General features: G+C 33.1%; 2 protein-coding genes, 1 long non-coding RNA gene and 1 other non-coding gene across 34 annotated transcripts; 2 read left to right on the top strand and 2 right to left on the bottom strand.

Moving 5' to 3' along the window:
- Window positions 1–23,380: 23,380 nt before the first annotated feature.
- On the bottom strand, window positions 23,381–24,943 carry LOC127148320 (uncharacterized). The gene is made up of 3 exons (XR_007819198.1): window positions 24,537–24,943; window positions 23,634–23,688; window positions 23,381–23,537 (listed from the first exon to the last, which is right to left on the bottom strand). It is a non-coding gene; the product is annotated as an uncharacterized LOC127148320 (long non-coding RNA).
- Window positions 24,944–30,168: 5,225 nt separating this feature from the next.
- Window positions 30,169–30,275, bottom strand: LOC127148336 (small nucleolar RNA R71). Its single transcript, XR_007819211.1, has one exon. It is a non-coding gene; the product is annotated as a small nucleolar RNA R71 (small nucleolar RNA).
- A 5,790-nt stretch (window positions 30,276–36,065) lies between these two features.
- Window positions 36,066–42,479, top strand: LOC103501054 (uncharacterized). Of its 31 annotated transcripts, none has more exons than XR_007819191.1 (10): window positions 36,066–37,351; window positions 38,353–39,299; window positions 39,391–39,435; window positions 40,726–40,797; window positions 40,961–41,047; window positions 41,117–41,145; window positions 41,375–41,482; window positions 41,683–41,809; window positions 41,893–42,154; window positions 42,246–42,479. XR_007819191.1 is itself a non-coding variant. In XM_051081815.1 (9 exons), the coding sequence occupies exons 1-6, from the start codon at window positions 39,206–39,208 to the stop codon at window positions 41,599–41,601; spliced, it is 381 nt and encodes a 126-aa protein (XP_050937772.1). In that variant the 5' UTR covers window positions 38,353–39,205; the 3' UTR covers window positions 41,602–41,633; window positions 41,723–41,809; window positions 41,893–42,154; window positions 42,246–42,479. The 31 variants fall into 31 exon arrangements, 3 of the variants coding, with proteins under 3 accessions (XP_050937772.1, XP_050937771.1, XP_050937773.1); XR_007819190.1 differs by having other exon boundaries at window positions 41,117–41,221; XR_007819174.1 differs by lacking the exon at window positions 41,117–41,145 and adding an exon at window positions 40,035–40,093.
- A 14,030-nt stretch (window positions 42,480–56,509) lies between these two features.
- LOC103501000 (phosphoenolpyruvate carboxylase kinase 1) lies at window positions 56,510–58,316 on the top strand. Its single transcript, XM_008464478.2, has 2 exons — window positions 56,510–57,427; window positions 57,638–58,316. The coding sequence occupies exons 1-2, from the start codon at window positions 56,647–56,649 to the stop codon at window positions 57,685–57,687; spliced, it is 831 nt and encodes a 276-aa protein (XP_008462700.1). The 5' UTR covers window positions 56,510–56,646; the 3' UTR covers window positions 57,688–58,316.
- Window positions 58,317–64,440: the final 6,124 nt, after the last annotated feature.

The raw sequence follows: 64,440 nt of genomic DNA, 5'->3' as shown, positions 1-64,440 counted from the left end.
TCATACGGTTATTAAAGAGCTATCACATGGCTATCAGAGGACTATCCGCTTTTAAATTTCCTCATTTTGCAATTTAGAAAATATAGTGACATAGGTCCTATTATCATAAATTTTTTTGCTATTTTTTCAATTGACCCTTAAATGAATTCAAATTGGATTACAAAAGAAAATATTAAAATTAAAGGGAAGACATGCTTAAAATTAATTATCCAAGAATCACCAAATGTCAATCTTGATTTAAAGATTATGCTTGGCACCATTAGAAAATAAACAAAGATTCATGTTCACATGATTGATCAAGAACTCATACAAAAGCAGGATTGGAGTTCAAATAAAGATTAAAAATAATATGCAATTAAAACATAAATTCTCAAGAAAAGATTAAACTAAAAACTCAATCCCAAGAAATACCTTTTTATTTCATCATATTTGTAGCATCAAGAAGAAAGTCGAACACAAAAGACATCTCCAATGAAGAAGAGAAATTTTATTGATGAATTTGGAGAGAAAATTTACAAATGTGAGTGCCCTAACTATTTGGGAGTGAAGTGAGATGATGAATTATCAAAAAAAAAAAAATTATTAAGAAGGGTTTATTACATTTTGGGTGACTAAATGCACCTGGACACGCACCTTGATGTGGAGAAAAAGTTCATAGCATTGCGATGCTATGGTTGGGTGCTACGATGCTACACATAACCGTCATTAACGTTGGTGCCACGTGTTGGGTCGCCGTGTTAAATTGGGCACCGCAACACTGCTAAAAAAACGACGCTCTTGGATTTTGGGTGTTGCAGCATGCAGGCAACACCGACAGATATAAATTATAAAGAAAAAAAAAAGAAAAAGAATAAAAAAGTGTGAATGGGATGGAAGTCGTGGACGGAGTCCACAACTTCGGTGGACACTCAGCGATGTCGTGAACCCCGTCCAAGACTACTCTATTTTGTGTCAATACTTTCTCTCCTAACCTATTTTTGATAATATTTTTTAAAATCACATTATTAAAAAATAGAAGCCAGAATTTTCTCTTGTGAAATTTCACATCTCCAATCCCTTTTCATTTGAAATTTCACATCTTCATGCCAAAATAACATTAATTGGGAATCTCAAAATAACAAAATTATTATTTTGAATTTGAGAGAATGTCAAACATTGATTTTATTTCAAAATATCCTTACTTGAATTTCAAAATAACCAAATTATTATTTCTTTTATCAATTTTCAAATTTCAAAATCACCAAATTATTATTTCTTTTATCAATTTTCTTTTTCATGCCCTTTTTGTTTAAGTGAAAATTCGCCTATTTGTTTATCAACGTTTCTTATTAAATTCAAATTAACTTATTCTAAAATATAGTATTGTGTGTATATATATAATTAGTTTAGTACCATTAATTCATACAAGGGTGGAAATGAATTAAAACCAGAAAACTATTGCATTAATTGTGTTTAGAAAAACTTTTAAACCAAAACATGTTCATTTTACTGAATAACATTAATAAATGGGAAATTGTATTGGGTGACACAATAAAAATCCAATTTAGCAATATTAGCACTAACATTTTCAATTTTGCAAATATAGCAACTTTTTAATTTTGGTTGATATTTCTTATTTTATTCTTTTTATTATTCCAAAATTGTCTTTCTTTGGTGTTTTCTCTTCCTCTTCCATTTTTCTTTATTGTTCTCCTTCATTTTTCGTTTTCTTCTTCTCTTCTCTATCGTTCTTCTTCACCATTTCTCCTATTCACCTACTTCTCTTCTCCTCGTCTTCTTCTGCCTCTTCTCCATTGTTCTTCTCCACCGTCCTTCTCTTCTCTCTTTAGTTTCGTTCTTTTAGATTTCTCCCTCTTCGTCGGCTTCTCTTTTTTTTTTTATCATCTTCTCCTCGTCTTCTCCTATTCTCCTCATTTTTTCTTCAGGGAAAACAAGAATTATGTATGTATTTCTTCCCCTTTTTTGAAGTCCTAATATTATTTCTATAAATTGCTCATATATTATTTATTAAAATTAGGGCTATGATTAATTCTTCCTCATCTCTTTTATTTGTTCATAATATTTTTTATCGAAAGGAACATTGTAGATCAGTTTGGTTTTATTTAGTTACGTTCGGTTCTTTTTTTTTTTAATTTGTATTAGTTTTTTATATCAACGATATGATATACTTATATTATATATATTAGTTGACTGATATACTTACTACGTGTTTTTTATTTTTCCAAAATTGTTGCAGTTCATTGTAATTATGGTTAAATTGGCAGTAATTGTTTTTCAAAGTGGTCAATGGGATTAGAGCAACATTACTACGTGGATTACAAAACAAATTTGTGTTTTGGTTGATGGAGCGATATCATCATTTGATTCTTTTATGAACTTGATTCATACTGAAATTCAGGTTGAGTCATGTATTGAACTTTCAGTTTTAATTTGTTGACTATAGGCGATAATGATGTTCAACATGTTATTAAGATTGTAAACATACCATAACAACTGTATCGACAATACATAAAGTGTATCATGCTTAGTGCATCAGGTGTATTTAATTAATTGAGTGTATCAACAGTGTATATCAACAACATATCAAGTGTTTCAAACTAATAATATGTATCAATGAAGTTTTGCAAGTGATTAAGTGTATTACATCTATCAAATGTATTAGCAAACAAACAAGTGTATCAACGATATATAAAGTGTATCATTCTTAGCGCATCAAGTGTATTTAATTGATTAAGTGTATCAATAGTTGAGCAAGTGTATCAACAACATATCAAGTGTTTCAAACTAATAATATGTATCAACGATGTTTGGCAAGTGATTAAGTGTATTAAATCTATCAAGTGTATCAGCAAACAATAACAAGTGTATCAACGATATATAACATGTATCAATGATATATAAAGTGTATCATTCTTAGTGCATCAAAATTTATTTAATTGAGTATATCAATAGTTGAGCAATTATATCAACAACATATCAAGTGTATCAAACTAATAATATGTATCAATAAAGTTTAGCAAGTGATTAAGTGTATTAAATCTATCAAGTGTATCAAGAAACAATAACAAGTGTATCAACGATATATAAAGTGTATCATTCTTAGTGCTTCAAGTGTATTTAATTGATTGAGTGTATCAACAACATATCAAGTGTTTTAAACTAATAATATGTATCAGTGAAGTATTAGAGAGTAAAAAAAAGTGTACAAGCAGTACATCAAATCAGGTGTATCGACGGTATATATTGGTGTATCAACCGTATATATTGGTGTATCAACCGTATATATTGGTGTATCAGTAATGACTGAAGGGTAACTTCGTAATTTCGTAATTTTAAAACGCGGGCTGGAATTCAATTTTGCTATTTTTGCAAATGTAAAAATGATGTGCTATGGGCCTAATTTATGATACTATAATTGTCATATTTGCAAGAGCCCCTTAATAAATTGTAATTTCTATCAATATTGCTTTGATGTCTATAATTGAATGTTGAGGTGATTGAAGAAATAACATACCAATTAACATGATTTCAGAGTGCCACATTTTCATGATATTTTCTACAATACCAAAATACCCACATTCGTGAATCAAGTGTAATTAATTGGTGATATACATTCATGAGTCTGTAATTAATTTTAACGTGTTAATAAGGTATACAACCACTATCATAACCTTTTCCTAATATCTCGCATTTAACAAATTTGTTAAAGTTTAAAACAACCTTTTTTATTTTTTTTTATTTCAAAATAACCATATTATTTATTTTTTTATTGGCTAAATCTCAACCATTTTTTTATGTCAAAATAACCAATTTTTCAACTCTTAATAATTTGAAAATTAGAATTAGTTTTTTTATTAGATATTAATTTATTTTTTAAATTTGAATATTTGATTTGGAAATTAAAATTATTAAGATCTTAATTTATTTTTAAAATTTTAATTATTTTCCAACAAAATAGACTAAGATATTGTATTTTATAGATAAAATCTACCAAATCCCATCTACATTTTATTAATTAAATAATTTAAATAACTTTAAAAAATCACCTAAAATTTCCTTAAGAGACAAAGAAAATGCAACTTTTGTATCTTTGTTCTTTTGAGTAAAGGTTTTTGTTTTTCCACCCAAGCGTGATTGTAGGTTAGACTTGAAAATCAAAGATGGAAGATGGAAAATGAAGATAGTATTTCCGTGCTTCAAATATTTATATTCTTCTTTCTGAAAATGCATGATCGATGAAGTTGAAGATGAAACTGAAACTTCAAATGGAATGGTAACTTGTAAAAGAGAGGGTGAAAGATGCATGATCGTTTTTTTTTAGGGGAAAAGATTAGGGTTTGTTCGCTTGAAGAAGATGAGAGACAAGGAAGATGAAGAATCTTAAAATGAAAGATGGAGAATCGAAAAACAAAAATGGAAAATGCAGATCATTGCAACTAGTCTAGAAAATGGAGATGAAGGGTTGTAATTTTGATTGAACAAGTATGTAGTTGTAATTATGTTTAACATTTATTAAGGTGTATTTATTTTATTTTATTTTAGCCTAATAAAATAGCCTACCCTTTACGTGTATAAGGGTATTTTGGGTTTTTGCAAATTTTTATTATTTTTTTCATTTTATCATTTTAAAAAAAGGGTTTTACTATTTTTCAAAATGTCGAAGTTTAAAATTGTTCCCTTTTCATTTCTTATGTAAACTTGATGTACAAAATGGTAAGCTTCTAGCCCGGCCCAAACATCAAGCGACGAATGTAAGTTATCTTGATCCTTCAACTTCCTATGAATATAAATTACATCACTGAAGAGGAATTCAATGAGTCATTTGGTTTCTAGTCTGATTCCGCAGAGAAAGAAAAGAAGAGAACCTCAACAACGAAAGTTCATATTGGTGATGCTTTCTAAAATCAATCTGATTTGAATGTTTACAAGCCTGTAGCTCCCTTTCCAGAAAGACTTCTCGGTTCTGTGAGAAGAACTGAAAAAAAGAAAAAAGAAAAAAAAACTAAAAACCTTGGGAGCAGTAAGTGCTAGCTTATCTGAAAAGGGCTCAGAGTAGTGGGTGAGAAATAATGAATTGATTACGGTGGAAAAGAAATCTTGTCTTGTACCAGGTACCTTTCCAGTTAAATACGATGATCCATGTATGTTTTACGCATTGCAACGTGGGTAATGGTAAGTTAGTTAATGCCTTTGACCGACTTAGGTGCTTCAGTGAATATCATGTCAGTTTCTCTCTTTTATGAGCTTAGACTGTTAAATTTGTCTACTTCTGGAATTGTTGTGCAATTGGCTGAACGGTAGTCTTACTAAACCATTAGGGGTTGTGAAGGACGTGTCTGTGAATGTTGATGGTATAATCTTACCCACCGAATTTTATGTTCTGAATTGTAATCAAAACACTTCCTCCTCATGGAACTCTGTTATATATATTAGGTTGACCTTCCATAAAAACTACTAGAGCTAAGATTGATGTAGGAGAAGGGTCTCTATCTGTGGAGTTCGATGGGATAATTAAAAGCTTCCCTGTTCAGGATGATAGTGCTTTCCTTAACCCCTTTGCTTCTAATATTGATTTTGCCTCAAGTTGATGGTGAGGCAAGGATTTTAATGATGGATGGAAGGGAGGAGCCAATCAACTCCGAGCCAGGTTGATCAAGCAAAATACGGTTGAAACCTTAAGTAAGTTAGGCGTTTAATGGCTTATATGGGAAAATTTTCTTTGCAGTGATGTATCTTTTAGGCTGAAGCTCGATGCATGCTCAACTCTCTTTTTAGCACTCCTAAACTCAGGGGAGTTTCTTTATTCCCCTTTAATCTTTTCCCCACTCTTGATTTTTACTTTTATACATTGGGAACAAGGTATGTTTTGAAAGTTGGGGTGGTTGGGTTTAGCTTGCATATCTGGTGGTCCTTAAGCATTTCAGCTCGAACTTGTGTGCTTTGCTTGCTTTTTTGTTTTGTTGCTTGTGCTCGTTATTAAGACTGTTGATGATACTCATTTAGGATCTTGCATGTATGATGGTTGTTGTCACCCGAAAGACCTTCCTAAACATCAATTTATTAATGCGTGCATAAGGAACTAACTAACAAATTTTTCCACTTGTCTGGAAAAAGAAAAGAAGAAAAAGGGAAGAGAGAGAGAGAGAAAAAAAGAAAGCAATAAAAGTGATTAAAATAAAAAAGGAGTGTGAGAGAATAAATGGTGGTTTGTTCCGCTTTGTTGGGGATGAATTGAGTAGATATAATTCTCGTAGCGCCGCTGGGCTAGCCAAAACTAAAGCAATCTTTCTGAATAAGGTTTCCTTTCAATTTGATTAGAAAGAAAAAAAGAGAATAAAAGAAACATAAAATAATTGATAAGAAAGAAATGAAGTTTGTTTTCCTCTTTACATCTCATTTCCACTTTGTATGTGGAAGTATTATCTATGATCTTTCACCCCAGAGTAGAGGGCAAACGAACAAAGTGTTGAGTTCTATGTCCTAGAACTCTTAATGTTAAACATATTCTTTTGTTCATAAAGTTGATTGCGAAGTATTGTTCAATAAATAGTTATTGAATTTATGATTTGCAAATTATAACCTTAAATCCAATAAAGTAAGGTTTCTTGACTATAGTACGAATGCTTAAACTTTATCTAATGACATAAAAGTCAATCAAGTTCAAGTTAATAGTCTAAATGATCTAGAGTATACAACCTACTTTGTATTTGATACAAACAATGTTATCCTAGATCATTCATGTAGAGACGTGCGAGTGGGGGTGTCTTATGCAAAGAGTTTATATGAAATTGAATCATGAAATAGTTACTTTTACTTTATAGCATCGTTTACGGGTTAAAACTGGCATTTTCGAATTTCATGACATAGATAACTCAATCTTAACCTTGAGCTAACTATGAACTCCTATTTATCTAGGATTACCCTTAGATATACATCGATAATAACAGCTCAACAAGCCCCATTTCAGAGGTGAGATCGAGTAGATCGCTCGGTACATAGGGTGCAAGATGAAATTCACTCCTACCCGTTTCTAAGGTTAGTAAAGTGGTTGTTCCTTTAAGTGTTGACTCAAAGTCTCGTTGGCTCGAGAGGGGATTTGCTTTAATGGTTAGACCATAAACCAAATTTTCATTTGAGGATTAGAGGGACTTAAAGAACAAGTAATTTTGGGGGTAAAAGGATGATTTTGACCAAGCTATAATTACGAACAAATTGCGAATGGTCAACTTACTAATTATGACTGTATCAAGTGGACATAGGATTCTTTACATGCCAAATTCTCACAGTATAAAATTTAGTTTAATTCAAGAGCACCCCTCTTATTGAAGAAGTACTTCGTTTAATCTTTATTTTCTTGATGAACATAAATTATATTCTATGCTTATTAAAATTAGGAATTGTTGCTGTTACTTCTCCAGGTGGCTGTAATATCCATCACAGAAGATGGGGATCCTGGAAGGTTATTGATAGACCTCCAATAGTATTTCAGTATAGTAGAAGAAATAAGAAGAAGGTTTAGTAGGAGTGGCAGTATTGTAATAAAAAGACATTTTATAGTAAGTTGTTAGTAGTCTGTTATTTTAGTAGGAGGTCGGTGTGAGTTAGTATAAATAGGGAAGTTTGGGCGGGAAAACATTTTATGTGAAATTTGGGAAATTTACATTGTAATTGAATTCATTTCATCAATAAGATACGGAAATTACTTTCGATTAGTTCGGTATCTATCAGTTATATATGAGACAGTTGAAAAGTTCAATATAAATTTGCTTGTTTTGGCGGATCGTGGCCTTGGGAGAATTAAGAGGTTAGCTCAGGAGGAGAGTTTTTATTTTTCAAAATCTGCTTTTGTGGGGCCTTCGACTAAACTTGTTTGGACGTAGTTTTGTTTAGAACAATTCTCATTGGGTGTTAAAATACATGCATTGGTTAAATACTTATAAACCATGCTTAGTATCTATTATATTTCAAATGATTATATTTAAGAATTTGCAAGCTTATGTTCTCACTTATATTTAGTTGCAGAGTATTTATGAATTTATAGCTTTTCGTTTCTAATTGAAATATTTCCAACTACTCAGAGTCTTACTGATCTTTAATTAGCAAGAATTAGAAATACAACTTTTTTGTTTTCTTCTTTTTATTAATATTGTCCCTTCTTAATTAGAATGGGTTTATGTCTTACATGATGATGAAATATCGAAATTGATATATGTCTCATACAGAGCTCCTATAGTGTGAGCACTAATCGTTCAAAATGCCAAGTGTTCTGTCCTTGTTGTGAAGAAACCATTGAAAGGTGAGTTTTGCTGCTTTGCTCACTAAACTAAATTACAGTTGAATTTTGGATGTTTTAAATTTAATTTTGTTTTTTTGAGTTTTGCAAACCGTATCGTTCTCTCATGGCGGCCTACTTAATGAAAGTGAATGCTTACAGTTATTATTTAAAGAAGCTACTTAGGATTGATTAAAAGAGCTTTGTGGAAGGTTGTCTAACATATTTACCAAGTTTGAAGGAGCCTTTTGTCGTTGCTAATGTGAGTGCTTGGAATGATCATTATAGTATTGTCTTTAAGTTCTATGCAAGTATAACATCCCTAATAGACCATTTTGCTCTTCTATGACCAAAGACCATAACTACTTCGGGCTACAGTAGTTAAGCTTTTTTTGGTATTATTTACCGTACTTCTCTATGTTATGACATTGGAAATTGTTTATTGTGCCAGATCTCTAAAATTGTGCAATATACGTTCTAAATAGTTTATTGTGTTCATGGGTTTGACTTGATTTGGTTCTTGCAGGACAGGTCATATCATGGTGCCATTATTGAACTTTTCACTTTTTAGAACATAATGTTCCAATATTTTGGTCTATTGGGTACTGGGTAGCTCTATTATGTTAATCTGAGTGTCTATTTTCTTTTGTGTTTATTGTTTCTGAGGTGATTTTTATCTGACTGCAAAAATGATCTAGAGGGATTTCACTTTTTCATTTCAATTATGGCATTTTGTGGTTTATGATATTTGTGTTGGATTGATGAAAATTTGAACTTTGCTGAGTTTTTGTTTTGTGGCAATAGGACTAAGTTCATGAATCTGGGAGGTGTAAAATCGAATGCTCATGAGACAACTTTTGAAATTTGAAGTCGAGTGGTAATCAAATCTGAGTTTTTTTTTTTTTTTTTTTTTTTTTTTTTTTTTTTTTTTTTTTTTTTTATAAATCATTGTTGTTTAAGTTGTCTGGTTGAGATATGAGATTTCTGTTGAAAAAATTATGTAATGTGCCATTTAGATCTTGAATGAATACCAATTTGTCTGATCCTTTATGTTTGATGCCATTTAAGATTTTTCAGCAAATTGATGCAGAAGTCCACTATGACAGTATTATGTACTACACAAATGCAAGAAATTTGTTCTGCTAATTGTTTTATTTTGTCCCAGTGCTTATTGTTTTACACTTTAATTGCAGATTTATCATAAGCCCTATCGTTATCAACATCATGTGCATTGGATTTAAATTTTTAATGGATTCAAAGTAATAATTTAGGCTATCCAGAGAAAGAGGAAGATAGTATCAAACCAGTTGTTTAGGTTTAATAATGAATATAAATTAATAATGGATTTCAGTGAATATAAATTTCAAGTTTAATTTTATGTGTACTATGTTTCATGAATGTCGAAAGCATTGAAGTTGACTTATGCTACCTTGGTACACGAAGTGTAATGGTTATCTTGCTGTTATGGTATTTATAGCTTAGTTTAGGGCGACGCTACTTTTGTTGAGTTTAATTATATGAGTTAGATATATTGTTCACTTGGATCGTTAAGTTTTTTTTTCCTTTATAGTTTCTACTACGTTCATTTTAGTAAATGAGTTTTTGTTACATTCTTTTAGTTTTAGGTTATCAAGTTTTTCATAAATTTGTTTAACTGTTTGTGTTTGTAAGTTTTGTCGTTCATCTTTATGCATTTTGCCCGATATATTGAATTGTTATTAGTCTTTACTTTGCTCTTACTTCGATAAGCTTTAGTTTGTTTGGGTTGAGCGCAAGTTGTTTATGGTTTGTTGATTACTATAGAATCACACATTTTTCTTATTTCATATTATTATGTTTGTGTAAATTACGGTGATTCAATTAAGGTTGTATAGTTACTAGCATGGTTTCAAATCGGACTCGATTGAAATTAGTTGTTATTTGGAATTGTCTTGTATTGAAAGTCGTATATGTTGTGGGTTTTATTTGTGCTATAACTTTATCATTTGGATACTTCTATTTACATTATTCAAAGGTTTGTAAAAGATGAGACCAATGACAACACGTATGCGGATTGGTGGAGGAGGGCAACGCAAAAGCATGATGGCAGCCGAATTCATGTTAAGTTAGTGATTCAAAACATTTTTTTCCTTCTTAAAAATTACAAGTACATTTTAATTACATAGTACTTGATTTTGGAATGTTTAATCGAAGTGTTGGAAGGAAGGAAGTTGATTTAACTACATAACTCAGAAGCGTTTAGCTAATACTAAACTTAGAAGTTATTTCAATCTATATGTTATTTTTCGGTACTATGTTATTCTAATTGATGTAGGTGTTAAAAGTGACAAATTCAAGAGTTAGCGTTATTATTGTGGAAGGTAGGAGCATAGAGAGATTGAGATTTAGTTTAAGGAGGATTTCTTTTGATAGTTGTTATGAGATGATAGTGATAGAGATTAAACATGCACGGTGAAAAAAGGATCGAGATTCTACCCTAATTGTAATTGATTAACAAGAAATTCTAAACTGAAAATAACTTTGATATTAGGGTTTTTTAAAAAAACTTACACACGAAGCTCCAATTGTTGCTTGAATTACCATTAGGACTGACCTACTATTTTTCAAATTCAAAACTGGATCGTGAGACCCAAGGAAATCGGGAGAGAGAAAGAAGATGGAAATGGTTTTATGGAATTGGGTTGGTTAACATATCTTTATTTTAATAAAAATCACATAGGAAGAAAATAGTCCAAATTTTATCTTTAAAATGTCCAACCCTTTTCAAAAGACCCAGAGCCCAATCTATAGGGAATACTTTGCATGTGCATATAAGCTTTTAGGCCAACAACGCATAACCCACTAACCATTAGTGGGTTTAATGTCTTCATAGTGTGGTAACACCTAGTCTACTATAGTTAGTGAGATTATCCAACAAAATGTTGGATTTTTCCACAACTTTGGTCAAAGGGTAAAATTGTCTGGTCAAAGTAAAAATTTGATTTTTACCAAAAAGTCAAATTTTGACTTTTTACAATTTTGTCCGTCTTGACTAATATCGACCTCATGAGCATGTGTTTGCATTCATTTTCTCAAGATTCAAATCAAACTTGAATATATTGTTGGTCAAAGTTTGACTTTTCAAAGTAAAAAGTTAATATTTTGACATTTTACAATTTTGGTTATTTCCATCAATTTTGAGCTTTCAAGTTGTTGGAATTTGTGTCATAAAACTCGTAGCTTGTAATTAAAATTATATCCTAATCAATAAAGTGGTTATTGAGGACTTATTAGTGAAAATAGAATACTATAATCTTGAATCCAATAAACTAAAATCTCAAGGCTATTAAGTGTAGATTTAAACTTTACGTAGATATATAAACGTAGATCAAGTTCGAGTTTATAGCCCAAATGGTCTATAGTGTATGAATAAAATTGAACGTCTTATTCTTGAGACATTATGAATGTGACCCGCTCTATAGTTAGTACAAACGATGTGATCTTGAATCGTTTATGTAGATACATGAGAGTGAGATCTTATGTAAAGAGCTAATATAAGATTGAAACCATGAAATAGTCACTTTTAAGTTATAACACTGTTGACTATATAAAACTAATTGTTTTGATTATGATGACCTATGTAATTTAATCTTAATCCTGAGCTAACTATGAACTTCTATTCATGTAAAATTATCTTTGATTGGCAGCTCAACGGCGCTGACCCAATAAGCCTCTTATTTTAGGGGTAAGAGTGTGTGGATGACTAGAGACATAGGCCGCAAGACGAAATTCACGTCTACTCGTTTTAGGATTAGTAAATAGGTTGTTTTCTTAAGAATTGAATCCAAGTATTAAACAAGGAGCCCCACCCTCTCATTGGTCCAAGAGGAATTTGGTTTACAGGTTGGACCTAAAACTAATTGTTCGATAGTGAATTAATGGGACTTAAGGAGCAAGATATAATCTTGGGGGTAAAACGACATTTTGATCAAGTCGAGGTTACGAACAACATGTGAAGGACTAACTTACTAATCATGGTTATATCAGATGGATATAAATATATCTATAGTGAGGGGAGTGCAACTACGAAACTTTAGCAGAATGATGCGTTAGTTACCGAATGTTGATTAACTCGGTCTAAAAGGGTTTAGCCAGTTAATCTCTAATCATTGGAGCCCATGATCTATAGGTCTATTAGGTTCCCTCGCTAGCTCATATGAAACTAACTTAGAACAATTTTTTGGAATAATTCGAATTAGATAAATAGAGAGAAATCGACAAGTATATATGATATAATCATTCGGTTATAGCTTGAAGATAGAGTTTTATGTTTAAATGTTATTTAAGTACTAAAAATATGAATATGGATTCATATTTGGAAGCTCGAAATTGATGGAAATAGTCAAAGTTGTAAAAAGTCAAAATGTTAACTTTTGATTTTGACTTTGGAAAGTCAAACTTTGACCGGCTTTATATTCAAATGTGATTTGAATTTTGAAAAAATGAATACAGATTCATGCTCGGGAAGTCAAAATTAGTCAAGACGGACAAAATGGTAAGATGTCAAAACTTTTGACTTAAAAAAGTGAAAGTTTGACTTTGATTTAAAAGGTCAAATGACCATATTACCCTTGGACTAAGTTAGTAGAAAAATCTAACATTTTCTTGGATAATCCCACAAATACTTGAGATAGATGTCTACATGAGATGTAAACACCTAGCCCACTAAGTTTTATTAATTGTTACGGAATATTAGGTGTTGAGATTTTATAAACAAATTACGTGCATTTTTGCGTGTGATTTGCTTAAAATAAGTCATTTTTCAAATTTGTAAATTTTTTGCCATTCTTGTATAATTTTGTTTTACAAATTATTTTAAAAAAATCTCTCAACGCCTCAAAATTCCATCTCTCTCTTTTTTCTTACAACCAAGTTATAAATCTGGAGAATAGCAGGTCAACACTAGTGGTGATCTCAATTCGAGTTCGTGTGGAGATTTTCAAGGATTCGGAAAGCATCAAATGTATGTATTTCTCTTAACCCTAAGTTGTTTTAAGGGGTATTTTCAAAAATATAAAAAAACGACAAAATATTTACACTCTATAGAACAATTTCGAAAACGAAAAAAGCCTAGAGGCCCATCGTGTAAAATACAAAAAATGCTCTGTCAACCACGCCGTTAACAACGCGCGCGTAATATATTTGCGATCGTTTAGATTTGGTTATTGTTTTATATGCGATCGTTTAGATATGATTACAATTTATATGCGATTGTTTATTTATCTTTTCAATTTCATCGTTTAATTTGGTTACATTTAAATTTGGTTACACGATCATTTAGATTTGATCGTTTAGATTTGGGGACCTAAATCTAAATGATTTTTTTTCCAAATTTGGTATATGATTTTTTTAATTCTTTTGGTACATGATCGTTTAGATTTCTCTAACTGATGATCTATTTTTTTATATGATTGTCTACTTTTTTTACACGATCGTTTACATTTTGCTGTTCTAATCCAAATGTTTTTTTTCAAGATTTTTTATACACGATCTTTTATTTTTTTACATAATTGTTTATTTTTTTTAAACGATCGTTTACATTTGGCTACTCCAATCTAAATGATTTTTTTCCACCTTCAATAAAGGATTCTTGTGCGCTTGCAGAGTTATATATGGGGTGGTGTTCAATCCATAATCTTATAAACTTACGTTTTGTTTCGATTGTAATGGGTTTCTATGGTTTATTCCTTTTCTTCTTTTAAAAGTTTATTTTTACTAAGTACTGTGATTTCAAATTCTAGGAACAATTCACTGAATACGTTACCAGTGGAGATTGAGGCACTTTCTCATCTAGGGACATTAGATCTTCACTCAAACCAGGTAGTCTGTTCATCTTCATATAGTTCTTACCAATATTTTTTCCTCATCTCTGTAAATAGAGAATAGAGAATAAGAAGTCTATAATATATTTGAACCAGTTGGAGGAAACTTTACTACTCTTTTAGATGTTGGCTAGGCTAAACCTAGGATAAGTGAGCAAAGCATTCAAACATAAATAAATTCTACATTGATTTCTTCAGTCTCATCCATTGCATAGCATATAAAATATTTTCAGTATAGCATGATCTTTTGAACTTCGTAACTTTTTTGTTTAAAGAAACCAAACTTTTAGTTCGTTTAGTTCGATCGTTTAGTTCGAAGTCTATCATATTCCAATCACTTTTCCTCATCTTGTAGGTTTCCAACATATCCTGAGATGGCTTGAAGGTGATTTTTCTTTTCTTTATTTTTATTGTCTACTTGTGCTTCCCCATTTAGTCATAGAAACTTGTTTGATTTAACATAGTGAAGAATGTGCATCTCAATATTGGCAGCATCATAATGTTATTTGGATGTGAAAAAGAAAGTGGTAGGAACTCTATGATATTACTTTTGTTTGCATTGTCTTGTTCTTTGTAACTGATGAATCATATGTTAGCTTTCAATACAGATTTAAAAACTTTGAAACCTCCCTTTTCATCCCAGGTGATACAATTAACCTTCCTTCCTTACTTTTAATAAAATTTGTGATATGTGGTTTGTTTTGAATTTTTTTTTTTTAAATAAGCTGGATTCTGTTTTTTACATTTTTGTTTTGTTTGTGATATGTGTACTGAATTATGTAGGTTTTGGTTGTGAGGACTTGCAATTGTATATTTGTATATATTTTTTGTTTCAGTAGAGACAGCTTGACATTGAGTTTAGGGAATCTACTAATGAACAGAGATGGAGCTAATGGTATTTTCTAAAGTTAATATATTTATTGTAGTGCTTGTTAGAATTCTAAAGATTAAATGGTTTATTTTGATATTGTTTGTAGGATGATTGAAGTTATATCGGGTTGAAAGCTAAGCGACTATGTAGATAGCCAGGCGACCGTTGAAGGTTGAAGACTGAGAAGACGTTTATGATTTCTTATTTAAGTCTTGTATTGGAATCTTTTTTCATGTACTATTGTAGAATGTATATATAAACACAATATTAAGATTTCATTTTGTGTATGCAAATGTAAAAGACAAATATTGTAGTTTCTAAAATAATATTAATTTTATTGTTTTGTTGGCGTAAAAAAATATTTATTTACACGGACCGAATGTCAGTTTATAAAAAATGGACAATAATGCAACAATTAAATAAAAATAAATTTGTAAAAATGGACCAAAAAACAAGGCTTTAATGTCGCTTTAAAACTGACATTATTGGGGATCTATAATGTAATCGATATTGTTGACCTCTTTAATGTCGGTTTTAAACCGACATCAAAGCCCAACCGACATTAAAGGTCTTCAATAACACTATCAAAGATGTGGTTGACCAACATTAAAGGCCTTTAATATCGATTTTAAACCGATATTAAATGCCTTTAATGTCGGTTTTAAATCGATATTAAAGAGGCCTTTAATGTCGCTTTTAAACCGACATTAAAACCCAACCGACATCAAAGGCCTTTAATAAAACTAGTAAGATGTCGGTTGCCAACCGACATTAAAAACCTTTAATGTCGGTTTTAAACCGACATTAAAGGCAAGCTTTGTTCTTATTGTACATTTGACTTTGCTGTACTCGATCTTCATGCCAAATGAGAATTGCATATATTTGACAAACAATTTCAATATAATTTCATGGTTTGAATCATTCCAGATACACTTACGTGCAACACTATATTTCTGCCTTCTCCTTCATTACAGGATGATATCTGCCGTAACCAACCTTTTTGCATAAATTCAACAATCCTTATATATTCTGTTTTTCGCAACACATGCCCTGTAAATCTCAACAACCAATATTCCGTAAATACCCGAATAAACAAGATACTAATCTCATTTTTACGTAAGTTGTTATCAACCACGGTCTGTTAATTAAACTACACGTGGGACATCTTCAGTACACATAAGCAGCAAATACTACGGGCCCATATAATCCTAACAACTTTGATGGGTTATTTATGTTGCGAAGTATAATATGGAAGTAAACAAATTAAACAAAGAGAACAAAACATTTAAACAAATTTAAGATTTAATTCCTACACCACAGTTGTTGGAGTAAATAAAAACAAATTGAAAAAAAGAAAGTGAAGGTAACCAAAACAGAATAGAAAAAAGAATCTTTCCAAGTAGTTTTCAAAGAAAACAAAACAAATTTCATTAATAACTTGATTTTACATGTGTTTGTTGTATTGAAATTGGGTACCCCACCAATTGTAAGGAAAAAGCCTAAATTTTGGATAAGAAGCAACGTTTGGTAGTTTAGTTTCCTTAGTGTCCCCATCGATCAAAGATGTATTTTATTGACACTTTGTATTTCCTTCCATTCCGTACCATGTCGTTGCTTTTGGCCTCCTCTAATACGCTTCCACATCCTCCTTTCTTTCTAACAAACTATTGATTCTCTCTCTCTCTCTCTTTTCCTACTTTTTCCAAATACCTATTAAAGATTCAATGTAACACAACACAAAAGTTTGTGGGGTACAGTGTTTATTAGAAGTAGTTTTCCGGTTAATGGGTAGAAGTGACCCAATGAAAAAAAGCTAGAGAGTAGAGCGAGCTTAAGAAGAAATGGTTAATTTTGGCTTTGAGCCAAAAGAAAAAACCTAGATCAATGTTTTAGCCTAGACCAACCTTTGGAACTTTAAGAACCAACCCTGCCAAGTGCATGTGATGTACATTTACCTCAACATATAACCTAACATGACTTGGAAATCTAAATAAAATTGTTCTAAGTCAAGATTTCACTCTAAATTTATCGTGATGTGATGTCATCTCTAATACTTGAATTCTTTACTTACTATCTAACATACGCTTTCGAACTTATAGCATTGAAGACTTTGTGGTAAGCACCACACAGTGTGTAAATCACATTCTCCTCCAAATTACAAATGTTCTGTTGTTGTCACATATATGTTAAATACATTTTTCGTTGGCTAAAATTTTTAAGAAAATCAATTTTGTGGTGAACTGTAAAATTATTTCTTGTTGGAACATTTTACGCTAAAATGATGAATGGAAATTACAAAAATTTTAAAACATGCATGCCATTATTTACATGTCCATGTCTGAGTTGAAATATAGAGTTTTAAATTTTTAAATTTAATTTGAATTTATTTTAAGGGAAAAAACTCAAATTTGAAGTGTTCTAATAACCATATTGAGTGGTAGTCAAACATTTATAGATAAAATACATTTAATACGTTTATTATGAATTTGATTCCACTAATAGATTCAAGCTACTAATAGATTAGTATTAGTTTGTATATCTAATAGACTTCTATCAGCTTTTATCGGTGTTAGATTTAAATCATTTTCTATTACTGATAGACACTGAATAAACTTCTATCGACTTCTCTTAATGATAAACTTATATTAGCTCTATTATATTTTATCATTGATAGAGACTGATAGACTTCTATCAGTCTCTATTAGTGATTGACTTCTATCCGTTTCTATGAATAATAACAATTATAGACTTCTATCAACCACTATAAATGATAGTCTTGTATCAATTTCTATCACTGATAGTATTGATAGATAACGATAGACTCTAAATCATTTATATTAATTTCTCATTGATAGATGATGAAAGATTTATATAGTCCTTTATTAACGATTTGACTTTTATTGGTTTCCATCACTAATAGACTTCTATCAACCTCTATCAATGATAGACTTGTATTAGTTTCTATCTTTGATAGAATTTGATAGACTTCCATTAGTATCCTATAAGTGTCTATCAAATCTTCCTCATCTTCATCATCTTTATTAGATCATCATCATCATTAGACTTGAAATTTGTCTTTGCTACTAAAAGTAGGTTAGGACTTTTATTGAGATCAGGACTCAAGTTTGCCCTTCTCCTTGCAATCTTTTTTCTTGTATTGTGTTCATGTTTTTTTTTTTTTGGGTTTGTATTTATACTTGATTATTATAGTTCTTTTAGTTGTTTTCGTATATTGACCTCAGAGCTGTGAGATTCTTTCTTGTTTATTCTAATTTACAACTTTTGTAAAATATAAACACATATAATTTAGAACTAAATTGAAGTAGATTTCAAAATGGAGAGGTTAATTATTATTATTGTTATTATTATTTGTTTGGACTAAAGAAAATTGAAGAGAGGTTTCAATGTGTGACTTGAAAAAAAAAAAAGCAGAAATGATTTGAAATAGAGTTTGTTAAAAGGCTTGTTTAGATATTTGCAAAATAAGGATTTGACCAAATATTGTCATTCCGTCCTAATGTGTCACCTAAATATGAAATTAATTATACACCATTTATGTTTGGAGTTTTTTGAAAGTTAAAAACGGAATTCAAACTTTAAAAATAAGATTTGAAAGAATGTATATTAATACATATTTGAGATTAAGAAACTACAAACCCAAAACTCTAAATCAAAATTGTTACATTATTTCAAAATCTAGGAATTGAATTAAAATCAAATTTAAAACTTTACTACTAACGTTACAACTTTCAAATTTACAAATTAGATGAAAAGTAAGACAAAATCTAGACACAATAAGTTATTTTTTTAATTAAATTTAATTATGGTATTTTAAAAAAGAAAAGTAAATTCCCATAACCAATGATAGGATATAAGAAAATTTGAAGTGTTTAATACCAAAGAATATGATTCTCATTTTATTTTCTTTAAATTGATTTTGAAATTGATTTTTTTTTTTTTTTTTTGTATCATATTCTTTATATTGTTAGTTGTATAAATTAAAGAGAAGGTATGGGAAAGAGGGAGAAAAAGTGGAGTGTCCTGCATTTGTACTTCACAATGTCCGGCAAAATCATCCAACTCAACCAAAAAAATAAATGATAAAATGAAAAATCACCAAACCCACTGCTATTAGAAAAACACATAAAATAAAGAGGATATGGACATTGATATTTTTCTTCTACCTATTAAAAACAATGATAACTTCACATAGAGATTCATATCCTTAAAGCAATGCTAAATCTAGGGAATAAATAAATAAAAGTGAAATAATTTGGATGCCACAATGCATCTAAAGTCGTACTTTTTTCTCCACCACTAACTTTATATATATTGAAATAATAAACATATATAAATAATAATAATAAAAAAAAATCAGTGGACACATGTTCTCTCTTTGTTTCGTATAATCATTTAGGAAAAGGAAAGGAATATGAAGGGAGAGAAATAAGGTGAGAGATTATGAAAAGAAAAAGATTATTTATAATCCTTGTTTGGGAGAAAGACTAAGTATAAGGATTATGTGGGATTATTTATAATCCTTGTTTAGAATTACGGAGGATTATTTATAATCATTATCATTGCTTGGGAGAAGGATTATATGGAAACGATTATGAACAATTTTTTTTTCATTAGTTGTGTTTTTTCGTAAATGAATATATTTTTTTAATTTCATTTTTTAGTTGTACAAATGGAACTTATCTTTGTTCTCATCATGCCACGTGTAATGTTTTCTCGTGAAATGTTTAATTGTTAGCGTAATGCACGTGCAATTACCATATTTTGCTAACAACATCATTTTGAACAGTATATTGATATGCGTTAGGCAACATTTTCATAAAATAATTATTTACGCACCATGCAAGAACGGTAAAAAAAGTGAAATAAATCTCTAATGTCAATTAGAACAAAGAAAATAGGAAAGGCAATAAGTCTAAATCCATGGTTCTAAGAAAAAAAATTAAAACACCATAAACGTCCCGTGCGGGAAACATATCATCATAGTTAGGGGTCATAGCCGAGGAGGACTCTACAGTAAGCGACCTTCATCGGATCAGACATCTTGATGAAGTTTCTCATGAGTGACACCTTCTCTGTCACTATCACGACGCACTTACTCTTCTCCGCCATAGTAAGGCTCGGGATGGATTGCATATTCTCAATCACCTGCGCCTCCATCGCGTCCTCCCGAGTGATAGCTTTCTCAGGCCATTTTGCAATGGTCCTTAGCTGATTAGTCATAGCTTCCATACAATCGCGAATAGTACATCTCAAACTGCTGCATGTAGCACTTCATTTTCTAACTGCTAGAGCCTAACCTACGATCGTTGGACCGGCTAGATCGATCGCTCATCATGTCTTCAGGCAACATGTTCATCCTCAGGCTGTACAGCGGGGAACTCCGTATCCATGCCATGCTCTTTGGGGACACTATCGTTGTGGCTCGATATGTTTGACGTGATGTCCGCAAAGGTCTCCACACGTATGATAGCTCGTTGTAATGCAGGAATGGATTGTTGAGGAGTTCTTTAGTTGCAGGGTGCGTCTGAAAAATTTACACAAAAACAACAAACCAACTAGTATTCCAAAAAAACTCGTTAATCATATAATTTAGTTCATATTCTTACCCGAACCCAATGGTTGAACACGTCCTTCTCGACAATAATGCACTTGACCTCATCGTTCTAGCCAAAGCCACTACCTGTTGGGCCCCTCATCTCGACAATGGTCTGAAACGTCTTCTTCAACAAATTTATTCGAATTTCGATAACGATTGTCGTCAGACTGTATCTGGGAATTCTCTCCCCTAACATCCTAATCATCTGTGCTAAATAACCAGGGCAGAAGGTCCCGTTGTCCGACTTCCAACCCCCCACGTTAACCAAGTCCACGAGGCATGCCTCCTTTGCTTGTGTCTAGGAATGCTTTGGGTTTCTAGAAGAACTTGCCATTCTGATAAAACAAATGAATCAGTACATGTATTGTACGAACATTAAACGAGTCAAATATATATGAACAACATAAGACAACAAAAATGTGATCTGATGAAACAGTAAGCTAAGTAAACATATACACATACATCTTTGTAAACCAAGTGTCACTAAATAAAATATGAGGATGTCAAATAAACATGGAGAGTTGCATAATACAAAACGATATAAGAATGGGAAAATAACACAAATCACACGGTATACTACTCGTTATGCAACTGCCATTCGTTAAACATTGACGAAACAAGCGCATCATGCCATTAAGTCCATTCATTTGAGGCCTCAATGTATGTGATGTCGTCCCTACTAGTAGTTGCATGTGTCGAGTCACCATTGTCTTCGTCATCCAATTCCACGACGTAAGTCATCTCTCGGTTTATTAAATTATGAAAGAGATAATAAGCCATGATAGTCCAACATTGGACTTGAACCGAGTAGTAGGACTTTTCACGTAATATTGCCCAACGTCCCTTCAATAAACCAAGGCTCTTTCAATCACATTTGTGCGCCAGAATGTTTCATGTTGAAGAACTCTTTCGATGTCTCAAGAGCGTTCTCGGTACCACACGCACTCTTGTAGATGATAACATTGGCCCCTATACGACGCTAGAAAACCCTTTGCATTTGGGTAACCTGTGTCGCACAGGTAGTAATACCCTACGAGTATAAGGTTCAATTTTGTTAGGGTGGTAAATGAATACATAATAATCATATAACATACAATTTTATCGAGTCACAGTGGGAACATATATCTCACCCTTCGGAACCTTAAGATCGTTATGTCGAAAAGTGCATCTCTTAGAATACGTGAGTTAGTGGTCGCGATCCTTCCTAGCCGACTAAAATGAAAACAAAGTCCCCCTTCGTATCGCATACGCTGGGGACATTGGTTGCCACTTCGCCTTTTCGTGTGCGATACCTTGGTCTATCCGCTGCTGACACGTTCACTTTAATGTATATGCCATCAAGTGCCTCAAGGCAATTTTGTAGCCAATATGGAACGCAGTTTGTTATTTTGCACAGCTTTGAAATTGAAAAGTTACGCAAAGAAACGGTAAGTTCTTTAGCCCTAACCTCAAAAGACTGCCACCCCATGTCTGTGCATGTGCTCATTATAGGTTGTGGTGTGGCCAATAAGTCATCATGCAGCCGAAGAACGACCATCAACACCATGTTGAAATGTCAGAAGACTGTCTCGCCGGACCTAACGAACTCCCTTTAGATCTGTCGATTCTTCACATCGTGCACCAGCACATGAAGGAATAGGGCGATCATCTCTTCAACGTCTACGAGTTCAATCGATTCTAATCCGACCCTGGTTCATAGTAGATGACACAGAATTGTGAAGCAGCATATGTTCATTGCGTACTTTCCTGACACACTAGGTCAAACACGTGTATCATGTGGAAGTACGTTAGGTACTTAATCATATGTCTTGCATCGGTTGGGATGTAAGTTATGCACTTATTGTCATTCAACAGTGCCTTCAATATTAGGAGCATCTGTCGTTGGGTTATTGTGAATGCAGATACAATAGTAGCGATTTCTTGTGGGTCCATTTTTCATGTAATTAAGAGGGAAAGCCTGCTAAAGGTGGAGAAAATTGTCAGAAACTGTGAAGGAAAGGGAGCTGTGTTTATTTGTTTGTTCCACCTACTAGCGCTGGCCTTTTCTTAAATTGAAAATTATCTTATGTACTTCATTCCTAAGCTTAGTGTACGCTTTTTGCATTTAATGGTTTCTTTTCATTTGTGGAAACAAATTATCACTTAAAATGCATTTGTTGTTTTTTTTAATTCTATACTAATTTTCATAGTCGTACGTGGAAGTGCAATGAAGTAAACTACCTTCATAGTAAATAAGTTTCTTTCTTATGAATTCACCAAGTACATAGTTTGTCTTTGTTTTTTTTTTTTTTTTGAGAATTCGCTTGCATCTGCACTAATTTATTTACGAGAACAATTGAACACTATAATTTTAAGCTTGTTGTCGTGTATTCATTTGAAAAATGGGATGAAACATTTGTAAATCGGGTTTGTTTTTTTTTTTTGTCGTCTCATAATTTCAAATACACTCGCTATGTTACATTTTGTTTGTTTTTTTTATAGTGACCAAAAATTGGATTTTTTTTACTTTGTTTTATGTCAATATTATAGAAGTTGGCAATTACGTATTATGTGAACATTTCTTATCCTCGTGCTTTGTGTTATGAAGTGGTAATTTCAGTTAAGTATTTTACTATTGTTTTCCAAGGTCCGTTGTTGTAAATAACATAATGTGAACGAAAATCGTGCAACATGCATTAACGGAAGCACATGCTTAAAACATCATGGAAAAACATAGTGTAAATAAAAAAAGTTTACTGTCAAAGTCCCTTGTACAAGAGTGCCAGCGTAACTATGTATTTATAATTACAAATGTACTTAAACTTAGCAAATAAAACAAACAAACGACATAAATGCACGTTAAGGACCTTTTTTTTATGCAGGACTACGTAGGGACCGTAGAAGGTGAATTTATGTCTTGTTAGATACTCGCACGCACTACAATGAAGAAAACAAACATTCGTTAGAAAATGTTAATGCAGTTTTTGTGTATGTTGGAAAATGTTAAAAAGTGAAAGGGACATCGCGACATACCTTTGCTAGTAGACCTACCATCGCATAGCCATGACAGATAGGAAATTGTTATAACCTACGTGCATGGAAAACTTATGAACAAAAAATCAAAGAGAAAGAGTGAATTTTTTTTTTGCCTCAGAGGAAAGAAGTTCGTTCACTATTAGGAAACTAAACTTCATACGGAATGTCATCAAATGCGGTGATATGAAAGGCATGACACACACAGAAATGAGTAATGCATTTCATAAGAAAAAATATCACACATATGCAACATATGGAAAATCACACTTTATAAACTGCCCTAAACCAAAATAGCGATGCAATATAAAATTGACTCAACAACAAGGTGATACCTAAACAGATCCAACGACATAAAAAGATAGGCCCTAGTCCCAAACACCTAAACAACAACAAAAAAGAAAAGCGTACAATGAAGATCATAAGCAAAACATATCAAACGACATAAAGAAAATTTGTAAACCACACCAAAACAACATAATAAAGAAAGAAAAAACATAAACATCCATCACCAAACTGTAAATCCGTAGACATATGGGAAAACAAAAAGCAAACCATAAAATTGGGAAAGTAAAACATAACATAGAACTCATAAAATTGTACAAAATCAAACAGCTATGCACACTACAACAAAAACCCATCAAAATGGACTACGAAATCAGATCCAAGGATAGAAAAAATTCAAATTAAATTCTCTACTCTAATGACATACAAAAATCTAACAAGAAAATAGAAACGCATGGTTATTCACATAGGAAACAATTTTTTCCACAATATTATAAGGAAAATAAAATCGATTTGAACATGAATATGCAAGCAAAACAGAAAAGTAACAACAAGAAAGGAATATGATCGGAAGCGTTCATCATCATCGACATGTAGAAAAAGGGTCGGAACGTATACCTCTACTTTACCATTCTCGAGTCAACCAAGTAAACGACCGTGTAGTATCAAGAACTCATCGAACGATCGAAATCAGAGTGTCAATGGCTAATTCGAGCGGCAAGGCATTACACAAACAAAAATCCTTTCAGATCCGAGCAGCAAATTGAAGAAAAAAGCCATGCTCGAATCAATTAAGTAAGAAAACGGAATAAAGCTGAAAAACAATCATGTGCGTCGAAAACCCATTTCAGATCTTGGTTAAATAGCGAAGAGGTAATGAAAATAGGTCGATATGGGTGTCGACCAACTCTAAAAAGAGTGGTGAATGAGTAGATCAGAACCTTACCGGTTCAAGTATGGAGAAGAAGGAGGAAAAGGAATAACGTTAATGCCGAAGAGGATGGATCGATTGAAGGGAAAGAAAAGGAAAACATGGGGGAAAGAGAAGGAATAAATGGGGGAAAGAAAAAGAATAAATGGGGGAAAAGGAGGAGAGAGAAGGAAAATGGAAGGAAATGAGGGGAAATTGGGAAGAACAAATTTAACCCATTGCCTCCCTTTTGTTTTTTACGAAATGGGGAAATGATTAATTTTTATATTTTCCCCTTTAATCTACAGGGCCTTTTAGGATTAATCTTCTTCAAATTGATTAATCTAGTCATCATTTCAGTATCATAATCTCTTTAATGTCATCTTGATGTTAGATTGACTTCTTAGGTGGTATGATGATTGCCATATAGGCTTTACTCCTTAAGTTCGAGATAGATGACTCAATAGAACGACTTACCTATCTCTTGATTATAAAGAAGAATGTATACTTTGTTAGGTTTTATGTCTTAAAACTCGTAGATAGTAAATGTAATTCATTGGTCGTTGTTACTCAAGTGTTATTATCTTAAATTTTAATAAGTGTTATTGATCATTTTATTAATTTTGTCGTAATAACTGTAAATCCAATAAACAACATCCTAAGTTGTCCTATGAATCTTGAACTGTATGTGAAGATATATAGGGATCAATGTTCAAGATTAAAGCTTAAAGGATCTATAGTATAAGGGTAAGATGTTTAATTATGTTTCCAACTCCACTCTCACTCTTGTCCCCCAAATGGTAGACATATTAGGTAGCCAATCTGGTCACCTTGATCACCTATACAAATCAAAGGAAAAAATCTCTCATGAACTGAAATTCATAATACACTTAGGATTAGCAAGCTTCTGCTTAATATTATGAAAACTATCCTCACAAGGTTTGTTCCAAACAAATGGAGTCCCCTTCCTGATATACGAGAAAAGTCTTCCACAAACCATCGGTAATAACCTGCTAAATCCAGAAAGCTACGAATCCCACTGACTGTGAAAAGTCGAGGCCGAGTGGTAACAACTTTAATCTTTGTTGGGTCTATAGAAACACCATCTTTAGACACCACATGGCCTAGAAAAGACACTTGCTTTAGTCAAAACTCACATTTCAAAAACTTTGCATACAATTTGTTGGCTCGAAGAGTCTTTAAAACTATGCATATTTCTTCATGCTCTGTCTTTGCCTTAGAATAAACAAAAATGTCATCAATAAATACAATCACAAAAGTGTCTAAAAAAATCCTTAAACACTTTAATCATCAAATCCATAAACACTATTGGAGCATTTGTTAACCCAAAAGACATCATAATAAACTCATAATGCCCATATCTCAAATGGAAAGTTGTCTTCGAAATATCACTGTCCTTAATCTTCAACTGATGATATTCTGATCAAGGATCAATCTTAGAGAATACTGTAGCTCTCTGCAACTGGTTAAATAAGTCATCAATCCTAGGTAAAGGATATTTGTTCTTAACAATCACCTTATTCAACTCTCTGGAATCAGTACATAAGCACAAACAAAACTAGTGCACCCCAAGGTGACACATTCCGTCAAATGATGCCTTTGTCAAGAAATTCCTACAACTGCACTTTCAACTCTTTCAACTTTGTCGGGGGCCATTTTGTATAAAGCTCTAGATATAGGAACAATACATAGCTCTAGTTTAATCGTAAAATCAATCTCCCTATGAGGAGGTAAACGTGGAAGTTTCTTTGGAAAAATATTTGGATAATCCCTCACCACAGATTCTGATGTAAAGCAAACCTCAGCTTCCCTAGTATCCACCACACTGGTTAAGATATTCCAAGCACCGTGGTTGAGTAGCTTACTGGCTTTTATTGCTGAGACCACTTTGCACAACACCGTGATTCCTGCCTCTTTATACTTAAAATTGGTCTCTATATGAAGATTAAAGACTACCTCCTTGCGGGAATATTCTATGTTAGCATGATTAACAGCTAGTCAATCCATGCCTAGAATCACATCAAATCACACATATCTAGAACTAATAGAGTTACATCTAACACATAACTTGCCATCTCAATATGACATGCTTTTATCTGTTCCTTTGATAACATAAACTCTCTAAATAGAGTAGACATGGATTAAACATAAGCTAGGGGCTCCATTTCTAAACATGCATGTTTACAAATACTGAAGATATAAATGAATGAGATGAGCCAAAGTCAAATAAAACCAAAGATATAAACCTCTTTGATCTAGCAAGTTCAGTATCAACCAACTTAGGAGTGAACGAGACAGCATATCGAACAATTGGTCATACTCCTCTACTAATATATATCCTTGCTTCAAACCTAAGAACTCCTGACGCTTAGCATCCCTAAGATTAACATAGAAGAACTTAGTGTAAAAACTCTTCTTAAACTGATCCCAGATGATCAGATTCACATTACCACCAAGCATTCGTTCTACAGAAGGATCGTGTAAATAGTAAAACACCAATAACTCCTTTAGCCTTAAATAGTAAAACACTTCATGCATTATATTCTAGTTTAACTTAGGCAAGGCTATGCACATAAAACCATGTATTAATCATGAAAACATACCTGATGAGTGACGAAGGATTGTGTTACCCATAGGGCCAAAAAACATAGATTTACATCATAAGTCAGTCTATAGAACCTAAAATTTGGGCTCTGGTACCAACTATAACGACCCAACTCCTTATACTAAGCTAAGGTCATTACTTTAACCTAAGGACACTTTAATGTTTAACCCAAAACAAATAGTTTAACATAAATGGTTATGAAATCTATTTAAAAAATGAACATCAAAGAAAGTTTAATTCGGACCCTATTTCAACAAAAATAAAAGTACAAAAGTATTTGTGTTTTAAGTCATAACGAAACATTTAGTTGTTTTAAATATAAACCTCAATGCAATCATCAAAACTTAAAAAGAAAAAAAAATGTTAAACGAAAACATTTTCCCACATGACATTCACAAGTCCTTCTTGTCCCTCGTCAGTCAGCCTCTCATATTACTTTTGCCTAAAAAAGTTAAACATGGAAAGGGTGAGTATAAAAGTATACTCTATAAGAGACCCAATACTAGTCCTGTTAGGGATAAAAACTATAAACTTCCTATTAGAAGGTACCCTACACCATATCAGTCTTGATGTAACGACCCAACTTCTTATACTAAGTTGAGGTCATTACTTTAACCAATCTTTTCCTTAATTAATAACATGGGCTACGACAACATTTCGAAAATGCTATCGAAAATCAACGATAGTGTTTTTTTTATACTATCGTAACTGATATTTCTTGTAGTACTTTTAGATATAATGTGGGACTCGTATTGGAATAAAATGGTCAATTTTGGATAAATATGAAGTTAAGTAAGAGGGTTGAAGATGGTTGGTGGACAAAGTTAGTGCCTTAAAAGGGAATCCCGAGTCAGCTTTAAGTAATCTCAGGGTTGTGGAAAACTGAGATGAAGGATAAAAAGGTTTTAGAGAATGATCTTGGGTAGTCATATGGAATCCCGGGCAAGATAGAAGATAAAAGTGTTAGCTCGGGGTAATATCAGTACTTATTAAAATAGAGAAATATGGAGAGTTCTGAGCAATCTCGGGATCAAGTATGGTCGAGATTGGACGTAGAAAAGAAAATCTAAGGAGATCTCGGGCCATCTCGAGGATGTGTTCGGCCGAAATTAAAGGTTGGATTGAAGGATCTCGAGACTGTTTCGAGGCTGTATCGGCCAAGACTGGAGATAGGAAAGAGTTTAATTGGTGAACTCGAGGTGAGACTTATTTCGGTCGAGAGCATTATAATTTATTTGTTCGGTGGAGTTGGAATCCAGGTGTCATGATATGAAAATACTTAGAATTTAGGTAAGCAAGAGATGATGAGATATTAAAAGCTCATGGAATGACTAATCTATTTTGGGATTAGTTTAAATAAGATATAAAGATAGAAGGAAAGAGATGTTATTATGAGTTTTGGTTAAGCAAAAGTTAAGTGTTGTTTTACCAAGAAGCTTTTAGGCTAGAAGTTCCATTTTGAGTTGCAAGACATTCTGAGCAAAAGGTACACTTAAGTACTGTGAGTGATTTTCAAAGTGACTCAATGATTTTAAAGTTTTCTTTCGAATTTATGTACTGTTGTGCTAATGTTTAAACATGTTCAACTTTGTTAATGTTTATACGAAAGTTTAAATGATTTCTAAAGAAAGTTTCGCCAGGTGAGTTCTTATGTGATGTCTGTATTGTATGTTATGCTTGAGAGTAAACCACTGGTCTTATTCCTATCAATAAGCTAACTATTATATGCATATAATGAATAATGAGTAAAGGTAACCATGTAAAAAAGGCCTGCATGGCAAAGTGAAGCTGGTCAATGCATAAAAGATGTGTACTGTGCTTAGCGGAGCAACTGAAAATGAATTGGGATATTCTCCAAGGGATGTTGTTGATTGAAAGGCCATCACTGTAGTCCATGTATGGGAATGGTTCAAGTCTGTTTATGAAAATGATTTTTATATGTGATTGTATTCCCCAAAAGGTTTTCAAAACTATAACTCACTAAGTATTTGACCTACGTGTTAAGTTTTCCTCCCCTAGGGTATTAGGCATTGAGATCGGGTGAAGAAAGCAAGGCGAGCAAGCAAGGAGTTTAAGTTTAGGAGCTATTGGAGATGTTCTTTTTTTTTTTTTTTTTTTTTTTTTTTGAATTCTTGTATGTGAAGTGTATTGTTGGAATGCATGATTTAAAGTTTTAATTAAGAGAAGTATTGTTATTCTTTGCTACTTCTGTTATGTTATCTCGTATTGCATAATAGTTTAAAATTAAGTGTTAAGTTTACAGATTTAAGTGGAGCATTCTGGCATTTAGCATTAGAGGTGTCAGAGTTGCTCAAGTTGGGTCTTGTTCCGCATAGTTGAGTAAAGGACGCGTGTGGGTTGGGACGTGACATATAAGTAAGAAGGAGAGACGAATCAAAAGGGAAAGAAGAACTAAAGAGTGTTAAAAATCAAGATCCACAAAAAGAGAAAAATTAAGAAGAAGAGATTCGAGAAAGAGAAAGAAATGTGTGGAGCTAGATAAGAAATCCTTAGAAAAATTTTCGAGTCAGACTTGACTCAAAGACCACTTTTCATAGTGTATCCAAAGACAACAATTCCATTCGAGCTCAAATCGAGGTTCATGCATGTCTTGCCGATTCTTAAAGGAATCTTTGGAGAAGATTCACATAAACACCTAAAGGACTTCCAAATGGTGTGTGACGGAACAACTTAAGAGAGGAGATCTATGGCATAGCATAAGAAAGGAGATCTATTGCATCAAACAAGCCGTAGGAGAGTCTTTCTTCGAATATTGGGAGCGGTGCAAAGAGTTATGTGGAAGCTTTCCACATCATCAAATCTCCGACCAATACCGCATCCAATATTTCTACTTTGGTTTTGATTGCCTTCGACCAGAGTACAATTGGTGCGGTGCTCGATGGAGCTCTTGTCGACAAGACTCTACCAGAAGCTAATGATTTGATATCAACCATGACGGAAAACTCCCAAAACATAGGGACTAGAGCATCTAACACATACTACTTTTCAAGTTCAAAAAAGGTAAATGAATTAAGATCTCAACTTTCTAATTTGATTACTCTTGCGATGCATATGACTAAAAGAGTAAACCAACAAGTTATTGTTTTTCGAGCTTGTGGAGTTTTTGGGCACTCATCCGACAAATGCCCCGAGATTATTAAGAAAGTCAATGTAATTGGAGGCTTCTTAAGGAAATATAATCCCCATAGCAACATGTACAGTTCCAAATGGAGAGACCATCCTCATTTGAGATGGAGAAGTCAAGGAAATCAAAACATTAGGCCTTCCAATCCACCTTCTTCTTCTTCTTTAGCTATTTCATTCTATAGACTAATACTATCAAGATAAGGTAAAGCTTGTTGAATACAAACAAGCATTGTTTTAAATTTGATCAAAATTCTAAAATTTCTTTAAATTTTTCCCCACATGTAAAAGACTTGGCAGAAGAAGAAAGACCATGATTCTTATAATCTTTTTCAATGCGAGGAAGAGGAGTTTTATCAAATCTATAAATATAGTTTAAGTTTAGTTCATATCAACTTTTAAATTATGCTTCTAGGACGTTTAAACCGATACAAAATGAAATGCCTAAGAATCTATTAGATAGAAGATTGAAAGTTGTTGATGAATTGTAAATATATTTTTACCATCTAAAGAAGTCAATAATCCAATGCTTTGTTGTATAAACTAAAAAGAAAGCTTTGTAAGTATCACTAACAAAAATATTTGGGTATACAACTACCAAGTGGAAAAAGTGATCCTATAAGTAAAATTCTAGGAACAAATTAGAGAAATTCCAATACCTCAAAACTATAGCTTAATTTTAATTATACCTGAAATTATGAAAGACTTCATTTTGACCATGGAAGTATAAAGACTTCCCTTGAAAACAACTATGTGGACGATTTTTGTTGTTAAATTCATGATCTAAAAAAGTTTTATATGCTTGTGGGTTATTGTTTAAATGATCTAACAAATCCAAACACACTCACAATAAATAAATTTAGTGATTATGGTTGACAAAATATGAAGTAAATGAACATAACAAAAAGTTAGAAATAATAAAGTTAGAAATGTGTAGGAATTGAAAGAAAGAAGACCATAACATATATAGTCTCAAATGTGTTATGTGTCTACTTTTCTATAGTGTGATTTTTCACATAATCAAATAAAAAGGATCAACTTTTAAAAGTCTGAGTATAATTAAACAAATCAACTGCATAATTGAAAGTAATTTAATAACTTAACCATAAAATGCTGAATTATTATAGTGTACACTAGAACTAAAGAATATATATATGGCTGTGGTTTGTCCCTTTGTTTCACTGTCATTAGTCAAAAAAGGGATCAGTTTTCAGCCATTAAACTAATTGAAGTGAAGTTTTTCTGTCGTAGGTATCCCATACGCTTGGCTATAATTTTCTTTTGAGAACACCAAAATATATTACCTTCAACTTTATAAATATATTCTCTTATATAAAGATGAACCATCCCATTGCTTCCACGTAGAGCCTACTGAGAAGGTGACATGATGAGTGGACATAAGTACCTTTGAGGTACAACATTGTTTATATATAAGAGCTGTCAATAAATCTGACTGAATTTAATATTCCTTCAACTGTTTGTGACAATATTATCCTTCATTTACGAGATAAGTATGAATGTAAATGAGTGATGTTATTATTGTTTTATTTTGTTGGGGCCAATAACCTAATCCTTTAGGTTGTATTGAATTAAAGATCTTACACTTTCACGAATAAATCGATTTAGATACTTTGTTTGTAATTTGTATCTATTTACGATCAATTATATTAAAACAATAAAAAATTACAGTAAAATATTTTTTTTTAAAACATCTTGAAAAATATTTATACTATATATAACAATTTTTTGAAAAAGGAAAAATCTCACGGGCTAACAATATGAAATACCTAAAGTACTCTAACACACGATTAATCGGACCACACACGTCGAGTAATTTTCTTTTGAACAATTGTGTAGTTCATTTTAAACGACAAGGGAAAAAAGCTTCCAATTTAAACGATCGCATAAAAAACTCTAAACGATATGAAAAAACTTCAGACGTAAATGATCGTGTGTATAATCTAAACAATATTCGTCGGATCCACAGACACGATCGTTTACTATAACTACACGATCGTTTAAGATATATTATAAGGATAGATGATCGTGCAGTGAAATAATATACTTTAAACGATCATGTTACGATGAGCGGTCGTGTATATAGAGGCATCGGTTGCCACGAGCATTTCGTTTAAGACTTCTAATATTAAATATTTCAACATGTTGTCTATATATTCCCTATGTAAATGGTGTCACCATTAAACTTTATATTTCTAATATATTTATGTCTTTTGTTCATAACCCATATCAAGCATAGAGGGTTTATGGTACCAATTGAATTTATCATTTTTATTTTCTTTAAAACTTATTTTATTTATTTGTTCATTGGTTTCTTAATTAAAGAAATTTAGTTTCTTTAGATCTTCTCTAAATGATTGAATACCACTTTCATTTATTAAAACATTGATTGATTGATTGCTTAGACCTCTCACTTTTAAGGCTTAAAATTCTAAACTTACTATCAATTTCTTTAAGGATCTTATCTTTTTGGGTTTTAAGTTTCACATTTTCTGAAGGATGAAACAAAATTGGAACATCTTGTAATTTTTGAGGTTTTATTAGGTCTTCTATTCTATAGTCAATTGTTCAGATATACAATGGAGTATTATGTTAGAATAAATTGTTTTGAACATGAATATCCTTTTATTTCTTTGTTCATAAGAGCTTTATGCTTATCTAACTTTTTTATTAATTGAAAAAGTTTCATAGTAACAATTTCATTATAAAAAAATTTTAATTTGACATTTACCATGGGAGGATAGTCGACTCTTATTTCTCCTTTTTGTAGTGTCTTCCAAATTTCTTTTTCTTCGATTTCGAATCGAAGAAAGATAATCAAAATCTTTCTTTTGATTGAACCATTTAATAAAAGATAAATGTTTTTAAAGTATTTTAAGAATTTTAAAACAATCTATTATAAACTGCTTTCACTCTTTCTTAGAATAATTTTTGAAGAAAGCTGTTATGTATTTCTTTATTTTATTTTCACATAAGTTCCTTATGAAGGCCTCTTTATTTAGCTTTAATTCAGATATGATTTGATTACATTGAATATATGTTTGAGTAGGAAACTCTAGATGGTCTTCTTCGTATTGAATATTTGGTATATTATGATCTCATTTTCTATAATTGACTCTAAAACAGCCCGATCTGTTTGGATCATGCTGTACCTTTGTTCAAATACTAGATTTACTTGGTCTTTAATTTATGAATCTCTCAAAACTCATGTTCTCTTTGATAACAGGAAATCTAGGTTATTCACTTTTAAATTTAATTTCTACTCTCCCATCTGGAAATTCAATAATATGGAAGAGTTTCTTTTTCTTTGGAGGGTAAAAGCGTTTTCTAACACCTGTTGAGGAGAACTATTATGTACCAATATCTAGACGATCAGTTGTTTATCCCAGATATATAGAGATAGACCACTATCACTAATAGAGATCATTTAAATTTGGTATAAGATCATTTAGATTGGGTACAAGATCGTTTAGATAAGTAAAAAATCGTTTAGATTAGGTACAAAAATTTCTTAGATTAGGTACAAGATTGTTTAGACTCGATGCAAGGGTACATGATTGTTTAGATGGGTACAAAATTGTTTAGATGGGTACAAGATCGTTTAGACTGGATATAAAATCGTTTAAACTGTATACAAAATCGTTCTAATCGTTTTTCATGTGTGTGACCGAGGAGTATTTTTGTTATTTCATGTTGTGGGTTTGTAGGCTTTTTCTTTTTTAAAATTGTTTTATACGGTGTAAATATTTTCGTATTTTGTTATATTTTTTAGAAAACCTCTTAATTTATTTTAATAAATATTCAAATAATCAATTTTTGGATGTGATGAGTATAATAAAATTATTTAATTTAAATAAGATTTGAATTAAATAATTGGAATGAGCATTAATTAGTTAATTAATTAAATTGAATTTAATTCAAATAATTAGATATTTGGTTTGAATGAAATTCAAATTGAAAGATTTTGTAGGAGATAATTAAATAATTAATTTTAAAATGTGTGCAAAAGGTTTTGGAGCAAAATTAGGAGTAACTATAGAGTTTTATAAATAGAGCTCTTGGGAGCCTTTCCTAGAAATCTCTCTACACATTCTACACATTCTCTATAGTACTCTTCCAAGAAAAATTCTCTCAATTTTGTTAGAAAAAGTCCATGAAAATTCATCAGCCCAATTTCCTATAATCCTTAACAAAAGTCATAGCAACAGATATCTGGTAGAATTCAAGAAGGCGACAACTAGTTTCAAGAGAAGTTTTTGCTACAATTGTGGATCGACAATGGTGTGATGCTTAACATTTTCTTAATTGTTTGTATTTTTAATTGTTTCAAAATTCAAAGAACATATCACACGCTTCCCCATGGAAGTTGGTATCATCTTAGTGGTTGATGCTTCAAAGCGACACTGATTGAGTATATCTCATAAGTATATATTTAGTATATAGGTTCATGGAGGCTTGAACTATCTGAACTTTATGATTCTTATATATATATATATATATATATATATATATATATATATATAATTAAAACTTCCTCCTAGTTCTCTTTAAACTTAGATTTGAGTTCTATTGTTTACATTTTTTTAGATTATTTTTATTAAACTATAAAGCCTTCCATTAACAAGGTTTTAGAAATGATCAAATTGGGACTTTGTGGATGAATTGTGGTAGCTTAATTGTGTTAGTCACACTTCTCCAATGGATAAAGTGTAAAGATGAGAATAAGGCAATTTAAAGAGTTGGAAAATAGATAGGTGGGAAACGATTTGTAAAAGTAGAGTGACCTTTTTTTTCTTTTTCTTTTTCTTTTTCTTTTTCTTTTTTTTTTTTTTTTTTGTGTTGATTGGGTTTTATTTGTTTGGAAGACCGAAATTGAGTTATTTTAGTATAGAATGGCCTCGTCCTTTGTCTACATTTGGCCACATTAGCTGTTTGTTTAATTTTTTTTTTTTTATATATTTTTTCCATTTCTGTCTTTTAGAAACTAAATTGAAATTTGTTTTTATTTTTTTTCAGTTGACTCAATCTTAATGACTTTTTTTTTTTCATCTCAATCTCACTACCAGAATAAAAAAATATTATTTATTTGCTTAAATGGTGAACTTAGAGAACAATTAGTAAAAACTCTTGGGATATTAGAAACATAAAAGTTAAAACATCTTATAAACGTATGTTGGATTTATTGACATTATTTGGAAATAACACAAAATAACATAGAATTGAATGATAGTTTAGCTAAAACAAATATGATTTAAAATAGTTATGATCACTTTTTTTGCACTCGATGTTTTGTACTAGACATTTTATTTATTTTTGTGTGGACTTAGTTGACTAATTTTATTATAAACAGTTTTTATACATAGAAAAAATATTTAAATAAAAATGTTTTCTTAACTACTTTTATAATTAATTCAAGCAAACCCCCATTTGGAGGGGGCCGAGTTTAACACTGTGGGATTATATTATATTAATCCTAACCCCCGTTTGGATGTAGGGTTATGAAAACCCTAGTTTTTGGGTTTCCATAATACCTTGTTTTGCTCCTCAAACCCTTTCACTCTCTCATGTGTAGCCTACTGATTTGTCTCCCTCACCATTCTCCTTCAACCTGTGTTCACCAATCTCCTTCAACCCGTGTTGTCTATCAATCCCTTTTTCCCTTCCATGACTGTTTTCTTCTTTCTTCTTCTTTCTTCTTCTTCTCCCTCTTTCCCTTCGATTCCGATTTCTCTTCCTTTTGGTTTAGACTTATTTTGAGGAAGTTTGTCAAAAAAATTTACCCCTCCCATCGAAAAAATCCCCTTTCAATCACGCTTTTCCATCTCTACATCTCTCTCACTCCCCGAAACTCGAAAGCTTTTATTGAAGGCTTGGCTGAAAGGTCTTGCCTCCAAAACGTTTCGTTTATGGTTTGTGGGTTTCGTCGACCGACGGGGAATATTTCTTGCCTCCAAAATCTTCACTTTCATGTTTGATCAGTATTCTCTATCGACATGCAAGTTCGGGTTTAGCCTATCGGATGTCCCCTTGTTGGTCCACTTGCTGATTTACCTTTCGATGTTTCCTTTGTCGATTGGTGTTTCCCTTCACTCATTTCGGATCGATGCTACACGCTACATCGTTTTGTGGCAATCGGTGAGGCTCGAGCATGGTAGGGAGGCAACTTTTTGGTCGTTTTCTTTTTTGTTTTCAAAGCCGATGTTGTGTGTATGTTGTTCCTTCTATCATTTGGTTCCATTGCCTTCATTTCTGTCCAATGGTTCTTTGTAAATTTTTTTGCTTTAATCATTCTTGTTTGGCGCTGTGATGATTATAATTTTTGTCTGATTCTCTATGAAGTATGAATTCATTCTGCCCTCTGATCGTTATTTCCCTTGACTGTCATTATGTACTTTCTATCATGTTTTGTTCATTTCTTCACTGATTGCTATTATAGGGAAAAATTGTGGCCACCTAAATATTTTCCTTGCAAATTGTTTTGTCTTTTCAATCTTTTTTACAATCTTTCTTTCTCTACTAAATAGGGTAGCTTCCAATGGTTAGAGTTTGACCACATATGTGACTTTTTATGCTTTTACCCTATTAGTTGCAGAAATTTCCTGATTTTTTTTGTGTGGTCATTAAGGCATCATAACTTCCCTCATCCCTATATATTCACCTTTCCTCTTCTGTTTTAGCACTTGCATTTTTGGAATCTATTGCGGCCTTATTCTGTCCTTTGCTTGTTTCTCTTTGGTAGGTAATTTTTTTGTTTCCATATTCTTATTATTGTCCATCTGTTTCTACCCTATCATTGTATGTATAATCCATGTTCTTTGTTTCTTCACTATGTTGTTTCTATATTATTACGAACCTACCATGACTTTGTGCATGCCTTCTCTAGTATATATGCTCGATGATAATATTAGTGTACCTTACCTATGTTCAAATCTATTAAGTAATGTTTCAACCATTATGAACCTCGTCTTAATGTCGTTAAATGCTTTTACTTCCCTCCACTCATTTTGTTGGTTGTCTTGCGTATCCTCTATACCTTATAATTTGTTTCTTCATTTTCTTTGTTCTTTGTTTTTTTTCTTCTAATTGATGTTTCCACTACTATGAAATTTGGTTCAAATTTTTAAACTAATTTCCTTATTTAATGGTACCATCCCAATGTATTGAATTTCACTACTATGACTCACATTAGTCTAACAAATATTCAACGATCAAATTTTTTCCATTATTCACTACTACCTTTTAAAAAACAATCATGCCCCTAAGTGCTGAATTCGGTTAAATGAAACGCAATAAAAGTTATGACTTTACATTAAAATTAGAATGTCACTTTTGAAAAGTTAAATGATGCCCTCAAGTGTTTAAAAATTGAAATTAAGAACATTTGAAACATACTATAGTTCCAATTTGACCACATTCTAGGTTTTTTCTATTGTGGCCATAAGTTGCGAAAAAAATTAAAATTCGAAGATTAGAAACATACTATAGTTTCAATTGTACCACATTTTTTTATAATTTTTTTCGCATTACGAAACATAATTCTAAAATTATAGTAACATTTCCAAATTTCACCGCTAATTTGTTTTAAAACACTTTTTAATGCAATTTACGTTTGAGCGATATGCGATAACTATTTTTCTTTGTCTGTAGAACTGTTTATCCGAACTTGATGCTAACTAAGGTATTTTTTTAACATGTATATCAACTTTCTAATAACACACGTATGTAATCATTGTTAGGAAATTTGTTACATTCAAATGGATTAACAAAGCCTTGTTGCAATCCTAACTGCATTCACAATTTCCCAATGTCAGCTATTGCTAACATTGAAGGCACTCACACTACAACAAATAATGCCATTGATAGCCTTTGAACATAGCCTTTCTAAAATTTGGCTATCAAATCTCACCCCAAGAGAAAAGGCGGAACATTAAAAAATTGAAATTTAGGGCGCGCCCAAAATTTCGGAATTATCTGCTTAATGCTACCCTCTCACCCTTTCTTCAGCTAGCAAAACCCTTCATAATTTTTCTTTCATTCTCTTGTTCTCCTTTCTTCATCTCTTTACACATAAAACCTAATTAAATGTGCTGCTTTAGATTCAACGCTTCTCCCAAATCGCAATTTTTAGCACTTGAAACCCATTCTTTTTCTCTTAGATCCCAACCTTCACTATTAATTTTGATTGTTAAAGTTACAACTTGTTGAATCCACCATGGAATCTGCACTACTCTTTTTTATGGTAGGCCTCAACCCTTCCTCCCTCACGAGCGAAACCAGCCCAAGCTCTTGCTTTCCTTTCATCTTTCAGATTCTGCACAAATTGATTACGAAGAGGTGCCTATCACCATTGATCAAGAGATTGATTACGAAAGAGGTGTCTGCCGTATTCATGAGTCAAACAAAAGTCGGGAATTTCCCCGTCGGACCAAGAGATTTTTGAAAAGAAATATAGAGCGCAAAAAAAAAAAAAAAAAAAGAAAGGAAGTGAGAGTCTAGAGGACGGAAGAAAAAGTCAAAAGTAAATCCATCAGCATCAATCTTGGTGATTGTACGATTGTTCATTGTTTGGCGTCGAAGTTTAGAAGAGAGATGGAACCTAAATCTGCTTCTCCTCCATGGGTTTGGAGGCAACAAAATTCGGCAATGGAACAAGTTCGTATCTTCATTGATTTGTTTCTTCAATGTATACATTCTTGACCTGACTTTCTTTGACAATTTCTGAACAAGTTTTTTTTTTTTAGTTCCTAAAACCCACTAACTTTTTTTATTTGTAGGTTTTTGCTTCTCTTGCCTCCAATCATTTGGTTAAGGTCCATAAGGTAATAGATTTTAAGACTTGATTGTTTATACTAGTAAATTATTTAAACTAACAATTTGTAGTTCTAAGTCTTTATGCAATTCGCTTTGCTTTATGGAAGTGTTGACTGTTGAAAGACTTGGTAAAATTTTAGATCCGAAAACTTTTTTACTGCTTTTGTATTTTATGTTGGTTTTGTTATAGTATCTATAGATCTTTTGTTGAAGATGTATGTTTTATGTAGATTTTTTAGATGATAAAAATCTTTGTTGCTTGTCTGTAGCTAATTTGCTGACTAGTTGGGAGTTATTTGATTATGTTTCATGTCTTTTGTTGTTTGATGCTCTGCAAATCCTGAAAAGAATTGGTTTGACTTTATTTTTCTATTGCTAGAAAACCTAACATCTTGAGATCTGGGAACTTGTAAGAAGGTTTAGACTTTTATGCATAGACTACAGTTTTAATTCTTAATCTTTTATACATGTATTAAAAGCAAATTGGCTATGGAGATTTTACTGTTGTTGATTGTAGATAAGATTTTCAAGTACAATATTCTAAAGAATGAACCTACATATAATTTGAACTTGATATATATTTTGGTCAATATTGGTTTTGTTATAGGATTTGTAGATCTGTAGATCTATTGTTGAAGATGTATGTTTTATGAAGTTTTATAGATGGTAAGAATCTATGTTGCTTTCCTGTATTGTATTTGAAACTAACGTTATACGTTGCGCTTGGTTATTTCTTAGAGCAGTATCCTCCACCCTCATTTCTAATTTATTGACCTAGTTGAGAATTATTTGATTATGTTTCTTGTCTTTTGTTGGGTCTAACTATCTTCTTTGCTATTCTATGAAGCTCTAGCAAAAATTGTTGTCTCTACCTGCTCTTTAGTGGATAACTACTATTTTTACATTGTATATTACATAATAGTTTTTTCTGCAGTTTTGTCTAATTATAATTTATATACCTCATCGGGTTTGCCATTGGTCTCTATTATATATTGGTCCTTAAATTGTTAAGTTGATTTATTTTGTTCATTGAATTGAATTTTTATGTTGGATTTTGTTTCTTGAATTTTCAATTGAAATATTTTGCTTCATCCTTTAAATTAAAATTATATTTTGCTTCATCCTGTTTGTTTTTCTTTCTTTTAGACAGAGAGAAACAATCTAAGGACTAAAAATTGAGTTATATATTTTTTTCGTTATGGATGGATTTGGATGCATGTGTTTGATGATGATGATGATTAACTAGGAGGTAAAAGTTTAGTTTTAACATTATTTTGTTGTTGGTGTTTCTTTTTCAGGTGGTGGTGATGAAGTATGGAGGAGCAATTGTTCAAAGAGAGAGACGTGCACTGTTAAGAAAAGAAAAACAAGTTGGTTCAATTTCAGACATCTCTCATTCCCTCTTTTGAACCACAACAACCTTAAAAACTCTAAAACAATGGACAAACTAATATGCTATAATCATTCCTCGTTTTATACTCCCAAATTATTTTTCACTAATCCTTTTCATCATCTCCCAAATTACGTCCATAGACAAATCCAACAAATGACATCAAGATGGAACATGGAGAGGCAAGATTCACTCAATGCTACACTAGTTACTGGTGTGCAAAATTACAGGTTTGGCTTTGTTGTTATTGTTGTTTGTGGGGTTTGTTCTTTCTTTGCTTATCTGTTCCATGTGGACAGGATTTTTGTTTCTACTTGGAATGTGGCTGGTAAATCTCCACCTAACTGTTTGAATCTTGAAGACTGGCTTCATGCTTCCCCTCCAATCGATATCTATGTTCTCGTGTATTTACTAATATCTTATATGCAATCTTTCTGGTTATGTCTGATTACAAAAGTTTGGAAATAGTAAAGGAGAAGCTTAATGTTGTTTACTTTTTAACAAAATTTTCTTCCATATTGTATATGTGGTTTCATTGTATAAATCTCATTTTGTAGAGAAAAAGTAGTTTTGATTCATCTTCGGTCACAATGGTTGCACTATGGACTAAAGCACACAAAAGGAAGGATGGACAACTGGTGAATTCACAAGTTGCCAAGACACTTGTATGTCTTCTTTGAAATTTGTGTTCTTGTTCTTAGACTTGATTATTGTTGTAACCTTGTTGAATCTTGCTGGTATCTTTGATTCATATGTTGTTGGGTCTTTCTGTGTGTAGAAATGAAAGCACTTATGTTATCTTATTTAAAGAAACAGGTATTTCTTTTTTTTCTTTTACTAACTTCGATTCTTTTTTTTCTTGTAGTAGTTAATTATATTTTTGGTTTCATATGAGATTATCATAGACTGAACTAAGTGAGGAACTTTCAAATGCTGCAAGTGTGCTTAAGCGACTAAATATTCCTCCAACTTGTCCAATGCCTTCTCCATCGGTAAATTTATTTGTAATAGGATGAAAATTGTTTATGATATCATTATCTTCTTATTCTAGTATCTCATATTTGTTTTTTGACAGAGTATCAACAACGACAGTCAAACTAAGTGCAAGTTATTAGATTGGTATGGCTCGGGAGAGATTGTTGCTGAAGGAAAATGGTCTTCTAATGATCCAACTGCTCTAGTTCATCATGTTCCTATTGGTCCACATGCGATTAGAGTATGGGTTGATGTAGCAAAGAAACCGAATGCATATTTGTGGAGGCCAACATGAGAAATGACATGTATTGAAGAAGCTTTGGGAAATATAGTTGCATGGCCATCTGATAAAGTGATCATTAGTATGTTGTCTAATTCTAATATTTTTTGTCTACATTTGTTAAAGATTTTCTATACTTGTTTAATTAATATATGTTTTATACATTTATGTAGGTGAATGAAATGGAGTCGTCTTAATCAGAGGACTAAAGATTGTACACTTATGACGAACTTTACTTGTAGACTTATGATGAACTTTGTTTGTATTTTGAAGGTTAATTTGTGTGGTTGATACATTATTTACTAATGTGTATTTTGATTGTTAATGTGTATGGTTGGTACATTTAGAATGACTACATTATTTGGTAATTTTAATACATTACGAATGGTTTTATAGATTTTTGAAAACGATTAAATAGCATTATTATAACTTTATTATAGCTGGAAATACTATTTTATAACTCAATATTATAACTACAAATACTATATTATAGTTGAAAATTATAGCCATAAATACTATACTATAGTGTCGAAAAAGGTTATTATAGCTGAAAATTATAGTTATAAACAATATACTATAGCATCGAGAAAATGCTATTATAGCTGAAAATTATAGTTATAAATATTATACTATAACATCGAGAAAAAGCTATTATAATTGAAAATTTTCGTTATAAATACTATACTATAGTGTCGAAAAGGGTTATTACATCTTAAAGATAGCACATTATGTAAGCTATATAAACTTATTATAGCTCCAATGAAAAACGCTATCAAATGTTTTTATAGCAACATATATAAGCTATATTTTCAAATTCTACGATAGCACTAATTATAGCTTCGAAAAAACGCTATAAAAAGCCTCAGGCTTTTAATAACATGGGCTGTTAGGACTTTCGAAAAAGGCTATAAAAAGTCTATTATAACGTTTTTCGTTAGCTATCGTTTATGTTATTTCTTGTCGTGTCATGAACGAAAATAAGCGATTGCCACATACACTGTACGATACTAGGCATAGAATTAGGTAACTTCTGTGCTTTTGCATGATACACAAGTCTGGTTTAATGCGTCGCCAAAGCACTTGAATGGATAGGCAGACATTTGCTATTCTATGTCATTTACTACGGACTATTGTTGGTCTTTCATCGACAGATATTGTCGATGTTGAGGAAATGGTTGTCATGTTCTTGCATGTCCTTGCACATGACGTGAAGAACCAAGTTATAATTTATAATAGTTTGTTTAAATATGTAGAATTGTCTTGGGGCATTGGACATGACATATATAAAGGTGAACGTGCCGCAAACTGATAGCCCTACGTACAGATCGCATAAGAGGCAAATTGCCACTAATGTCATCAGTGTCTGTGACACAAAAGGGGATTTTGTATATGTACTGGCGATTGGAAAGGATACGCAACAGATGCACGCATTCTTCGGGATGCTCTTGCACGACCAAACGGACAACAAGTGCCAAAGAATATTTGCAATTTCTAAACTGACCATGTCGTTTAACAATTCCTAATTGACCATGCATAAATCGTTGGTTTTCATAGCAAGATTTTACTATCTATACTATGCGGGTTATCCAAACACAAAGGGATTTCTTGCCCCATACAGAGGCCAGAGGTACCACTTGCAAGACTGGCGTGGCGTTGGAAATACACCAACCAGTGCGAAAGAATACTTCAACATGAAACACTCATTCGCAAGAAATGTCATTGTACTCATGTTTGGTCTTTTGAAGGGTTGCTGGGCAATACTTCGTGGAAAGTCATACTATCCCCTCAAAGTGCAGTGTCGTACCATCCTAGCATGTTGCCCACTGCATAATTTGATTAACAGAGAAATGACGAATGGCGAAGATTTATACGACATAAACGAGGAAGACTCGGCATATGCGACGACCACTACAGGTGACAACATTCAGTACATTGAGACCACAAACGAGTGGACTCAGTGGCAGGATGAATTATCTAAAGCGATGTTCATCGAATGGCAGTTGCGTAAAGTACAGCTAAAACCATTTGAAATTAGAACCCCTGTGTTGTATGACAATTTAAATTTCCTCTACTCTTTAATTTGAATGTCGAATGTATGTGTGCATGATTTATAGGAATGAAAAAAATATACATTAGAATGATATACACTGAAGTTATTTTGTCCTTTATTGTGTCTTTACTGTTATAATTCCACACTACTTACATATTTCATGTATTTGTTATTGTTAGTATGGCAAGCTCGTCTTGTGCCCCCAAATATGTATGGACAAATGATGAGGATGCCACTCTAGTTGAGTATTTGATGGAGTTGGTATCACGGGTGGATGGAAGTTGGACAACGGGACATTTCGACCAGGCCACCTGGCCCAATTTATCCGAATGATGGCTGCAAAGTTGCCTGGATGTCTGCTCAAGCCACTACTATAATAGAATATCGAATAAAGACACTGAAGCGAACCTTTCAAGCTATCGCATAAATGCATGGGCCATCGTGTAGTTGGTTCTAGTGGAATGATGAGGCGAAGTGCATCATTGTCAAGAAAGACTTGTTCGACAAGAAGGTTAAGGTAAGGAAACTAATAAAAATGTAACAATACTTTTGAAGTGTACTTTGATTAATCATTTTTTGTATAGTCGTTTCAAGTGCTCATGTTTCTTATGCAGACACATCCTATAGCAAAGGGTCTCCTTAAAAAACTATTTATCTATTTCGATGAACTTGCATATGTGTTTGGGAGGGATAAGGCGATGGGTCGCTTTGTAAAGATGTTGTCGATGTCGAGTCCAATGACCCTAGCAGGTACGAAAGGTTTCAAACGTCTGATAGAAATGATATGAACTTCCCCAACATGTACAACTAGGAGTTTGACGTGTCCTAGGATGATGTACACGCTTCATGCCCTAGTTGAGCATCCGACAGTAGGACCAGATTGAGTGGATCAAAGTGAAGAAGGAGAGGGCAAAGGATGGGTGAGATTGAGATGATACATGAGGCGTTGGAGTGTGCGAATGACTAGTTGAGGATGATTGTCGACTGGCCTTTGTGTGCACTTCAAAGTGATACCACAGTTCGCTAGAATGTCCTACGTCAGTTGCGGACGATGCCCGAACTAGGTAGGTTGGATAAGGCGCGCTGCTCGTAGAGCCTCTTTTGTAGTTTGGACGACATGCGTGGTTTCATTGAGATGACTGATGAGGAGAGGGTGGACTATTGCACAGTCCTCTTACGAGATTTTCCTTGACTGTTTTTATACTTCCACCGACTTACTTTATTTTTCTCAATTTGGTTCGTATTTGATTTGTACTATTCTTCATAATTTTAATTTATGAATCTGTTTTAATATGTATTCTTTTATGATTTGTATATGATTTGTACTAATTTATGAAACCGTTCTTCATAATATTCTAGTATCGAAATCCGATTTAAGAAGTGTTGGTTGAAATCATTACAATTTGTACCGTGTGTATGTAACATTTCTAAAAAATTGGTGTTAAGTGCTACGTAGTAACTAATTGAAGCACGTTAAATATGGCCTGTTAGAATTAGTGGGTTTAGCCCATTGGGAGATTTTCCCTAAATATTCTTTCCTTTTTTTTTTATCTCTTTGTACTTTTCTATTTATTCCCTCTTGTACCTATTGTATTATTATCAGAAAATAATAAAAAGAAAAATATCGTGGTTTTTCTTCTGGTACTTAGGTTTCCATGTAAATTTGTGTATTCTTTATCTCTAGTTTCAATATGGTATCAGAGCGGGACATTGAACAAACCTTAAACAACACAACTAGTGATGGAAATCAAATAAAAAGGACAACCGCCAGTTTTCACACCATCGTCGCTGTTGCCGTCGATGTTTGAATCAATGCTACAATGGAAGAATGGCTCATCTGCATTCAGAAAACATTAGAATCATAATTCTGCACAATTTCTCGTCGTCCGCACTATAAGAAATCAGCCACGTGCCTCCCACACGCCACTGCTGAAAGTCCATGCGCCGTCACTGGAGCTACACACGTCAGTCCATCCTGTTCAGACGTTGTCGATCGACCTAACTATGCCACCCTCATATTCATCTACGGCCTGTAGTATCTCACACGTGCCGATTAATATGCTGCCACCTAGTTTCGGTCCGCCACCACCACTTCTGCAGTGAAATTTGTATGCCCTACCACCCACTGGTCTTAGTTATCATCTTGATGTTAGAACCCTCGAATTCCCTCAATATTTGAAGTTGGTGAACCTTGGGCACATTCCAACCCTAACGTGTGAGCTTCCTCTTCTTTGAGAATAGCTCGATAGCAACAGAAAGAGCTTCAACAATAGATTGCAGTAATTGTGGCTACCCTAGGGACGACATTCAACACTGTACCGATGTATTCTGAGAATAGTAACCTTGTTCCCTACTTTATTTTCTTCCTATGTGAATGCTAGTCCGACCACACTTGAAACTATTGTCCAATCAGGTATACCTTAGTCCTTCAGTCTCATTAGTATTGATGATAAGAATCCTTAGATCTTGGACGCTGGTGCCATAAATCATTTAACTGATTCCTCTGACCACTTTATGTGCTACATTTCGTGTGCTGAAAATGAGAAGATAAGGATTGCTGATGGCTCATTGGCTCCCATTGTCGGGAAAGGGCAGATTTCTCTTTTTAACAGGCTCTCATTACACAATGTGTTGCATGTGCCACAAATTTCATATAATCTTCTGTCAATTAGCTAGATTACTCGTGAATTAAACTACAAAGCAACAATTTTACCTAATTCTGTTTCTTTTCCGGATCTGAGCTCAGGGAGGATGATTGGCACTACCCGACACAATAGAGGTATTACTTGCTTGATGATGATGCCTCCTTTAGTAGCATTTCTAGGATAAGTCTTTTAACTTTCTACTTTTCCACTTCTAAAAAAGATCTTTATGTTGTGGCATTTTTACTTAGGCCATCCTAACTTTAAATATATGAAATACCTATTTCCTCATCTCTTTACTAAAGTTGATGTTTCTTCCTTAGCTTGTGATATGTGAATAAAAGTTAAATAACATCGAGTCTCGTTTCCCTCAGAACCCTATAAACTAAATTGACCTATTACTCTTATCCATAGTGATGTTTGAAGACCATCCAAGGTCACTACCTCCTCCAAGAAACGATGGTTTGTGACCTTTATTGATGACCATTCTTGTCTTACTTGGGTTTTCCTGATCTCTAAAAAATCTGAAATGACCTTCACATTCTGTGACTTTTATCACACTATAGAAACGTAATTTAATACAAAGATTGCAATCACGTAGAGTGTTAATGGTCGTGAGTTTCAAAACTACTCTCTTAATGAGTTCTTATCATCTAAAGGAATTGTTCACCAAAGTTCCTATGCTTATACCCCTCAACAAAATGGGGTTGCCAAACGAAAAAATCGTCACCTTTTAGAAGTTTTATGTTCCTTTACGTTGTCAACTTCTCTCCCTTCCTATCTCTAGGGTGATGTCGTGCATCTCATCGATCACATGCCCTCTTGTGTCCTTCACTTTTAGACACTGTTAGATTGCCTCAAAGAATCATATCCCTCATACGCGTCTCATACCTGATGTTCCCCTTCGAGTGTTCAGATGCGTTGCCTATGTTCATAGCCATGGTCCTAACCAAACTAAATTCACTTTTAGTGCTCAGGCTTGCGTGTTTATTGGGTATCCTCTACACCAATGAGGCTATAAATGCTTCCACCCATCTTTACATAAGTACTTCGTTACCATGGATGTCATCTTTATTGAAGATCGTCCATTTTTTTCTGTTAGCCTACTTTAGGGGAAGAGTGTGAGTGAAGAGTTTAACTATATGCTTTCTCTTATAGTCTACTTGTCCTACAGTGGTTACCTTACCTGACCCTAGTTCTCACGGTACAGTCCTACTCACAAATCAAGTTCTTTGGAAAACCTACTATATAAGGAATCTCAGAAAGGGAGTTGAGTCTCCTGTTATTCAGACGGCTCCCGTTTAGGATTTTGAACCATTAAGAGATCAAGGTATGACTTATCTATTAACTCACATAGTAATAACAGAATGAGTGAGAATGACAGGTCTGAGACGAATTCAACTCACTTACTGTAACGACCCAACCTTCCGGACTAAGCTGAGGTCACTACTAAATACCAAAACTCGACCATACAACATAAAATTTAAAACGGACCGATTACGATTCATTAAAAACGTTAGAAACATTACAAAAGACAGTTTCGGGCCCTATTTAAATCAATCATAAAAGTCTCAAATAAAAACTCAAGTCATCAGTTCAAAATCACAAATCAAATATTCTAACAAAAATACATAGCGGAAGCAATAAGAAAACCAGACGCGTCCATATGGCCTTCACGCGTCCTTCCTGCCTCTCGTCGGTCTGCCCCTCGCTGTGCCCTTACCTGAAAAGTTTAAGAAGAGAAAAGGGTGAGTATAAACATACCCAGTAAGGGACCCACTACTGGGTCCGTTAGGGAACAACAGTTAACTTCCTATTCAGGGGTACCCTACTTAACAGTCTAGTGGTTCCGTAGAACGCACATATCAGTCTAGTGGTTCCGTAGAACGCACATATCAGTCTAGTGCTCCCGAAGGATGCACATATCAGTCTAGTGCTCCCGAAGGATGCACACATCAGTCTAGTGCTCCCGAAGGATGCACACATCAGTCTAGTGCTCCCGAAGGATGCACATATCAGTCTAGTGCTATCGAAGGATGCACATACCAGTAAGGCACACTACCCCATAGATGAAGCTAACCGTTACCCCTCAGTCCATACTAAACCGTCTACAACAGTCATACCCCCTCAACACTCATATTACAATCTCACCCTAGGCTTTGCCAGTCAGCTAGTACAGATTTAAACAACTACATCCTCAGTTGCCATACGCGTAACCGTAACTTCAAGGTCCATCGACATGCAATTCCAATCTACCACGTAACCCGTTAACATAACCACACTATACCGGACATCTAGCATCGGGGTCTACTAGCAAGAAACCCCCTTATACCCGATAGCGCACAAGTTACCACTAGCGATCGGATTTCTCTTACATCAGACAAGAATATAATAACAATGCTTAAAAGTCAACACACATATATTTATTCGGTACAATTACCAACGTGTAATCCCCTGTGGACTACTACGTTTCCAGCCTCACTCCGAGGTCCAATAGTAGAAGAACCCTTACCTGAAACTTGGTTATGCCCCTCGATCGAGTCCACGCTCAACGGATCCACCTAAACGAAGACACGAAGGTTTTTAATCGATAATACTAGTAGAATTCATTTTAAATGGTCCTAAGCAACATCCGTTGACTTACCCAAGGAGAAGAAAGCTATCTCCAACCAAGCCTGCCGCAGAACCCGAGAACTTAAACGTCAATTCCTTAATACCTTCAAGGGATGAAAGATAGGACCAAAGCTTATTCCAATATTCAACTCGAATCGGATATGGCAACATTAGGGAATTCATCAAAAACAATCCTTACCGAAGACTCACCGTGACCCGAAGTGGAGGAAGGAAGGCTTAGGTGGCTCGGCTCGGCTCGGCTTGGCCTCGACTCACGGTTCGGCTCACTCTCGGCTCGGCTCGGCTTGGCCTCGGCTCACAGCTCGGCTCAACTCGGCTCGGCTCGGCTTGGCCTCGACTCAGCTCGGCTCGGCTCGGCTTGACTCGGCTTGGTCCTCGGCTCGGCTCGACTCGGCTCGGCTTAACTCGGCTTGGTTCTCGACTCGGCTCGCGGCTCAACTCGGTTCGCGGCTCGGCTTAACTCGACTTGGTTCTTGGCTCGGCTCGCGGCTCAACTCGGTTCGCAGCTCGGCTCGCGACTCAACTCGGTTCGCGGCTCGGCTCGCGGCTCAGCTCAAGTCAACTTACGGCTCGGCTCGGCTTGTGGTTCGCGGCTCGGCTGGATCTGCTGGTGGCTCGCGGCTCAGCTGGGTTTGCTTGTGGCTCGGCTGGAAATGGGTCTCGGGTCGGGTCAGCTTGGAACCGGGGCGACCTCAACGACAACTTCGGCGTTCGACGACGGGATGAGTCGCGGCTGGGTGGAATCCGACGACTGGCTCTGTTCTCAAACGGCGGAGGACGACGGCTTGACGACGGACACGGTCGGACGATTTGAAGCCGAGAGGAGATCCGAAATGGCAGGGAGGCCGCAGCGGACGAACGTCGAAGCTGGAAAGCTTCGACGACGTGGACAGAGACGGAGACATGCGCGACGGAAGAAAAAGAAGAGAAAAACGGGCGGCGGCGTGCACGGAGAGGAGATGGTGGACGGCGGCGCTGAACGGAAAGGAGAGGGAGATGGTTGCGGCGCGCGGGGAAGACGAAACGAAGGAAAAGAAAAAAATGGATGGGGGGGCTCGCGCGCGGGTTAGGGTTAAATTTTAAAAAAAAATTATTATTATTATTATTATATATATATATATATATATATATATATAACTTTTAATAATAATAATAAATAGAATATTATTATATATATATATATATATATATATATATATATATATATATTAATTTTTAATTATCATAATTAATAATAAAAATATATAAAATATTATTATATACATATATATATATTAACTTTTAAAAATTAATTAATAATAATAATACTAATAATAATAATAATAATAGAAAATATTAATATTAAATTATATATAAGGATAATAATAAATACTAATAATAATAATAATATAATTACTATTATATTATTATTATATAAATTTACAAATATAAATTCAGAATTTCAGAAATTAATCCAAAATTTAACATTCCCGAAAGATTATATAAAACGAAAAAAAATTTACCTCGAAAGTTCGGGGCGTTACACTTACATACCAACAATAAGGTAGGTGAGAATGACAGTTCCAAAATAGCTATTCTAGAAAATATGTGTAAGAAGGGCAATATTGATGGGATCATTACCGACAGAGTGGATAAGATTGATGAGAACGAGGTTGTTATTAAACATACTGAAAACGAAACTAAGTCAAACCATTTTGAAAATACTAGCAAGTATGGTCCTTCTCTTGATCTTCTTATTACACTGAGAAAATGTACTAGGTCTTGTACAAAGCATTCCATATCTAATTATTTGTAATACAAGAATCTCTTACCATAATTCAAAGCTTTTACTACCAACCTTAACTCTACCACAATACCGAAAAATATTTACATTGCTTTAGAGTGTCCTGAATGGAAGAATGCTATCATGGAGAGATGAGAGCTCTTGAAAAGAATAACACTTGGGAGATTTATGTTTTGCCCAAGGGAAACAAGCCTGTAGGATGCAAATGAGTGTTCACTCTCAAATACAAAGCAAATGAAACACTTGACAGACACAAGGCAAGGTTAGTTGCAAAAGGGTTTACTCAGACCTATGTTATTGATTATTCAGAAACTTTTTCTCTCGTTGCTAAGTTGAATACTGTCAGAGTCCTTGTTGTTGTTGCAAAAAAAGATTGGTCTCTATATCAGTTGGATGTTAAGAATGTTTTTCTAAATGGAGATCTAGTAGAGGAGGTTTACTTGAGCCCTCCACTTGGCTTTGAAGCCCAGTTTGGTCAGCAAGTTTGTAAACTCCAGAAATCCTTATATGGTCTAAAACAGTCACCCAGAGCATAAGTTGACAGATTCACTACCTTTGTCAAGTCCCAAGGGTACAGTTAGGGACACTTTAATTATACTTTATTTACTGAAGTTTTCAAGACAGAGAAGATTGCAGTTCTGATAGTTTATGTGGATCACATTATTTTGTCTGGAATGATCATGCAGAAATCAGTCAATTTAAGTAGAGAATGGGTAATGAGTTTGAAATCAAGGGTTTAGGAAATCTAAAATATTTCCTTGGAATGGAGGTGGCCAGATCTGAAGAAGGCATCTATGTGTCTTAAAGAAAATACACTCTTGATTTGCTAACCGAGACATGTATGTTGGGATGTTGTCCTGCTGACATTCCTATTGAATTCAACTATAAACTAGAAAACTTTGATGATTAAGTTCCAATTGATAAAGAACAATATCAACACTACCTCGTTGTAACCATATTTAGGTGCAAGCACTTCTTCATACATCACTTCACCCAACGCCTATTCTTAGCATCTGTTGCAGCCTTCTTCCTCGCCAGCTTGTCTCATCGTGTCGCTTACTCTAATGCGATAGCACTTAAACTCAAGTGATTCTCTAATCTCGTTTTATCTTCTGTTGCATCCTTCTTTGTAGAGTACCTTTTATAACACCTTGTCCAATGCGACTCTTCTAAATGGGGATCCTCTTCAACAGGACTCCATTTTGGATTCATGCCTCACACCATGCGACACGTTACTGGTGTTCTTACTTCTTACTTTAGGCCTATCTGAAAATGACTACACCTATCTTTCTTCGTGGCTACCATCGTCAACACATACTTTGCAAATTCTGTAAACCTTTGTTTATACTCTGCCACTGTCACCTCACCTTACATCAAATGAACGAGAGGGCATTTTAGCTGTGGATTTTTAGGGTGAGGAGCTTGGTAATTTAAAGGCTTGGTTCGAGGGAGAAGGATGGCCCATGGTTTTGGGTTTATAGTCGCGTTCGCTTTAGGTTTCTTTTTGCTTGATTTAGATCCAAAAGCATCTTCACTGGCTAGTCTTTTCGCCATAGTCAGAATGGAGGGTAATGGTTCAATTGAGAGCCATTAGTGTGTAAGTTCCGCCAACTTGTAGTAATACAAGTTATTGTAAACTTTTATGTAGAATAATGGAGCATTAATCTGATATAAAAAAAGATAAGACTTAACGAAGTAGGTTGAAATAAAACAAATGTGTTATACAAGTAGAAAAAGGTAAAACGCCTGTTTATCATGGTTTTATTTTTTTAAGAAAATAAACAAATTAGTGAAATGAAAGAGTACATCAGGCGATCTAGGCTCGCTCAACCAACCAAGTGATGAAAGAGTGGTTGGTGAGATGTCAGCTAAAATGATGAAAAGACGTCTCTAGCGCCATAGAACAAAGATTCGAGGTGAGAGAATTAATGGCACCTCAAACCATGTAATGTCTCATCGATCCTCGCTTATAAATACAAGCACATCTCCTTCATTCGAGTGTGTGTGAGAATCTGGTGAAACGAGATCAGCTTCAGCCTTACTTTTTCTTTTCTACTTTAGATGAGAGCTTAGAGTGAGAGTTGTAAAGAATCTAATCCCCATCTCCCCCTCGCTTTTATTTCTTGCTGCTGAGAGACCATTTGCCTCATGTTGTTCTTTTTCACTATCTGCACTATAGGGTTTCTTAGCTTCTTTTTCTCGGGTGGTGGCAGCCTGGATTCTTCCTCGAGAGTAGTCATCATCCATATCTCTTTTTCAAACTCCTCAGCAAGTTCTAGACTGGAGGATATTTTCGTCTTACTCTTTTCCTTAGGGATAGGTACTGCCTCCACCTTCTTGTAAAGCTCCACACATTCCTTTGTATGTAGCTCCCTATTTTACTTTGTCTTAGCTTTGGTTCCCTACGCCTTGACATTAATATTGGCTATTTCCTCTTTGGTCAATCATAGAATTCTGTCGACATCTAATTTAGGGAAGGGATCTTGGATTGCTTCCTTTCTTCTTCTCTCCCCTTGCCTTTTTTCAAGTCAGATGATGATTGTTATGGCAACATCACCGTTATGATTCCCCATCCCTCAAGCATCAAATGTTTGTCCTTATCACTCCATACTACCTCTTCCTACGAGAACTCGATCATGATTTGCCTTATGCAATGAAATTATCCTTTAGAAGTAACTCATATGTTGCGAGAAGGCAACGCGATAAAGAAATTGTATTGGGAAGTTGTGACGAATTGAACTGTTAGATGTTGAGGTTACTCCATTAGAAAGTAGTGGCATAGCCCATCAATAGGTCAGTGACTGATTTGACTTTGTCGCCAAAAACCCAAAACCAGGATAAGGATTTAATATAGACACGTGGCATGCTGAGATTGGACCATTCTCGTCGTTAGCAGAAGTCGTCATTTCTACATTGGAAAGTGTCATCGGAGGGGCCTATAAATAGATGAAGTAAGACTATTTTTAAGCCATTTTTTACCCTATGTTGAATTAAGAAAGAATTAAGAAAATTTTCAAAATTTCCAAAAACTTTCAGAGGCTCGAATCTGACAAGAAGTTACAAGAAAATTCTTGGCTTGGGAGTTGGATGAAGGAACTAGCCGATTGTGGATTGTGAGTAGTTCTTCTTATAAAATGTTTTCAAAATACAAAAGATTTCTATAATTTGTTTGAATCCTTAAATAGACTTCTATTGAGGCTAGGAAATAGACGATTTCTATTATTTTTCCAATACTTTAGATGTATATGACTTACACGTAAATTATACTTATTATGGACTGGAATAGTGTATTCTAAAGAATGCATGAGATTTGACAAAGTTGAAATAATAAAGTATGAAGATCATTATACCCTATGTAACGTACTGCCTTATCCTTGCTGAGTGATCTAGGATAAGATGCTCTATTCTTATTGTGTGATCTAGAATAGAATGCTCTATTCTTGTTGTATACTCTGGAATAGAATGTCTTAGTCATGTTGTATGATCTTAAATAGGATGCATCATACTTGTCATGTGATTTGATATAGGATGTGTAAGACCCATAGTTAAGACCCATAATTAAGATCCGTTAAGAGAAGAAGTAAAAATTTGACTATCCTAAAATAGGCGTTTTTGGTGGTCTACGCGAGAAGAGGTGGGTTACTATGTGAGAAAGGTTATGCGAGAAGACTTTTGAAAGGTTAGGCGATTGGAGTTTTTTGTGAAATGTAACTTGACGAGAAGAAATAAGGAAACTTCTCAGAAATAAGGAAACTTCTCATAAATTTCCTAAATTCACTTAATGGGCCATGTGTAAGGTTTAAGTTAAGCATGATTAAGTTAAACCTTAAGTTTGTAAGTGTACTACTAAGAAGTAGGAGATGGTGACTTATTATGGATTTAAAGATGACTAAGCTATTTTAAGACTAGTATAAATAGAGGATGAGATTAGAATCTTAATTATTTTTATTCTGAAAGTTTAAAGAGAAAAAGGCAAAGTGCTGAAGTTCTGCTACTAGACTATGCATGAAGAGAGAGAAGAAAGGCATTTCGGGTTTAGTTCATAAAATGTTGTGAGTGTTTTCTTCAAAGTATTTAATTGATTTCAAGCATTTTTTATTAAAGTGTTTATTGATTTGAAGTAATGATTTCAATACAAATGTTTCTAAAGAGATTTCTAAGTAAAGTCTATTCTATGTTTAAAACATATTTATTATTTCTTAAAGCATATTTTGTGTTTCAATGATTACGAAATGGTATCTAAACCATTAGTCTACTTCCTATAAATGAGTTGATTGTTATATGCACATAAGGAGTAAAGGTAGTCATGTAGAAAAGGCTCCATGGTGGAGTGAAGTTGCCCAATGTAGAAAAGGATTGTAGATTTATAGAGGAGTTCTCTTCATTTGTGGGGTGACAAATTTTCACAATCAGAAGACTCTTAACTCTTAAAGTTGATCACACTTAAAGCTCAAGTTTTTTTTTTTTTTGAGATACAAACATTATTCCAAAACTTTAATTTCAAGAATATCACACGTTTCGTTTACTTAAATTAGTGCATTCAATCGAAAGAATCAAATGATGAAATTTCAAAGATCGCATCAAATCAACATAAACACAACATCATCACAAGTTCAAATGTTTATTTTTAATCTTTGTACTTAAGTAAATCTTAAATTTACTCATTCGAGGTTAATTTTTATTGAAATTGATTAAATAATGATAATACGTTTCCTCTAAAGAAACAAAATATGCAAATATTTTTAAAAGTTTATAGTCAAAATGCTAATAAAAAAAATAACGAAATAAGTTGTGCAAAACTACATACACCAGTAGTAGAGCTTAACCGTAATATTTATTGAAAGTTCATAACTAAAATTAAACATTTAAAAGTAACGACTAAAATTGAACAAACTTTAAAATATAAAAATCAAAGTAATATTTTAACATTTAAAAAAAGTTATCAAATAAAGTTAAAACAAATATCAAGTAAAGAGAACAAAACACTGTTTATTAAAAAGAAGAAAAAAAAAAAAAACAAGAGAGAGAGAACAAAGAAAAGGTATTGAGAGGAAGTTATGAGGCCGAAACAGTTATGAAGTAATTGATAAATATATATTTGAATGGTAAGATTCACAAATTCCTGCAACCAAAAAGGAGGAGTAAAATCGATACAACAATACAATACCCTAAACCCCTTAAAGCCCAAACACAAACCATCGAAGCAAGTAACCGTAATTCCCAAATAAACCCCCCCAAAACTAAAGTAAAAAAGGATTCCAAAACAAAGAATATTCGAAATAAGGATCCCATATTCCCCGAGCCCCCTATAAAAATCCCCCATTTCCCAACTGCTTCCCCCAAAAGCTCTCCTACTTCCTATAACTACACCCGATAGAGAGAGATAGACTTTCGAGAATTTTGTAGAGAGCAAAAACCAAAATCCCCCAATTTCCCAAGGAACAAGTAGAAACCATTCTTCAGCAATGGCCGACATGATCGTGAACAGCCAATACCAAATCCTCGAGGAGATCGGAAGAGGAAGGTTCGGAATCATCACTCGCTGCTTCTGCCCAATCTCCAACAAGTTCTTCGCCTGCAAAACCATCTCTAAAACCGATCTCATCGATGAAACTGACAAGGAATGCCTTGTCAAAGAACCCAAAATCATGGCTCTTCTCCCTCCCCATCCCAACATTCTTCAGTTAATCGACGTTCTCGAGAACGACCATTACCTCTGTTTGATTTCCGACCTCTGTGAACCCCTTTCTCTTTACGATCGGATCATCCGTCGTCCCTTTTCTGAATCTGAAGCTGCCGTCGTTATGAAGCAGCTTCTCCAAGCCCTCGCTCACTGTCATTCCCATGGCGTCGTTCATCGCGATGTCAAGCCTGACAATGTGCTCTTCGATTCCAGGAACAATTTGAAACTCATCGATTTCGGATCGGCTGAGTGGTGTGATGAAGACGGATTTATGTACGGTGTCGTCGGAACGCCTTATTACGTTGCGCCCGAAGTTTTGAGAGGATCTGAGTACGGCCGGAAGGTCGACGTGTGGAGTGCCGGTGTGATTCTTTACACGATGTTGGCCGGATTTCCCCCGTTCTACGGTGAATCTGCGGCGGAGGTCTTTGAGGCTGTTCTTAGAGGAAATCTTAGATTTCCGACTAGGGTTTTTAGGTCGGTTTCTTCAGCGGCTAAGGATCTGATGAAGAAGATGATTTGTCGAGATGTTTCTAGAAGACTCTCAGCCGAACAAGCTCTCAGTAAGTCTTATTCTTATATTGAATCAAACCATTTTATGTTCTTGATCTGATTGTTCCTGCAACTGTTTATTGATTGATCCATATTTGTTAGTAAATGTTGAACCATTTGAAGAAACCTCAAAACCCCAAGTGAAAATTCATTACTTATTTGAAAATTAGTGAATCTATCTATCTGTTTTCTTATGGGAGTTGAAAACTGTTGTTTTGCAGGACACCCATGGATATTGAGTGGAGGAGAAGGAACATCTTCAGTTGAATAATTTGATTTTAACACTTTTTTAACTCAACCCATAAAAAGAGAAACATATGAAGAAAGGATGCTGTTGAAAGAGAATCAAGCATTCCTGTTTTTGTATTCAAGTACATAATCCCCTGCTCTGCTTCTTCACCATCTTGTGAATAAGAGACCTTAACCTTCAGTTCAGAACTCCATCAATGGCTGCTTGCTCCATCTATAAGCTTCTAGAGAGTGAGAAAGATAACATCAGTTGTTGATTTGAGACTCTTCTGCTGTCGATATCATCTTTCTTTTTTTTTATTTCTTCAATGCTTTGAGAAGCATTTGAGGAGTTTTTTTTTTTTTTTTTTCCTTTTCTTTTTGATTTGTTGTTAGGTAAAAATGGAATTTGGGGAATCCTTTCTTTCCCTCCCAACACTTTTCTTTTTGTTGTATAAAGTGTTTGGGAAGTGAGAAAGTCCCACAAAAAAATGGGAAAAAAAATTAGAAAAAGGAGAGAGAAAAATAAGAGAGAGAGAGAAAGAAGAGAAGTTGTATTGAAATTAGTAGATGGCTTTTTTGTTTTGTTTTTTCAATTTTCAAGGATGTAATGAAATGTGATGTGATGTGAATGCAATATGCTGGGAATATAAGGGTGATGTTTTAGTGTAAGTTTGCTTTAACTTCAACTTCTTCTTTTGTTTGACTATTTTGTTGGGGGTTTAAATTGCACATCAGGTTCCAAGGCATAGAGTTGGTATATGCTATATACCACTTAACTCAATTTGACATATGTTAATTATAAATTTTCATTCATATTTTTGGAAAATTACAACTTCAAAAAAAAAAAGAACACTATTATTTATATTAGTGATATTTTGGTGTATATTTGGTTAGTTTTCTATATTTTGTATTGCTACAGATGTTTTAGAAAAATCCTTAAAAATCCTTAAGGATAGTGTGTTCCTAAGAAGAAAAAAGAGTGTATAATGTAATGGTGGGATGTGAATGCAAAATACTCATAATGTTGGTGTTTTTGAGTGCAAGTTAGCTAATGGAATCTGACTGGGAATCTCTACTTCTTTCTTTTGGCTTCTTTAGTTTAATGATTTTGATGCTTCTGACTCCACTTGACATTTCATTTTTAAATTTCATTTCAAAATCTAAAAACAAAATTTCAACTTTATAATTTTTAATTTTATTTCAATCATCAAAATTTCTATCTAAATAAAATATTATTTAATTTAGGAAAATTTTCATAAATATAACAAATCACCTACATAACCGCTCATATTCATATACAAGAATAAAGAACCGTTCGTATACAAAAATAGTTAAATCTAAATAATTGTGTATAAAAAACTTTAAAAAAAATATTTAAACAATTAAACGATGTTATATAAAAAAACTAAATGATATTGTAGCAAAAGAATTTTAAAAAATGATTTAGCTAAATCTAAATAAGTATCTAAAACTCTAAATAAGTATCTAAAACAGTAACTAAATTAAACGATAGAATTGAAAAAATAAATCGTTTAGATTTAGCTATTCATATCTAAACACGATCATGTAAACAATGGTGTACCAAATATATTACGTGCATTGTAGATATTTTTCATTGGGGTCTATGGCCTTTTTCCGTTTTCGAAATTGTTGCGTAAATATTTTATCGCTTTATTATATTTTTTAAAAGACTCGTTTAATTTATTAAGTTTTGAAATAGTTTGAATGATCGATGATCTTTTCCTTTCATAATTTTTAATAAACATTGTATTCATACTTTTTCTAACTTTATGTAACCATAACTTGGGACAAGTAAAAAAATTAAGCTCATCACGGAGATTTTAAAATTTGGAAGAATGACAAATTAACAAGTTGTGTCCAATTGAAACTTTGGATGATCAAAATACCTTCATAGTTAAAAATGTGAAACTACATTTGATTACCGTCTACTTGTTATCGGATATTCATTTGATTATCACAAATTATCAATGATATCGATTGCTATTTGATTATTATCTAATTATTATTTGATGTTCATTGTTATTTGATTGCTAAAGGATACCAATTTACCTCTGATAAACTAATATATAAATGCACAAATGTAGTAAAAGAAGATTTAAAAATCTACATCCTCTTTGTTAAATTGTATGGAATAAATTGTATGGAATATCGATATTTCATTGATGATTCATTGATAATAATGACAGATTACAGCCCTATATATAACCATATTAAAACACACTAAAGGAAAGAATATACAAAAATAATATAATATTTCCTAAGAATAATATTTCCTAAAAATACTCTAATTATGTCAATATCCTCCCTCAAACTCAAGGTTATCACAAACTTGAGTTTGTTAGAAAAACTTACTAAACAAATCAGTAAATCTAGGATATCAAGAACCCACAAAGAAGAAAAACACAAGGAACTTCTAGGTTAGAGACATATCCCACAAAGAACAAAACGAAGAACTTCTGGGATGGAGATAGATCCCACGAAGAACAAAAGGAAGAACTTATGGGATGGAGACATAGATCCTCGATCTATAACAGAACCTACGAAGAACATACCGAACTTCTGGGTCGGAGAAATAATTACTGATTTGAAAACAGAATAAATATATATAAATATAAATATATATATATATATAGATCGAGATAGCGAAGAAAAGGATCGAGATAGAGACGGAGTGTTATAATGTTGAGGAGGGAACGTCAGTGGAGAGTAGCCAAACCCTAAATGCAAACATGAAGCATAAACAAGTAATGAGATTTGTTCCTGAAGAGGAAAGAGGGTGGTGAGGATATTCCGGCTGTTCCACGACGACTTGGAGTTGACGGCTTGGATCGGAGATCTGAACGGAGGTGGGGCGGAGCGGATTTGAAGGGCGGCGACGGCGGCTGATGCGAGAAGCTTCATGTAGCTGACGTGGGTTGCAAAGGAACGGGCGAGGAATGGCAGATCTGAAGGCAGCGGCAGCGGCGTCTGAAGTTGGGGGCGGCAACGGACGTGGGTCGCAAGCGACTAGCGGCGGATGGATTTTTAGGGAATTGTGGGGGCGGATTTTTTTTTTTTAAGTAAAAACAAAGAGTGAAAGTGGGAGATTTACATTTGGGGCTGCTGGGTCTACCTCCGTCTATGGCTAGTCATTGACGATAGACGGAGGTAGAGATCGAACACGAAAATAGAGATCGATTAAAACCTAAAGCTCTGATATCATGTTAAATTGTATGGAATATCGATATTTCATTGATGATTCATTGATAATAATGACAGATTACAGCCCTATATATAACCATATTAAAACACACTAAAGGAAAGAATATACAAGAATAATATAATATTTCCTAAGAATAATATTTCCTAAATATATTCTAATTATGTCAATACTCTTTGTTTTAAAATGGGAGTAAAAAATTCGAATCTAATTGAATTGATTAGAGGTTTTTTTTTTTCTTTTTCTAACCATTTTTGAAAATAGTTCAAAAACCAATTTTTATGGTTATTAAATATTTTACTGTTTTAAATGATTTGTTTTTAAAATTGATTATTGGTAAAGATAAACCAAACAAGTTTTCCATTAAGTAATATATTGATACATACAAAAAGAGCATTTAATTGAGATTTAAATTCTTTAAGCTTTCCAACTTGTATGGTTCAAATAAGTATTAAACTTAAAATTTTGATGGGACTAAAGAAATTGAGAGAATATATTTTGGGTGAAGGATTCTTAGACATAGTATATGCTTTTGTTATATACCATTTCCTAATTATTCTTTATGTTTTGGAAAAATTGTAGAGGGTAAAAGAAAGAAAGAATATAGGATAAAAGCATATGCAAAATAATTTAAAATATACCTACTTCATATCATATAATTTAACAAAACAAGAAAGAAACCAAATAACATATTTATATTCTCATTTAGAGACACGTACCATTGAAAAAAATTATTGTATACGGTAAAATTGGTGAAGCTATTTAGAAAACTTTAAAATTTTATCATTGATAGATACTCATAATCAATAACGTGTTTATCAATCGCTATTAATGTTTATTGTCAATAAATTTAAAACTTTGATATATTTTGTAAATATTTTAGTTTATTTTCACCGTATTTGAAAACATCTCTATCATTGATTTGAAGAAATATCTATTTGTGAAAAATATTTATTAGTTTTAGTTTTAGATTAAATACATGAACCCTTTTTTAAGAAAACTATGAATAATAAAGTTTAAAAAGTACTTTTTTAATAAAAGTTTAGGAATTTAATCGATAGAAATTACATGTTTCTCATAGAATTGGGTGAAAAGGAGGTAAATTTGTACTCATATAAAAAATCAAAATTTAAACGTGATACAATTGTTAATTTAAAATTTGAGTTGATACACAATACAAAGTCAATTATTATCGCGTAAAAATAAAGTATGCGGTCAAGTTAGTATAATAATTAGAAAAGAGTGAAAAAGTGAATTAATCATATTTATATGTTAAAATAGAATTCAAAACATCAATCATATTATATTATGAAAAATGGTGTCAATAGAAAAGACACTAAAACAGGGGAAAATCAATAAGTTGGATGGCCTGCCTAACACATTGCTCTTTGCTTTTATCAAAGACTATAAGTATAGGCTATAATTTGTGGATACAATAATTCCTCTTCCAACTTTAATATATTTTTTTTCTTTTAAAAATTATATGATTCATTATTCCAAAAAGGACAATGATTAAAATTACAAAAAATGACAGTCTGTCCTCCAATTTTTTCTTTCAAACATTATCCATTCAATATCCTTAAAAACCATCAAATTAGATTAGTTTTAGAATTTGGGGTTCTAAATGCATAATGTTCCATCAAATATTTGTCCTGTTTTGAGTTCAAAAAGGAGGCACCAACATCAGGTAAGCCCACAAACATGTATCATGTTCATGGGATTTTAAAGGTTCTTTCCTTTGTTTTGGACTCTCTATTTTTTTTTTTTGTATGTGATGATAAAAAGATTTAGAAAAAAATTGTATATTCTTTTGTATATTGTAAATATGACAAATATGATGGCTATTAGACGGTTATCAAAATATTATCAGAGGACTATCAGAGAATTATTCACTTTTAAATTTGCTATTTTTACAATTTAGAAAATGTAGTGACATGGACTTTATTCTCATAAATTTTATTTGCTATTTTTGCAAAAGCAAAAAAAAAAAAAATCATTAAATTCTAATTTATTTGTTTTTTAAAGTTAGTTTAAACAATATATTGGTATACTTTTGGTTTTGGTTTCTTTTGATCCCTATACTTTCGATAACTTGTATTTTTGCATGTTACTCTTTCTTAAAGTTAGGATGTTTAATTTGGTGCTCTAAAAACCTATAGAACATCATTGTAAAATGTGTAATATGCACCACTTCGTATAAAAAATGATCTATGCTTCATTTTTATGACTAATGCACTGAAATTGTATGATTCATTGATTAGAAGCTAACAAACCCAAGTGCCACTTGAAAGCATAAAGAAAACAACTATGTGACAACAAAGTTCATTTGTCTAGCTAGTGTCTAAGTGATGATATTGAAAAGGTAAATTAAAATGATTATTTAATTTAAAATATCAAATTCTCTCAAAACTTAAGTGCTGAATTTGAGAGAATTTTAAAGGTCACCATCTCCGTGCATTCCTGAGGATCTTCATTAAGAACCTCATCATGCTAATCAACAAACTAAGGGGAGGGTTGTCGCATATACCTCACTACAAAGCATTATTTCCTTCTATTTCTTTCCACTTTTTATTTTCTTTCATACTCTATATTTCACTCTTCATATACTGTAACAAATTCCTCATCCAATATTCAACCTGTCATGGTGTTTAATTTTTTCACTTATTTCTATCATTTCGTTTATTCTCACCATGCATAGCTAACTCTCAAGTGATTAGGGATAATCCTCAATTCCTTAAGCTTTGAGAGAAGTTGATATGTTGATGAAGGATTTAATCATAATCGCTACTTATCAACCTCGGTCCTTGCGGAGACTACTTAGGAACGATTTACACTTAGATTGATCATAAGAAAACTTGTTTGTTTCAATAAATAAACCATCGTGTGTATTTGTTCTTTGGATTAAGCCAACACCATTGTCATTTAAACTTTATTGTATGTTGCAATATTGAACATGCAGGTATTGTCGCATCGAATAAGTTTTAAAAGATTCATCGTGGTCCCTATATTTGAACTTTTGTTTATTTTGGTCTCTCTATGTCCACAATTTACATTTTGATACTTCTACTTTCGAGTTTAGTTCATTTTAATCCTTAAATATTAAAACAATAATGATAGTTATTTTTTTTAAAGAAAAAATTAAGACTAAAATGGAAATTGTAAAAGTACATGAACCAAAGTTAAAAATATAAAAACTATAATAAATATTTACTAGATATATGTTCATAAACCAAACATAGAAATAGAGCATGAAGATGGAAACCTTTAAAATTTTAATTGAAAAAGAAAAATCGAATTTGTGAGTTTTAAAAAAGAAGTAAAATATTATTTTAGTCCGTTGAATTATACACATCATTACTCTTGTGAATTTGAAATTAATTTAAAACCCATGCCTCTAATACTGATTTTTGTAAATTATCAGTCCAAATAAAGCATGCAATGAACGAACTAACCAATTTTCTAATGTAGAATATTTTTCTTTTGTCATCTATCAACTTTAAATATTTTATTTTAATTTCTCCACTATACCTGAATTATTATTTTAGTCATTATTAAATCCATAAAGATGAAATA

The sequence above is a fragment of the Cucumis melo genome, chromosome 2 (genome assembly GCF_025177605.1).
Source record: "Cucumis melo cultivar AY chromosome 2, USDA_Cmelo_AY_1.0, whole genome shotgun sequence".
NCBI classification, from domain to species: Eukaryota; Viridiplantae; Streptophyta; class Magnoliopsida; order Cucurbitales; family Cucurbitaceae; genus Cucumis; species Cucumis melo.
Note: the sequence above shows the minus strand (reverse complement) of the source record. Positions and strands in the feature narration are given on the sequence as shown.

Excerpts from the sequence above, each read along its gene's own strand:
- LOC103501054 (XM_051081814.1), top strand. The coding sequence starts at position 39,206 with ATGGAACCTAAATCTGCTTCTCCTCCATGGGTTTGGAGGCAACAAAAT. Across the intron at positions 39,269-39,390 it reads AAAATTCGGCAATGGAACAA|GTTTTTGCTTCTCTTGCCTC; the intron begins GTTCGTATCTTC and ends TTTTATTTGTAG. Across the intron at positions 41,483-41,685 it reads CACAAGTTGCCAAGACACTT|TTAATTATATTTTTGGTTTC; the intron begins GTATGTCTTCTT and ends TTCTTGTAGTAG.
- LOC103501000 (XM_008464478.2), top strand. The coding sequence starts at position 56,647 with ATGGCCGACATGATCGTGAACAGCCAATACCAAATCCTCGAGGAGATC. Across the intron at positions 57,428-57,637 it reads CTCAGCCGAACAAGCTCTCA|GACACCCATGGATATTGAGT; the intron begins GTAAGTCTTATT and ends GTTGTTTTGCAG.